The following is a 72,089-nucleotide window of genomic DNA, read 5'->3' on the forward strand; positions in this document are numbered from 1 at the left end:
CGAGTACGACCACTGCGGGTCAGTGCTTCGTGTACTGAAGGTTTGCGCAATTTTTCAGAGAGCGCAGCGCTGTCAACTTCTCGAGCGTACCCGAGACGTTCTCGAGAAACTGCCTTCGCGTCGCGCGTTTCTCGAGCGCGATCATAGCCCATCCCTACTTGGGGGGATACCTTTTCCCACAGGCCACAAGAGTATGTTTTATGAAATCTGCCGTGTAAATTTGAGTGCTGCATGAAATATGTGTTCCGGCTGTAAGTAGCCTAGCACGAGCGGTGGTGAGGGCTTGCATGTGCAACCTTTCGATGTGAGTGGAATATAATTGAATATTCGTTTCGTGAAATAAACAACCAAAGATCATTATGCTGTGACTCAGTGACTGTTTTTAATCTTTGGTGACATGGAGTTGGAAGTTTCGTGAAGACAATAACAAACATAATCGTCAATAGGTTACAAAAAATGTGTTTGCGTGTATTGGAATAATTTATGTTCTGACATATTTATTCCTCATCGGTGAGTGAATGTAAACAACGAAATTGTGTTTTATAAAATCTGTCTTGTAAGTTCGCGCACTGCATGAAATATGTGTTGTGCTAAATGCTTACAATTTCCAAGCATCAGTGACACAGCGTAAAAAGTATTTTGATTTCAACGAGATGTTAAATACACATCGTTCACGTGTATTGAAAGGTTTGTTCACTTTTACGGTTATGCTGATAATTTGAGTGATTCGACTGGCCCCTACAACTGTTTCTCAACATCATAAATATTAAACCCTGTCACTATTATGTTTATACTATTAGTCACAGGTTTTAGTTATTCGCGTTCTGAAATAGTGCACCCGCAAAACGCGTTTCGGTGGCAGAATCAAGAGCTACAATATTGTTGTGAAATCTCTATTAAAATCCTTCTTTCTTGAGATAGTGACATACATAATATTTCATGTTGAATATAAGCTCAGCTCCCGTTGTTGTTGTGGTCTTCAATCTGAAGACTGGTTTGATGCAGCTCTCCACACTAATCTATCTTGTACATGTTGCTTCCTGCATAACTGCTGCAACCTACAGCCACTTAACATCTGCACTCTATAGGCAAGCTTTGGTCTCCATTTACAACATTTATTTCCCAGTCTCAGTAGCTAGCTATGTCAACTCTCAGTTAAATTATTACCTTCCAGTTCAATGTAGATCTTGTGCTGTGCTGCAAATAATTGTGTTGCAGGTCATATTTTTTTCCATAATACGATTTACTACCTCTTCATTAAAGACCCAGCTTACCTATGTAATTCTTCTATGGCACCAAATTCAGAAGTTTTAGCAATCTCCTTGTCTATATTTTTTAATATTCCATGCTTCAGTTCCTTATAAGGTTATGCTTGAAACAAATATTTTCAGAAAAGACTTTCTAACCTTTTCTTGCTAGTCTGCGTTTTAAAGACTTACGCTACTTTTAGTATCTCATTTCCTGATCATATTCTTTCAGCACACTTGATTAATACGGTTGCATTCCTGTACTCTGTATTACATTAATAATCATCATCATCTCATATTTCACCTTTGCAATACTACCATTCCATTCTGCTCAACTAATCTTTTCAAGTCCTCTGCTGTCTCTGACAGAAATACAGTATCACTGGCATACCTTGAAGTTTGTATTTCTTCTCTCTTTGTTCCCTTTCCAAATTTCTCTGTGGTTTCACATTTTCATAAACTAGGCCTACAGACTGATTGTTGTAATTTTACTGTTTACCAAAATTTATCTTTTTCAGACCTGTTTTCTGTATGTTGGATAAAACATTCTGTATGATTTAAAAACTACTCATCAGATTTGATGTTGAGATACATCAGTAGTATTTAAATTTGCCTTTCTGATACATTTTATTCCTCATATATGTAGTTCTCATATATCTACTGTTCCATTATCAATTAATTTGAAACTGTCTGCAAAATGTATATGCTGAAAGACAAAATTTGAGAGCACAGATAAATGCAGTTACTGCTGGAAGTTAACAACTGATTTTAAAATGAATGATTAATGTTTTACCAGACTAAAAGTACATTTGTAAACAAAATCTTTAGCTTTCAGGTTTTGCTAATATTGAATATTGCCTACCGCAGATGCATAGCATATATCTGCACATTTGCTTAACAGAGAATGAGATTGGGCAACCTGTGCAGCCACTGATGAAGTGAAAGATAATAGAGACTGTACTGTGTAATGTTAACAAATGCTTAATCATCCATGTGTCAGCATACTGCAATCACCTTTTGTTGTCAACAAAATTATGTTATTGGAAGTTCCTTAGACTTCTGGAAGCAACTGTTTCTCCACACTTTATAATTCTGTATTTTGCAAGATTTTAATTCAACAAACCAAAATAAAATGCCACATATAATTATGTTTTGTGGTTGTTCTCTCTGCCATTTTTGATAATTGCATATGATTGTTCTGCTCTTCTCTTTGTTCTCACTTCAAGAGGTGGAGTAGTGGTTAGCTCACTGGACTCACGTTTAGGAGACAGTGGTTGAAACCTGCATCCAGCCATTCAGATTTCAGTTTTCATTGCTTCCCTAAATTGTTCCAGGCAAATGCTGGGCTTTCATATTTCTGTGTATTTGCCTCTGCAAATGAAGTGTTTTTCACTGAAAATTCAGTTTGATCACATCCTAGCACCTACTGTGCCAATGTCTTCACTGTGTGAAATATTAAATATTTCTCCCAAAATTGAAAGAAAAACATAACTTTCTGTGACCATTTGTGAATTTCACTGAGAAAATTTACTATAATTGCAAAACAAACTCTTTCTGTATTATAGGGAGAAGTCACAATTATAGTCCATAGGATTATAGCTCATAAGTCCGTGCCATTAAAGATGAGCAGTTTGTTCAAATTCTGGTTTGCTTCAGTTCTTTAGATTCCCTAAATAATTAAAGTACAAGTCCACGATAATTGAGTGAAGAAGGCTTTTGTTAATTTCTTCCTAAATCTTTGTAGCATGTAAGTGCTTCTCATCTCTGACATGCTCATGACAGAAAAAATTTGTCAGTGCTCCTGAAAAACATTGTTCTATCATAATGTAGCTTTACATGGATACTTTTTTGCGAATAATGCCTAGTTTCACTATTGTTTGGAATCCACTGTAGGTCCCCCTGAATCTGGCTAGATTAGTCAGTTTAAAGGTCAGAGGAAAGCAAGATCGTACACCTCCATTAGGATCAGCATTTTTTGTTCAAACCAGCTAGTGGGTTGAGGACAGCAGCCCTCCCCACTCCTCTTTTCTAATTTGTCACACACTTTGTGGTGAATGTTTTTAATGCTCCCTATTTTTAAACCCTAACATTTTGGGTGTAAGTGTTTTGATTGCAAAGGTAAATATCTCTCAGTTGTAACATGCCCCCTTTCCAGTTGTATTTACACCGTATTAGTATACATTGAACTAAGCGAAGTGGCATGTTGAGAGCTAACAAGTGAAAAGAATTCAAAAAAATAATAATGCTGCCAACAATGACAATTTTTACATATTCTGCACAAATTATTGATAAATTTTCTCTCTGTGCATTTTATCCCCAATAATTCCAGAATTCCAAAGGATGTTACCCAGTCAACACTGTCAAAATGACATAATGACTTCAAAATTGATAGGATATATATATTGGAATTAAGTACATTGGTGAGAGGTTAGTGGCAGAGTGAAACTTTGAATTGACATTGGAAAAGCTTATTCAGGTAGTGCAATGAAAAAATGATTTTGTGTCAAAGGTTGGTGTCATATGAAAAACTTTAATTGGTCACAGATGTTTGGTAAAATTTAAAAATAAATCTAAGGAACAACTTACCTGGTTTTGTAGCAGTGGTGGGAGCACTACCCAGCTAGGTACTGTGGCTCCTGTGTAGAGTTTTAGTTCATCAACCCCACGAAAACATCAACAGATTTATTTTTCCTTTTTTTTGGGGGGGGGGGTCAATTTTTGATACAATTGGTTAAGAAAAAAATGTTTAATGTTAACTATTTTGTAAACCATTTTTATGGTTGGAGAGAAGTAAAGCTGTACAAACAACCAAAGATTTTCATAGTGATAGATGCACCTTAGAATCTCTTCCTTTTAACTTTTCTGCTGCAAGTTCTGAAATTTTGCTACCAAAATCAATACCTTTAGCTATACTATTTTTGATCAACAAAATTGCCAAAGTAGGGAAATTTTGAACTGTTTAAGAGGAATCTGTTCCTTATTACGCTATCTGTCAGACAGGAGCCAACACAGCAGTAACATGTTGAAAAAGCTATTCCAGCAGCCATTGAGGGTACTGGGTGCAACCAACTACAGATTGTGATGCATGTTGGAACACATAATGCCAGTTTCTGGGCTACAAGGTCATACTTGGGTCATTCCAGTGATTGGCAGAGAAAGTTGAGAACAACAGCCATGCACATGGAGTCTCAACGAAGCTCATAATTTCCAGCATTGTCCTCAGAACTTTGGTTCTGAGTCAAGTGGGAGGACTGAACCAGAGACGTCGAAGGTTTTGTGAGAAGCTATGCTGTGACTTCCTGGACTTGCACCATAGGGTCCCTCTAAATGGGCCAGGTATCCACGGCACATCAGAGGCTGCTACTCAGGTAGCTGATTGTGCATGGGGTGCACATAAGGATTTTTTTTAGATTAGGTGGCTCCATCCAATCCAAATAATGATAGCTGTAAGTATCAGTGTAAGATCAAAAGAAATGCCTCCCACAGGTGAGAGCATTAGAATCCTAATGGTTACCTGCCGAAGCATTCTCAGCAAAGCACCAGATTTTGAAGTGATCCTGAAAAGCAGTGAAGCTCACATAATACTAGGTAAAAAAAAACCTGGTTGAAAGATGAAATGGATAGCAGTGCTATTTTTGGGGAAAATTTAAGTATATATTGACAGGGTAGGCAAATGGGACATGGAGGTGGTGTATTTGTCGCAGTACACAAGAAACTCGAATCCACCAAGATAGAAATTGAAGCTGCATGTGAGGCTGTTTGGGCAAGACTCAGTATCAGTGGTAAGCATAAAATGATTACTGGATCCTTCCATCGTACACCAAACTAATCTCCTAATGTAATTGATATCTTTAGAGAAAAACTCGCTTCACTTGTATGTAAGTTGCCCTAGCATACTGTAATCATCGGTGGAGGCTTAAATCATCCAACAATCAATTGGGAAAGTTAGTTTCATTACTGATGTGTGTGATAAGACATCCAGTGAACTTTATAAATTGCTTCTCGGAAAACTACCACACCAAGTTGTCCAAGAAAAAATAATTGGTTGCTTGACCATCTCAGAAAAATTTTATATATGCTGGGTGAATTCCCCGATGTTTAGTAGTCGCAAAAATATTTTTTTAAAAGATTTATTGTTTATTAGGCTATTTTGAAATGGCGGCCATATTTGTTCCAGGCCGCATGTGTTGTTTTCATATTTGCAAGCATCTACATTTTTTACAGCTATTCAGTAGTGGATTGTCCTAAGCCTTTCAGATAAAATGCATTTAGTTCAACACACTCTGGGCTACAAATTAACATCATCATCACTTAGCTGAATGTATTCTTTAATATATTTTTAGTAGTTCAAAGTTATCAGCCACAAATTAAAAAAACTCAATTTTTGAACAGTAGTTTTCCAAAGAAAGAGTAATTTCTCAGCTTTAATATTTTTGCTGCTATTACACTGTATAGTATAGTTACTTTTTGTAGAGTATCAATGGTGAGCAGCTTACACTAAAAAAATACACTTAAAAAAAAATTTTTTTTTTAATTTTTCCATTTTGTGGCCTGCAATATCTTTGCTAGGGGACCAGACCATTATGATATCAAACTTCAGTATAAATTTCAACTCTGAGATTCAATTGGAAGTTATGGAAAAAAAATTACAAACATGAGTCAAAAATACATTTTTAACTTCTGCAATATCTAGGCTTATGGAATAAAATGTATCAATTACAGTACATAATTTAATCATATCTATGATTACTTTTTTTATTGAAAATAAGCCTTACTAATGACATCATATTGTTCTCTTGTTATGTGTTTTTAGTACATCAGTCATTAAACATTTGAGAAATTTGTTTACTCAGTTAGGGTTTTAGATTATAAGTTTGCCCAGTCACAGTTGTAAATTCCATGGGAGACAGCTTCCTCTTGATTCTTCTCAATTTTTTAAAAAGATGTCTTTGGTCCTGGAGGGTGATAAAATGCAACATGTACATCTTGGTTTTGACAGTTGATGTTATCAACTTCGCCAATCCACCACTGTTCATCATAAACCCAAGCCACTTTCTCTTTATTTTGAAGAACCAGTTTGACAAGTTTTCCACACAGATGAAGTTCACTATCAGGTGAAGTTGATGTTATCTTACACTTCAGTAAGTTTTGTGAATGGGATACAGAACAATGAAAAGATAGAGTGCCTTTAATCTTCTGACAAGTGTTGTACCTTTCCTTCAAGACATTGTCACAAACTTCTTGTACTTCCTCACATTGTAAAAAAATGTAGGTAATTCCTTTGATATGTTTTTTACAGAATTCAAACATTTCTTGAGGTGTTATGATATGATTGTCATCAGAAGCTTGCAAATATGAAAAACCACATGCTACCTAAAACAAATATGGCCACCATTTCAAAATAATAAACAACAATTTTTTAAATATTTTTGTGCTACTAAACATTGGGGAATTCACGCAGCAAATGTAAAATTTTTCTGAGATGGTCAAGCAGCCAGTGCTGGACCACTCGGTACGGAAAGACCCAGGTAGTTTGGAACCCCACTCGTGATGGAAATATAGTGGATCTAATGGCAACAAATAGATCTCACCTCACTGAGAATGGCCATATTAAAACTGGTATGTGTTTGTGGTAACAATGATTACCAAAGGACAACTAGAACAAGCAGAAAGAAACATATGTTCAATGAACTAGATAACAAAGCATTAGTGTCACATCTCAGTGAGGAACTTGACAGTTCTGGATCAGGGCAACCAGGTAGATGCAGTATTTCTTGATTTCCAAAAAAGCATTTGTCTCAGCACCAGACCTACACTTATTGTCAAAAGTACAATCATATGGGGTATCAAGTGAACCAGGGCAGGAGCATGTAGAGGAACTATAGATCAAGTTTAAAAGAATAATTCATCATGCACTGGAAAGATATGTGCCCCTAGAACAGTCCATAATGGAAAGGACTCTCCATGGTACTTAGTCACTGTATGGCTATAGAAAGAGAGATGCTGAATGAAACATGTTTGGCTGTCAAGAGAGCAACGTGTGATACCTTCAATGGCTACCATGGCAGAATCTTTCACAAAACCCAAAGAAATTCTGGCATTATATGATGGCTTTTAGTGGCACCAAAGTTAGTTGCAAGTGCCTAGCGAATGAGACAGGAGCTGAGATTGAGGGCAGCAAAACAAAAGCTGAAGTGCTTAACTCTGTTTTCAAATGTTCCATTACAAAGGAAAACCCAGGAGAATTGTCCCAGTTTAATCCCTGAATCACTGAAAAGACAAATGAAATTACTACTATTAATGTCTGTTGTTTTGATAAACAGGTGAAATCATTAAAATTTAATAAATCTCAAGGAACCGATGGAATCCCTGTCATATTGTATACAGAATTCACGGCTGAGTTAGCCCCTCTTCCAACTATAATGTATTGTAGACCCCTTGAACAAAAAACTATGCTCAGTTCTTGGAAAGAAGCACAGGTCACACCTGTCTACAAGAAGGGTAGTAGAAGTGATCCACAAAACTACAGTCCAATATCCTTGACGTCAATCTGTTGCAGAATCTTATAACATATTCTGAGCTCAAATGTAATGAGGTGTCTTGAATAGAATGCCAACCAACATATATTCGGAAAACACCAATCATGTGAAACATAACTTGCACCTTTCTCACATGACATACTGAAAGTTCTGGATCAGGGCAACCAGGTAGATGCATTATTTCTTGATTTCCAAAAAAGCATTTGACTCAGCACCAGACCTACACTTATTGTCAAAAGTACAATCATATGGGGTATCAAGTGAAATTTGTGATTGGGTTGGGGACTTTTTGGTAGGAAGGGCACATTTTTGTTATTTGGATGCAGAGTCATTGTCAGATGTAGAAGTAACTTCAGATATGGCCCAGGAAAGTGTGTTGGGACCCTTGCCGTTCATTTTGCTTATTAATGACCTTGCAGAAAATAGTAACCCTGTACGTTTTGCATATGATGCACTTATCTATGATGATGTACTATCGGAAAGAAACTGCATAAATATCCTGTCAGATATTGCTAAGATTGAAAAATGGTGCAGAGATTGGCAACTTGATTTAAATGTTCAGAAATGTAAAATGGTACACTTCACAAAATGTAGTATCCTATGATAACAGTATCAGTGAGTCACTGTTGGAATTGGCCAACTCGTCCAAATACCTGGGTGTAACATTTTGTAGGGATATGAAGTGTAATTATCACATAGGCTCAGTTGAGGTTAAAGCAGGTGATAGACTTCAGTTTAGAGATACTGAATGAACTGAACTGGCAGACTCTTAAAGATAGATGTAAACTATCTCAAGAAAGTCTGATAACGAAGTTTCAAGAACGTTAATGGAACTTCACTCTCATCTGAAGTATCTGAATCGGACACCACCACTTTGTTTTTCCCTTTCTTGGCTAGTCTTTTTTCCCTCTTCTTTTGTTGAATAATTTTCTTGTCCTCTGTAGCCTTCGTCCTTTCTTGTTTCTCCATTTCTAGTTTCTTTTCATTTCCTCCTTTTTTAGGAAGTAATCTATCGTTTGAGGAGATGTGACAACAGCTGAAATTTTTCTGTCTTTCTCTTTACTGTTATTGAAGCAATATGACTAGGCTGAAACTAAGCTGTTTTAAAGGGTGATGGTACAAAGCCTGCACTAATTGATGGTTTCGGCTCATTTGTTGTCATTATGGCTTCTTGTGGAGTGCTGAGTTCTAGAAGTGTCACTGACTGTGTTGTATTTCCCACTTCTTGAAGTTGAGAAGGTTGTTCTGGTGATGAAACCTGAGGCAATCTCTCAGCAAGGCATCCTGTGGTGCAGATGATGGTACTGGTGAGGTTGCTTATGGAGACAGATCATGTATAGCTTGTTGATTTACTTTCTCCCAAAGGTTGTAAAGGGACAAATCTTCTGCACAACCTGCCCAGTCTCCCTTATTTTCCACAAAAGTTGGTAATCTCTCTGGTCCAATTTGATCTTCGAGCCAAGCTATTTGCTCTTTCAACTGGGACTCTGGGATTGCTGTTGTTGTAGCCACTTGTGGCTCAGTTACATCTAATTCTGGAACTACAACAGCTTCTGCATTCCAGGGAAATAATCCGCATTTATGGAACCCATACTGAAGGATCTCGGGCATTATACCATCTAGAACTGAATGGAGAATGTGTGCAAAGTTTTGTTTGTTTCAGTGTCCATGCTCCATGCGCCATTCTTGCACTTTTTGCTTTCAAGACTTTTTAGAGTACGGACCACAGCAACATCCATAGGTTGAAAAATGTGTGTTGCATTTGGATATAGGACCACTATTTCAATGCCCTTCTCTGCAAAAAACTGACTCAGGGGCAGTAACATGTGTGATGTATGACCATCCAGAAACAAAACAATTGGGAACTGAAATCCTTCATTTACTAACCATGGGTAGAAAAAAAAAAAAAAAAAAAAAAAAAAAAAAATTGTTGGCAATATCTCATAGAAGTTTTCTCGGTTCATCCACCCACTTTCCGAATGCCCAATGGCCCATTCCTTTGGTACTTCTGTGGCTACAGCTGCTGGTATTCTGGTGTATCTGAAAGAAAATGTTCAGAATATAAACTAGGGTTGCTAGAGAATACAGATACAAAAATTAATAAACAGGTAAAACTATTTGCCTAAATACAATCATTGGTGGAATAAGTTCCCCAACAGCATTTCCCATAATGAGTGTTGTGATGTTCTCCTTTTCATCATTTCCAGCCCCTTGATACACTGTCTCCGATCCTTGTTCAGCCAGAACCTTTCCACCCTTTGGATTAAGGAAGAAGGAAGTTTTGTCTCCATTAAAAATTCTACTTGGGTCCCCAAATGCTGAAATTAACCCCCTCTCCTCAAAATAACTATGAACCTCCTTAAACCAAAATATAATATTATCTTGAGTGACATTTCTTCAGTTTGTAGTTAAATTTTAACAAATTCTTGAGCTTAAATTGTGATGTCTTTGCATAAAGCCATCGTACCACTTCTTACTGGGATAAGACTCTTTAAGCTTTAATTTGTCAGCCAACTGTCTAGCAGATTACAGTAATGTCTGTTTCGAAACTGGGAACCCTCTTTTCCCCCCTCATTTTTACCCATTCAGCTAGCAGATTTTCCTGATCTGCTGAAAATGCTGTAGAAACTCCCATTTTCATTTGTAATGGAATCTGCCCCTTATGTTTTCCCATCAAAGTTACCCTTGGAATCCCAAATTGTTTTGAGGCAGAATAGCAGCTCATTCCATGGTTCACTGCATCAGTGACCTCTATCAAAGACTCTTGTGAGTATTGTTGATACTTCTTTGGACGCATGTTTCTGGAAAAAACAGTTAAAAATAACAATTATTTAGAATACTGATACTGGAAAATAAAAGATTTAAAATTATCAGATAGCACTCCCAAATTGGACACTTGAATACCTAAAGCTGACACCCTATGTCAGTTATGGATTCTAAGTGACATAGCTTAATAAAACTAATATCATTATGAACAGCATTAAAGTTACTTTCAGGTACAGTCTAAAGCTCAAGTTATAATAGGAAATATAAATTTGACACCCCTGTCATATTTAATATTATGCTAATTTAAAAGAACCAATAGGAAATATAAATTTGACACCCCTGTCATATTTAATATTATGCTAATTTAAAAGAACCAATAGTTGACATACATGTGAATGCTTAAAGTACTAATTTTATCCCACACTCAACAAAACAAAGGCATAAATAAAGTCTTCTCAGTAACACAAAAGAACTAAAATTAATCTAACATACAGAGAAAGAAGTTGAGACACACTGAATGAAACTTACCTGCTTGTGATTTCCTTAAGGTTTGCTTCTTGCTTCTGTCTGCAGTGCAGGTCATAACAAATGTGGCTTTTTCCCTCCCAAAACCACAATGCTTTCTCTGTGACTTTGTAGATACCACGGTTAAACAATGTATGTTAAAAGCACAGCCTTCCATATTGCTTCATTTCCTTATTTTAAAATTGTATGTCGACTTTAGGTGACCTGTGAACCATAGGTGCTCTTACCTTATGTATTGCTCACAGAGGGATCGTGAGGATAAGATTAGAATAATTATTGCATGCACAGAGGCATTCAATTAATCATTCTCCCCACACTCCATATGTGAATGGAACAGGAAGGAACCCTAATAACTGGTACAGTGGGATGTACCCCTTCCTATGTACTTGATGTTGCTTTGCAGAGTATAGATGTAGATTTAGATAAACTGAAGTTTTATGGGATTTATGGTGTAGCCAAACGATAAGTATCAAATCTAACAAAAAGAAAGTGGAAAGCTGTATTTAGCAATTCAGCCAATGTAGTCCAGGGCATATTATTCTTACTGGGGAGAAATCCTGTATGAGGTTCCCAAGTTTAAGTCTTAGGTCTGCTATTGTTCCTTGTATATGTAAATGATCTTTTGTGTAACATACAACAAGCAGAATTAGTACTTTTTGCAGATGACACTAGTATAGTAATCAATCCAAGCATAGATGCAGAAAGAGAAGAAATGATAAACAATGTTCTTAACAGTATCGTTGACAGGTTTTCTGTAAATGGTCTCATCCTCAATTTTAAAAGGACACAACATACTCAGCTCTGCACATCTAAGGGTAGTACACCAGTAGTAAGTCTAACACGTGGTGAGGAAATAATAAATAGGGTGGAAACTTCAAAATTCTTAAATGTCCCTGTTGATGAAATTTTAAACTGGAAGAAACACATTTTGGATCTCCTAAAACAACTTTGTTCAGCCACATTTGCACTTAGAATCATTGCAGATCAAATCAGTAAGTTGACATATTTTTCATATTTTCATTCAGTAATGTAACATGGAATAATGTTCTGGGGTAACTCATCTTTAAAAAAGAAAGTCTTCATTGCTCAAAAACATGGTGTGAGAATAATATGTGGTGCTCACTCGTGACTCGTGATCATCTGTTTAAAGACAGTACCAGAAGGAAAAATTACATTCATTACTCCACATTAAGATTGTCTTTAGCACAGAAAGGTATGCACAGTGCTGCAACTAAAATGTTTGATACTTTACCCAGTGATACAAAATGTCTGACAGACAGCAAAGTTAATTTTGAAAAGAAACTGAAAAGTTTATCCTTGACAACTCTTTCTATTCCACAGAAGAATTTATATTATTGTAGCATGTAAAAGGTGGGTGGTAAAATTTAGCAACTTACACCTGTATTAAAAAAATTATACAGGTTCAGCATGTAGCCATATTTACAATTTAATTTTTGGGATGAATGAGAAATGACTGTATAAAATATCTTATGTTACATTAATGGCTTTCTTCCCAGTTTGTTGAAAATAAACTTGAAATGACACTTTTACTTTTTGTTTTTATCCGTGTGTGACGTAGAAAGTTTCAGAATAGGCAAAAGAAAATTCTTTCAGGTCACTTTGATCCAGTGCATGTACCAATCTATTTCTATTGTGTAATTAAAAAGTTTTTAAAACAGTTCTGGAAAGAGCACTGGGTCCAAGAATGTACTTTTCCAGTTACATGATTTAACAAACATAAAGCCATGTCTTTGTTGTAAACACAGGCAACTGACCTTAAAGGAAACTATAATTAACCTACAGTATCCTTTGTGATAAAGGATTTCTTTTCTTTATTTTACAGTCTGACATCTCTACTTCTCATAAAATAATAACTGCACAATCAGATCATAAAAACAATTTAATGACTGATGAGCTATGTTAATAATACCCTCTTTACAAAAAATGTAAACAGAGTGGCCTGAAACAGTCTGAAAAGGTTGTATGTGTTTTATGGGGTAGGTTGTGCTGAGAAATAATTGTTAAGAAAAACAATTTGATGCATTGTGCTTTTTCTGAGTTAATTAACATTGAAGTTAGCCAATCAAGCTGTTGTGTGTGCAAATTCAAGCAATCCACCAGATAAAGTTAGTGTCGCTTGTTCTCATAAAATGACAAAAGCGCTTAAACTGCACAGCCTTTGGCTCAGGTTCGATCCTTACTACTGTACCATGCCCAATTTTTGTATCATTCTCTTCTTTGGTTTTAGGAAAACAAATTAAGAATGTCTTTAAGGTATTAGAGATAAAGTTAGTGAACTGCTTATAGATGTTGACTCTGAAATTATTGGTATATCTGAACACTTCTTAAATGAGATAATTCAGAGGCTTCCTTTACCAGGATACAGGTTGGCTGGCAGCTTTTCGAGGAGCTCTTTGTGGTGTGGGGGAGTAGCCATGTATGTGAAAAACAGCATCCCATTTGAGTCAGTTGATGTTTCAAAGTACTGCACTGAAAAGGTATTTGAATGTTGTGCAGGTGTGGTTAAATTTAACGGAGCTAAACTTCTAACTGTTGTTATTTATAGATCCCCGGACTCCGATTTCACAACATTTTTGCTAAAGCTAGAGGAGGTTCTTGGTTCACTCTATAGGAAATGCAAAAAGTAAGTTATATGTGGTGACTTCAATATTAATTGTATAAGAGATTGTGCAAGGAAGAGGATGCTGGTAGACCTCTTTAATTCATATAATCTTATGCAAACCGTATTCTTTCCAACGAGAGTGCAAGGGAACAGTAGAACAACCATAGACAACATTTTTGTTCATTCCTCATTACTAGAAGGGCATTCTGTTAGCAAAAAGGTGAATGGCCTTTCAGATCATGATGCACAAATTTTAACTTTAAAAGATTTTTGTGCTGCAACATGTGTTAAATATAGTCATCAGCTGTTCAGGAAAGCTGATCCAGTTGCTGTAGAGACCTTTGTAAACCTTATAAAGGAACAAGAGTGGCAAGATGTTTATAGCGCTAATACAGTAGACGATAAATATAATGCTTATCTCAAGACTTTTCTCATGTTCTTTGAAAGTTGCTTTCCGTTAGAACGTTTAAAACAGGGTACTAGCACAAACAGGCAGCCTGGATGGCTGACTAGAGGGATAAGAATATCTTGTAGAACAAAGTGGCAATTATATTAAAACGTTAGAAACAGTCAAAATCTAAATGCAGCAGCCCATTACAAACAGTATTGTAAGGTGCTTAAAAATGTTATTAGGAAGGCAAAAAGTATGTGGTATGCAGATAGAATAGCTAAGTCTCAGGATAAAATTAAAACCATATGGTCAGTCGTAAAGGAAGTTGCTGGTCTGCAGAGATAGGTCGAGGATATAGAATCAGTGCGTAGTGGGAATGTCCGTGTTACTGATAAGTCGCGTATATGTACAGTATTTAATAATCACTTTCTGAATATAGCAGGTGAACTAAATAGAAACCTAGTCCCAACAGGGAATCATATAGCGCTCTTAGAAAAAAGTGTTCCGAGACTGTTACCTGAAATGCTCCTCCATGATACTGACAAGAGGGAGATTGAGTTAATAATTAAATCACTAAAGACCAAGAACTCTCATGGATATGACGGGGTATCTAGCAGAATACTGAAGTATTGTTCTATGTATGTTAGCCCAGTTCTCAGCCATATCTGTAACTTTTCCTTTAGGAGTGGTCGGTTTCCTGACCGATTAAAGTACTCGGTAGTGAAGCCACTTTATAAAAAGGGAGACATTGATAATGTTGACAATTTTAGACCTAATTCTATGCCATTGGTGTTTGCTAAAGTTATCGAGAAGGTTGTATATACAAGGTTACTGGAGCATTTAAATTCACATAATTTGCTGTCAAATGTTCAGTTTGGTTTTAGAAATGGTTTAACAACTGAAAATGCTATATTCTCTTTTCTCTGTTAGGTTTTGGACAGATTAAATAAAAGGTTGCGAACGCTAGGTGTTTTCTTTGATTTAACGAAGGCTTTTGACTGTGTTGACCACAAAATATTACTGCAGAAGTTGGACCATTATGGAGTAAGGGGAGTAGCTTACAATTGGTTCGCCTCTTACTTTAAGAACAGAATGCAGAAGGTAATTCTCCGCAATATTGAGAGTGGTAGTGATGTTCAGTCCCAATGGGGCACTGTTAAGTGGGGCCACTGCTGTTTGTTATTTATATAAATGATATGCCTTCTAGTATTACAGGTGATTCAAAAATATTTCTGTTTGCTGATGACACCAGCTTGATAGTGAAGGATCTTGTGTGTAATATTGAAACAGTAACAAGTAATGTAGTTCATGAAATAAGTTCGTGGCTTGTGGAAAATAATTTGATGCTAAATCACAGTAAGACTCAGTTTTTACAGTTTCTAACTCACAATTCAACAAGAACCAATATTTTGATCAGACAGAATAGGCATATTATAAGCGAGACGGAACAGTTCGAGTTCCTAGGCGTTCGGATAGATAGTAAGCTGTTGTGGAAAGCCCATGTCCAGCATCTTGTTCAGAAGCTAAATGCTGCTTTATTTACCATTAGAACAGTATCTGAAATAAGTGACACTTCAACACGAAAAGTAGTCTACTTCACATATTTTCATACGCTTATGTCGTATAGTATTATTTTTTGGGGTAATTCTTCTGATTCAAAAAGGGTATTTTTGGCTCAAAAACGGGCTGTTCGAGCTATATGTGGTGTAAGTTCGAGAACCTCTTGTCGACCCCTCAACAAAAATCTGGGAATTCTGACATTGCCCTCACAGTATATATTTTCTTTAATGTCGTTTGTTGTTAGCAATATTAGCCTATTCCCAAGAGTTAGCAGCTTTCACTCAGTTAATACTAGGCAGAAATCAAATCTGCATGTAGAATGCACTTCCTTGACTCTTGTGTAAAAAGGAGTGCAGTATTCTGCTGCATCCATTTTCAATAAGCTACCACAAGAGGTAAAAAATCTTAGCAGTAGCCCAAACACTTTTAAGTCTAAACTGAAGATTTTCCTCATGGCTCACTCCTTCTATTCTGTCGAGGAGCTCCTGGAAGAGCTAAAAAATTAAGCAAATTCCAGTGTTACATTGTTGATTTTCTTCATTTAAACTTACAACTTGTCACCTGAATATGTTTTTTTATATTTCATTTTATCTGTTTCTAATATCGTGTTATAATTTCATGTATTGACTCGTTCCATGACCATGGAGACTTCTCCTTAATTTGGTCCCACGGAACAATAAATATATAAATAAATAAATAAAAAATGACATTGTTTGTGACAGGCAGCTTGAATTTACGTGGTGCAAAGTCCTAACTGGCTGCTGTATTAATTAATTCTAAAATGGCACAATATATTACTTTTTTCCCTTAACAATCTTTTCTCAGCCAGCGTACCCTGCGACACCCGTATAAGCTTTTTGGCCTGTTCCTGACTACGGTGTGTATGAAACTAAGGTAATTGACATCATTGTCTCAAGTACTGAACTAGAATAATTTTTATTTAAAGGCTACTGTAGAGGTAAAATGCACATATGAATGCAAAAGAGTCAGGTTCAATCCATAAGCCCTCTGTCCATTCGCAAAATTGTCAAGAAAGAAAAAAAATATTTTTAAAACTTATGCCAGAGAACCTGGCAAATTTCATCACCTCACAGGACAGGCTGCGCCTTCCTAGCTGTGACACCGAGACTAACTGTGAAAGCTGATGGGAACATAGAAAGTAAAAACTGCTTCTGGTTTGAGGAAGCCAATAAAAGACTAGCAGGCAGATAAATTGTTCCATAGCAGTAAATCACACACACACGCGCGCGCGCGCGCGCGCACACACACACACACACACACACACACACACACACAGAGTCAAAAACAGACTATATATTTTTTTAAAAACAATGTACCAGTTTTCTGTTAAAACCAACTGAAAGAAAGATAACACGGTGCTGTGCTAATGTGTGGTTTTGTTTCCTTTTTCTCAGTTGGTTTTAACTGTGATAACAGGACATTTAAACCATTGGACAGAGCGAGGTGGTGCAGTGGTTAGTACACTGGACTCACATTCGGGAGGATGATGATTCAAATCCGCGTCCAGCCATCCTGATTTAAGTTTTCCATGATGTCCCTAAATCGCTTCAGGCAAATGCCAGGATGGTTCCTTTTAAAGGGCAGGGTTGACATCCTTCCCCCTCCTTGCCTAATCCGATGACACCAATGACCTTGCTGTTTGGTCCCCTCCCCCAAATCAACCAACCAACAAAACCATTAGACAAGTTGTTTATACTATAGGTATTTATTGTTTCTCTGTATATATAATTTTAAACAAAAATTGTGTACATAGTAATGTGCTGTTTTGTTTCCTTCCTCACAGTCGCTTTCAACAAAAATCCAATATATTAGGAAAGTTGTATGTACGGCTATCAGCTTGTGAATAGAATACTGCTGTGCGATCTGAATCACCCAAAACTTTTTAATGCTTCCCATTTGCAGATTAAAACTATATGAAATAATGTCGTTAAAGCCACTATTCTTACAGATCCAACAGCTGGACTCTCTTGTACCTTGTGTACCAATGATCCCAACTGATTTATCCATTAATTTTAAGTGACTTCAGTTGTGAGTTAAGGTTTCATTTGCAATATAAGTAAACAAGACTCAAGGTCAGGTATTCAAATACGTAGGAATTGTTTTATGTTCAGCGTTTTTTGCCCTTTCGTGAACTGTTAGTTTTATTATAGCTTTCTGTACAGAATTTTTTTAATGAAGTGATATAGAAAATAAAAAACCAGAAATGAAAACAAAGGAGTCTTTTTCATTCATATTCAATGTGATTTATTATAATTTTGAGTTCCAACATTTTAAAATGGGTGAAGTGGCAAAAGTGAGTCAAACATTGTGTCCTGACACAATTCTCAGGGATACCTCAGATTAGAACACATTTCCAGTTCCCATACGTATGTAGCATTTGCAAAGCTTCACCGATTTCACTAGTATCAAACAAGGGTGACTACAGATAGTATATTGAAATGATAATGGCCCTACACTGGATACCAAAATACAATGAATCCAGTTGATGGATTCGTACTCATAAGGTTGCCCCACCCTGAGTACCAAATATGCAATGAATTCGAATAACTGATTGATATAAATTAATCTGCATATGAGATTGCCCTACATTGGATACCAAAATGTAGAGCTCTTATTGTTTGATTGAAAATGAGGTCGCCCCACCCTGCGTGCCGAAATGTAATGAATTCAGATTGAAAAATGATAAACACCTAAGAACATTTATAGTTATTAACACCACAAGTATACTGTCATGGCCAATTTGACAGGACATAGACACAACTCAGTAATTGGCCAAAGTGTATGTGTGCGGGAAGGGGAGGGGGGGGGGGGAGAGTGAGGTGTAGTAATCACTTCATTTCACCACTTGCAGGTATAGGCAGGTGAAGCGATGTCAGTGTGACCTGTTGATTTTCTCTCATGTTGTGTGGCTGCACGCCATCTGTATATTGTGTGATTCAAGGCTCTGCAGAGATGCCCTAGATATCTTAAGACTGTGCTTCCTTCTCAAGGTAGAGCACAGTCATTACAGTGTTGTTGTCTTTGCACACAGTGTCTGTTGTGTGCAGTGATTATCTTGCAAAGGTGAAGTCAATGTGATATTTGAAAGCTGAAGTCAGACAAGGAAAACACAGTTGGATACTTAAGATTCAAGTATCACCATCACAAAAAGTCCAGTTTGGCTTAAAATGGAAAGTGAGTATGTTAGAAGGTGATTCTAGAAATCGGAATGAATGTAGGGAGCTGACTATAGGTTGACATGCTTTCTAAAGGCAAAGTGAGAATGCTTTTATGTGAAAAAGCTTCAAAATCACTTCTTCTGTGGCACCTCTGAGTGCTTCTCTCAATGATTGATTGACCATTATCTTCACTCACTGACTGACTGATTTTTCTTTGTCTGTCTGTCCTCTTACTCACACTCTGCTGTTCTCTTTCTACTATCTGATCGTCTCTCTCTCTCTCCTGTCTGATCTCTCGGCTGCCCCTTGCCCTGCAATTTTGTCCGTTTTCTTCTTCTTCTTCTTCTTCTTCTTCTATGCTCTCCTTGGTGATGAATCATATCATTTATGTCATTGGTGAGTTCAGTTTGCCATCTTGCCCAGTGAATGATTGACACTGCATAACCACTCCCAATCTTTGTACAGAGTGAAAAAATTTTTCAGTCTCATGGTGACTGGCATGTATCCTGGGAATTCCCACATCACTCTCAGGTGTTCGTAATTGCGGCACTTCACAGCATGGGCAGGTGGCTCCCCAGCAGATTGCTTCAAGTGTTTGCCTGCATCCATGAGTTTTCAAGAGGACTGTTAATCAAAGGAAATGTCAGTGCCTTGGTGAAGTGTTTCCATTAAAAAACACGTCAAACACTTCAGTTAAACCATACCTGTCTAGCTTTCAGGTTGTGGCTTAATTGGACCCCTCTTGTCCTGAACATCTGGTGATGAAGTATTACAGGATATTGAATATACACAAAGCTGGGCATCATGACTGTTCCACAGAAGAGCGTCACAGAAATGCTGAAAAACCTGAAATGGCATATACTTGATGATACGTACCAAATACTCTGTGAAAGCCTACTTACAAAGTTTCAAGAATCATTATTGACAAATGAACCATGCCTATTTGTCATCAGTGCTAACATTCAGATTTATTATGTATGCAGGGCTTGACCACAAATCAAAGTGACAGAAGTGAGCACTCCAGATGGCTATGAGTTCAGAAAAAAATGGCATTTTTGGCGTGAATTGGGCAAGACATAAGCCACTTATGTTAGCATAGTTACCAGGCAGTGCTTGGCTCAGCAGGAACACTACAGACCAGTAATCTGAGGGTTTGGGATTGATCCCTATTTGGAAACATTTTATTTTTTATTTTTATGTTATTTGCGCTGCAGATGGACCAAAATAATGTTTAATATATCGTATGTATTGATATTTTTGTAAAAGGGATGGAGAGGAAAGACAAAGGAAAATATGGGTTTGCAAATGAATTTCTAAGAAGGGATTGTGAGGTATACACGAAAACAACTTCTTATATAAAATTAGATGTTTTTATTATTTTACAGTTGATGATACACATGTGCTGGGGCAATATTCATTGTAAAACAAAAAGCAGTTATTCTCGTGGCATCTTTCATGCATTATAAAAGCCACAGTTTTACAATTACGTGGTTGGCACAAACCACGCATAACGCGCATCATTTCACATAATATTGGCAAGTATAGCTGGTTACGTATGATGGAATGTATTTTGATACAGTCTTCTCTGGATGTGACTCCCTTTTCTCTCTTGATGAGTTAAAGAGTTATTTGTTAAGCTTTTTGATCAAATTCTTTACTGGATGATAAAAAAATATACATCATAGAATTGCAGTACTGTAGTGCATTTGGGATGCTATACGACAGCAATCCTTCATTTTGAAAAATCATATAATTGTGGGATTGGTTGTCCTCCCTATGAGTCGGTTAACAGAAAAAACATGTCTTCCTGCATACAGGACTGTAGGGCTTCATCACATCAGTCAAAAACTTTTTGTATAAAGCTGTCATAGATTTCCCAGATTTTGATGAATGATGACATTCCGGTATTTTGCCACTACTTATCCACCATTTTTTGAGGCCTTGGCATATGTAGAATGTAGCTAATAATTTTCTGGAAAGGGTTGCAGTATATTGTGCTATACGTGAGTGGGCCACTTTGTTCATATCCTGTCATTTCACAAGGAATACATTTGCCTATTGATGGTTCGTGTTCAGTTACAAGTTGATTGGTACTGGGAATTTGGAAAGAGAACATACAAGTGTATTATACAGGATATAAAAAAGAGTATTTCGATTGACATCAACAAATGAGAATTCTTGACATACCTATTTGATTGGACTCTTTAATTACAATTCCGTTTTGCAAAATTATTTTCTGCGCCCTCATGGACGCTGTAAGTACAATTCTTTGTTAGATATTTATGTGCAATCCCAAATTTTCCTGTTCCTTTCCATTTCATGCCTTTTATCAGAAAGTTAATACATTCAGTATGTTGACCAATATTTCGATTCACCTGCTGTGTGAGTAATGGTAAAATGGAAAATGAAACAAAGTTTCCAAATAGGGAATCGGGCCTCTCACCCTCGGATTCCGTTCCATGCTCTTTCCACTGAACCAACCATCGTCTGGAAACTGTGACATAAATGGCTATGCATCACCCGATCCACATCAGAATCCCCCCCCTTAAGGGACAGTTGACCATCTGGAGCTCCCACTTTTGTCACTTTAATTACTGGTGGCCGAGTTCTGCATATACCCTAAATTTGAACGGTGATGAAGATTTGGTGTAGGTAGTCTTCTTCTTCAGCTTCTGCCTTTGTCCCACAGTTTTCACAGGGTCGGCAGGGTTACTATGAGATTTGGCATGGTTAATTTGAACGGGTGGCCAGATGCCCTTCCGGGGCCAGCGCGCCTACCTGAGTCCAAGAAGCAGCGCATTAGTGCTCTCGGCTAACCTGGCGGGTTTAGTGTGGTCTCCTTGTGAGTGAGTAATTCGTCGAAATACTACTGTCACCCATGTATCACTTCTATAGGGGTAAGTGAAGACAAGATTACACATATTACTGCACACAGGGGCTTTTAAATTATCATTCTCCACAAGGGAATGGAATGCGAAGAAACTTCCTAGTACAGGGGAAATATCGTCCATCATGCACTTCACAATGGACACACACACACACACACACACACACACACACACACACACACACACACACACACACACACATCCCCACACACACACACACTGAAACAAAAAACAATAACCTATATATCTGAACAAAACAATATAACAAATGGATGGCCAGCCTAGACTTCTCAAACCAGGAATCTATCCGAATAGATCGCCAAATTTTGTCTCAGAAACAAAGGCATATATATTCATCCCTGATCCAAAATGCAACAACTTCGGTTAACTTTATGAATTCCTCACAAACATGGCACCTACGTACTCAGCCATCAGACTGCACAAATGAGCCATCAGACTGTACAACTGGAAGACCTTTATCTTTCTTGCCACATCATCATTCATTATGCATGCAATGACATGCAAGGGAATTTCCACATCAAAACAAGTACACAGTAAACATTAAATCTCCAGTCATTAACAACATGCCCAACTAACAATTCTAGAGCCAAAAACAAATCTGTAGTCAGTAACTAATGAAATTACGATAACTCACTAACAAAACTCCAAACACAATTCCAATACGAGGCATACATGTAATATACAACACCTGACAAAGAACACTACATCACTCCAGTCACACACCAACAATACTCAGAAGCAAATTCAAAACATCAACATTCAACAGTAGAGACTGCCACAATAACTACAGAGCACATCTTCAGATACATTCCACTTGAAATCTGCTGTCAACAATGATGTCACATACCACAACATAGTTATATCACACGTCAAAGCAAGTGACCGGTACTGCACATTTGAGTTGACCCAAGCAAATGACTGTTCTTTAACCTGTAGCAGGTACTTCTTTAATTTCTCTTCACACTAATTATGATTTAATAGTGCGTAAGTCAAAACCATGGACTACTGCAGTTTCACTTTTCCTCTACATGTTTCTTACACTTTGCCTTTGATAGGACAGAGAATTCATTTAATCACATTTTCCCCCATCTTGCCTGCCTATTTGGTACCAAACCATTGCAAGCAGTTAGTTTCTCAAAACACTTCTGATTTTCAGAGGTTAAATTTATATATGGCTTCATTACAAGGTCCCAGTACAGTTGACAATTACTACAATTTCTTTTCTTTATTGGACAATATAGTTTTGTTTTCTGTAGCATTTGAATACAATAACACAATAAACCAATATTTGATGAGGCAGGCAGTTTTGTTCAAATCGTTATTTCCACCCTCAAACTGTGGGTAACACACATACAGCATTTTGACTCTCTTTGCCACATGATCTTGTACAGGGTGACACACAGGAGACGGATGGTTTTTAATGAAATAATACTCAGCCAACTTTAAAATTAATGCATGTTTATTTACTCAAAATCAAAGCTCATTTTTGCCATTTTAGTTAACAAAGTTATTTGTGAAAAATGATGCCGTCAAGGGGATGTCCATCATTTTGAATGCAGGACTCAAGTCTCTTCTCAAAATCCTCCATCACACGGACTAAAATCTCTGCAGGGATGGCAGCAATTTCTTGAATGATTGCATTCTTCAACTCATCCAAATTTTGTGATTCGTGGTTGTAAATGCAGTTCTTAAGGTACCCCCACAGAAAAAAGTCACATACTGACAAGTCGGGAGACCTGGGAGGCCAAGGAACATTGCCAAAATGTGAGATAATCCGACCAGGAAACACGCATCTAAGAACTGTCATTGAAGTGTTTGCGGTGTGCGATGTTGCCCCATCCTGCTGGAACCAAACATGTTTTAAAGGGATTCGTCGTGTTCTTAGTTCTGGTTTCAAGAATGTTTCAAGCATACGAACGTAACAAACCAAATTAACAGTAACTGTGGCCCCCCAAGAGCACACCAGACTGCTACTTTTTCTGTGTGTAGAGGACGCTGGTGGATAAGGTGTGGATGCTCTGGAGCCCAGTAACATAGGTTTTGCTTATTCACGGTCCTGTTTAAATGAAAATGAGCTTCATCGCTCATCAATAAAATTTCATTTTCATTCGATCCCAAAATCACTTTCATTCTGTAAGCGAAGTCTTCTCGTACAGCAAAATCAGTTTCCTTAAGTTGTTGGACAATGAGCATTTTGTAGGGATGGAATTTTAATTCTTTATGCAAAATTCGTCTAACCGATTCATGATTGATTCGTAACTCACTAGCATGACGTCTAGCTGACCGTCCTGGGCTTCTGACTGCCGCTTGCCTTATCCTTTCAACATTTTCTGGTGTTGTTACTCTGTGTCTTGGGCCAGGATGCTTCTTATCCAGTATGTTTCCAGTTGATCTGAAGTTTTCCACCCATCTGAGGATTGTGTTACGGCTCGGAACAGCTCCTTGTCGACCGACACTAAACTGCGCACGAAACAATCGCTGCGTAGCAATAATAGTCTCACCACTTTTCACAAAACTGACATAGACAAACACTCAACGTTGCAAGTACCACTGCTCCATAGTGACTGATTAAATGAAATGGTGTCTTGTGTGGATCAGAACTATCCCCAACATGACCACCTCCCACCACCACGCCCTCAGTACTACGCAGTTCAAAACTGTCCGTCTCCCGTGTGTCACTCTGTGCATAGAAGAGCATTTTCCATTAAATTTTTATCTATTTCTCCCTACAGTGCTGGGTTGTAAGAATATTTGCTTATTTCAATTTTTCCCCTCTCTATAGTGAAACAAGGAAAGTCTTTGTGAGTGTGCCACATCTTTACCAGTCTCCCTCCGTCTTCTTCTCCCTTTCCCTTCCTCCACCACCCCCCACCTCCACCCCTACCCCACCCCACCCCTCTCCCTATATCCTCTTTCTCCCTTCCTCGTGTTAGTATGTTAGTTGCTTTTTAATAGGTCACTACTAAAGTAGTCAGAACCTCTTCATTAAAACATAAACAGTTGGCTTGTTTACCCACAAAATGCCGCCTCATATGGTATCTGTCAAATTGAAATAAGTAAGAATATGGATATTTCAGTTTTAGTCACAGAACTTCATATAAAGTTAATATCCGTGTTTGCCAATACAATAGTTTATCCTAAAGGCCATTACACCTTGTTAAAGTTTCTGACAACCTTTCTACTGCCAAATCACTAATTTTGTAACAAGTAAAGGAAGTTGCACTCTTCTTATGTGGCTTTGAAATACCCATTCTTGCTTGTTAAATCAAAAGTACTTTCATCTAATTTATGAGCTGGAACTAAATCTTACACAATTTTTGTATAATTATAAATAGTAATTCACACTTCAGAAATGTAATTGTGTACAATATTTAAGAGAGTGGTTGTTTGAAAATAAAATAACTGTTACTTGTATCATATTTAACAGTCACAGTTTTAATGCTTGCAGGAAACAATATGTCTGGCCCAAGTCTTGCCCTCGCCTCGTTGACAGCCACTTACACTGATTCAGAGGCAGAAGATGAAGCAGGCGAGGAAGAAAATTCCCCAGGTGCTAGTAGTGTGAACTCTGTTGTATCCAACACAGCCACTCCTCCAGCCACAGCAGCTATTACAACAACAACAACAACCCAAGTTTCTATTGTGAGCAGCAAAGTTGCCCGCCTTGTGTCGTACCACGATGAAACTGTGGTATCAGACGACGACGAGGAAGGCGGTCAGCGCGTGTCAGTGGGCAGTGAGGAGCCTGAAGATGGAGGCGAGACTCCTGCTGCAAACCCAGCAGATGTGAATGATGTTATATTGTTTTCTGAACCAAAGGGTCGTTGTTCAAATGAATTGCAAGAAAAAATTAGTAGACTGCATGAAAAGATGATGTCTTCTGGTTTGGACATGAATCATGTGATACAACAGCGGAAGGTTTGTAACATTTAATTATGACCTTTAGTTATTATCTCAGTTTTGTGTAAGTTTTATGATTAGAAAAGTAGAATAATTTGAAGTCTCGGGTTCGATTCCCGGCGGGTCAGGGATTTTCTCTGCCTCGTGATGACTGGGTGTTGTGTGATGTCCTTAGGTTAGTTAGGTTTAAGTAGTTCTAAGTTCTAGGGGACTGATGACCATAGATGTTAAGTCCCATAGTGCTCAGAGCCATTTGAACCAATAATTTGAAGAACTTTATTGAACAGGAATAAAACAGTTTAAAAAACAAAAAGAATTATATACAGAATTACTGTGAATTTTGTGTTTACAATTGGACTTTCCTCAATCATTTTACAGACATAATAGAATTTTCTTAAGTTCATTATTTTTCTGTTAAGTGAAAAATGGAGCAGCTCCTCTCTCTCTCTCTCTGGTCATTTCCGTATGTAGATAATACATAATTACTCATTTGTTTTGTGCTTCATAAGCTGTTTGCTTGCTCCCTTTAAGTTGATAGGTTAGTACATTTATCAAATGGTTTAACACATTGAGATCCAATATTTGCTGGTGAAAGTTATAATTAAAATTTTTCTACTAATATGAGGTGTTTTCATACTCCATGTTGGCAGTAATTTAACTGTACCTGTATGAGGTGCCTGTAACACAGTTTAATTTGATGATTTTTTTTCCACAGTTGCTATGAGCTCTTTGAACAGCTGCATGCTACTTCAACTATTATTTTTTAGGTTATTTTCATACTGTTTAGTAGGAGCAGTATATATGATCATGAAGGCTGCTAAATCCTAAGGTGGTGCGGTTTTTGTGTGTAGATGCATAATTTTAGCTTATTTTATTGTAAGGATGTTAGAGTTGAAATTTCATTTAAGTTATCCACTGCTTCTAGCCCTATATGCAACCTGTTAGATACATGTAGAATATCTATGGCTCATGTGTGTGTCATCTTTATAAATATGCTGTGTACCTTTCTCATATGTGTGTATCATGTTGTTACAACAAAAAATCAACTGCCCAAATCACTGTAAAGCTATGGAGTTATTCCATAAAGAACTATCAGTTTTGAATCTCCCAGTCAGCTTCTTATTTTCTATTACAAATAACCTGAAATTTGTGCTTTATATATCAATGAACCCAAAATCTTAATTATTTCATTCATCTGTCTTAAAACAATACTGCATTAACTTCTGAGTTGAATCTGCACTTGATGTACTAAGTGTGACAGAAAGATGCTTATGCATAATAGTATGCACTACCCTCTGTCCTCCAAACTTACAGTGTTTATTGCTGTTTCCATTCCTCCATTGTAGGACCATTTGCAGAACTGCAGTGCCATCCAGTCAGTAGGTTTGATCTCTGACCAGTTCCTTCCTTTTGAGTAGCTCCATATGTGGAGACTCTAATAGTAACATCAGACTGTTTGCAAATTATGCTTTTAGCTATAATAAAATATTGTATGAAAACCCTATGTAAATATTTACCCAATCTTGGTAAGATTCCATGTTGGTGTAAAGTTTGATAGCTTGCTGTAAATTTTCATAAATGCGTAATAGTGCTCGTCACGAAAGGAAAGGAAAAACAGTATCCTGTGACAGCAACATCAGTAAGTCACAATATGAATAATTCAAGTCTTTTTACATACCTGGTTATAATAATTTGGTGGGATATAAAATGGCTTAGTCTTTAGGTAAACCAGGTTGAAGATTTTGGTTTATTCATAGAATACTAGGAAAAGACAATAATTCTGCAAAGGAGATTACTCATAAAATATTTGTACAAAGAAAGGGTGCAGGAATGACCGTAAGTTTTTTGACCCGTAGATGAATGTCAGGGAAATGCTGAAAAACCTCTACTAGTAGAAACTTGAAGGTGAAAGTTTCAGGAACCAGTTTTAAGCAGAGTCTAGGGTGTACTACAACCCCTATGTATAGTTACCGTGTGGACCACAAACACAAGGACTGTATAATTACAGCACACGTGGAAGCATAGCATTTTGGCAGTCATTCTGCCAGTGTTGCATAGGTAAACAGAACTTTTTATATAAATGGGACATAATCTCTGCTATGCACTTCTTGATGGTATACAGGTTATTGATGTAGACGTATGATGAAGCCTGTATACATACAGACAGTGTTTTATGTTTATACAGGCTGCCTGGAGAAAAATACAAATTTTCTTCGCACTATTGAGATTCATTGTTTAAGTTTTATTTAATTTACTACATTGATTTTGTCCTCCCCTTTAAAGCAGGCTTGAAGTTCATCCTCAACTGACACACAATCCAGAGCTGCGCGAAAAATGCAGCGTGGGATACAAAAACAGTTAATCTTCTTCACCATTACTGGTCCTCCATAGCTCTAGATTTTGAGTAACTTGGTGATTCTTTTTCAATGTTCTTCCATTTAAGTTTTCCATTACCTCTTTTTCTTATATGTAAATATGAACCAGTGCACACTGCAGGCATTTGGGCACAGTTTGTAGCAGAATTTAACAGAGTAAATGAAATCTTCCACACTGAATTACAATTTACAGTGAACACGAAGTTCTTATACATGTATGAACAGAGCTTTAGTAGATAACAAACAGAAACTGCTGTGAATCTGATACAACATCCCTTTCACACTGAATCGTACTTGGTAGTAACACCAGTAATATGATATGGTGAAGGTACTGTATTGCTGATGCACAGGCAGTAATATGAGGCCTTGTTTTAATGTAATAAATTACAAGAAAATAACCATAATTTTGGCTTCTTTTGGACACAAAGAGTAACTGGTTTGTGGCGGCATCAAACTGATGCATAATTACAATAGTTGCTACAGAGGTTTTTTATCGTTTGTCATCTGTTATATGGAGTGCTAGTGATATGCTAATGCATGCACATTACATTTTACAGGTGTGAAGAAAGGTATAAAGTTGTTAATGAGCTAAAGAAAATGGAGAAGCAGAAAGTTTTGACATTCAGTTGTTCGAATGATGCGGAAGAGCAAAGACAGCTTGAAATGCCTGTGCTTGTAATTTGGGGAATGCCACATGGAAAGATGCAGCAAGAAAGTGGTGTTACACTTTCAGAGAGATCTTCTGTAATGTGAGTCATTCTGCAGATACAGGACAAGCACTCACTTTGATTACATCTATATAAATACTTTAATCCACAGTGGTCTTCATCAGTATACATCGATATCAACAAATATATTGAAGTGTCAACAGTCAGATATTGTGCAGCATTTGCATCCCTGTGTTGCAATTGAAGTGGCCTGCTGTGGTTACTATGCACCCAAAATTGATGTATCCAGTAACAGATAGTCCACAAAGACAAAAACAGTCCCATTCTGTCACTGACAACAGTCTAAAGAAATGACTGAACATAAAAAAAGGAATATCTCCACAAAAACTGCTATGTGCAAATAATTGGAATACAGATATAACCTATCATTGCCGTGGTCACAGTTCATTAAAAGGGAGACTGCATTAAATAATAGTGGCTCAGGAGAAATCTTAATACTCCATGAAATGATAAAAGCTTGTATGAACTGTGTTGGAAAGTTATTGCGTATCTCCAGCATTTCCTGTACGTTGTTACCTGTCGTCCTTGTTGTTCTCTATGATAGGTCTCTCAGTAATGAAAATGATCTTAATATTTCCTTGGCTCTTTAAACTCCCTTTTCCAGATTTACTCAGCTGTTGAATCATGCAAGTGCTAAATGTTGACAGGCAGTTTCAGACACTCTAGAAGAATATCTTCAGTTCTTTCCTTTTTACCATGCCGAGTAAATACATTTGAAATTGGAAGTAATACTGGGCAAAATTTTGCATCAACCTGTAGTCTGATTAAAATAACTTTGTGATTGGTGTTTTAGTGAGTATAGTGGTAGTGGTGGAGGACAACAGATGAGTATCTGTTGAGAGGCCAGACAAATGTGTGGTTCCTGAAGAGGGGCAGCGGCTTTTTTAGTAGTTGCAGGGGCAACAGTCTGGATGATTGACTGATCTGACCTTGTAATGTTAATCAAAATGGCCTTGCTCTGCTGGTGCTGCAAATAGCTGAAACCAAGGGGAAATGACAGCTGTAATTTTTCCCGAGGGCATGCAGCTTTACTGTATGGTTAAATGATGATGGCGTCCTCTTATGTAACATTTTCTGGAAGTCAAATAGTCCCTCTTTCGGATCTCCAGGTGGGCACTACGCGGGAGGCCGTCGTTATCAGGAGAAAGAAAACTGGCGTTCAATGAATCTGAGTGTGGAATGTCAGGTCGCTTAATCAGACAAATAGCTTAGAAAATTTAAGAAGGGAAGTGGATAGGTTAGACGTAGTGGGAATTAGTGAAGTTTGGTGGCAGCAGGAAGGAGACTTCTGCTCAGGTGAATACAGTGTCATAAAAATCAGATAAGGTTAATGCAGGAATAGATTTGATGATGAATTCAAAAATGGGAGTGTGGTTAAGCTACTACAAACAGCATACTAAATGCATAATTGTAGCCAAAATAGACAGGGAGCCTATGCCTACCACACTAGTACAAGTTTATATGCCAGCTAGCTCCGCAGATGAAGAAGATATTGAAGAAATGTATGATGCAATAAAAGAAATTATTCAGATAGTTAAGGGAGATGATGATTTAATAGTCATGGGGGACTGAAATTTGGTAGTAGGAAAAGGAAAAGTAATAAGTGAATATGGACTGGGGGTAAGGAATGAAACAGGAAGCCACGTGGTAGAATTTTGCACAGAGCATAATTTAATCATAGCTAACATTTGGTTTAAGAATCATGAGATCAGGTTTTATACATGATAGAGACCTGGAGACACTGGAAGGTTTCAGATAGATTATATAATGGTAAGACAAACATTTAGGAACCAGGTTTTAAATTGTAAGACATTTCTAGGGGCAGATGTGGACCTGACCACACTTCATTGGTTATGAACTGTAGATTGAAACTGAATAAACTTCAAAAAGGTAGGAATTTAAGGAGATGGGTCCTGGATAAACTGAAAAAACCAGAGGTTGTAGAGTGTTTCAGCGAGAACAGGAGAAAGAAATACAGCAGAAGAAGAATGGGTAGCTTTGAGAGATGAAATAGTGAAGGCAGCTTAGGATTAAATAGGTAAAAAGATGAGAGCTAGTAGAAATCCTTGCATAATGGAAGAAATATTGAATTTAATTGCTGGAAGGAGAAAATACAAAACTGCAGTAAATGAAGCAGGTGAAAAGGAGTACAAACGTCTCAAAAATGAGATTGACAGGAAGTGCAAAATGGCTAAGCAGGTATGGCTAGGGGACAAATGTAAGGATGTAGAGGCATAATCACTAGGGGTAAGGTGGATACTGCCTACAGGAAAATTAAAGAGACCATTGGAGAAAAGAGAATCATGTGTATGAATATCAGGAGCTTAGCTGGAGTAGTACTAAGCAAAGAAGGAAAAGCAGAAAGGTGAAAGGAGTATATAGAGGGTCTGTGCAAGGGCGATATACTTGAAGGCAATATTATGGAAATGGAAGAGGACGTAGATGAAGATGAAATGGGAGATATGGTACTGCGTGAAGAGTTTGACAGAGCACTGAAAGGCCTAAGTCAAAACAAGGCTCCAGCACTAGACAACTTTCCATTAGAACTACTGATAGCCTTGGGAGAGCCATCCCTGAAAAAACTCTTCCATCTGGTGAGGAGGATGTATGAGACAGATGAAATATCCTCAGACTTCAAGAAGAATTTAGTAATTCCAGTCCCAAAGAGAGCAGTGTTGGACAGGTGTGAAGATTACCAAACTATCAGTTTAATAAGTCACAGCTGCAAAATACTAACACGAATTCTTTACAGACGAATGGAAAAACAGGTAAACGCTGACCTTGGGGAAGATCAGTTTGAATTCAGAAGAAATCTTGGAACACACGAGGCAATACTGACCCAGTGACTTATCTTAGAAGATAGATTAAGGAAAGGCAAACTTAGGTTTCAGCATTTTTAGACTTAGAGAAAACATTTGACAGTGTTGACTGGAATACTCTCTTTCAAATTCTGAAGGTGGCAGGGGTAAAATACAGGGAGCGAAAGGCTGTTTTCAATTTGTACAGAAACCAGTTGGCAGTTATACGAGTCGAGGGGCACGAAAGGGAAGCAGTGGTTGAGAAGGGAGTGAGACAGGGTTGTAGCCTATCCCCGATGTTATTCAATCTGTATATTGAGCAAGCAGTAAATGATAAAAGAAAAATTTGAAGTACAAATTAAAAACTGTGGAGAAGAAATATAAACTGTGAGGTTTGCCAACAACATTGTAATTCTGGAAGAGCAGCTGAACAGAGTGGACAGTGCCCTGAAAGGAGGGTATAAGACCGACATCAACAAAATGAAAACGAGGATAATGGTATGTGAAAATGAGGATAATGGTATGTAGTCGAATTAAATCAGGTGATGTTGAGGAAATTAGACACTTAGAGTAGTAGATGAGTTTTGCTATTTGGGGAGTAAAATAACTGATGATGGTCGAAGTAGAGAGGATAAACTGGCTATGGCAAGGAAAGCATTTCTGAAGAAGAGAAATTTGTTAACCTCAAGTATAGATTTAAGTGTCAGGATGTCGTTTCTGAAAGTATTTGAAAGGAGTGTAGCCATGTATGGAAGTGAAACATGGCCAATAAATAGTTTAGACAAGAATAGAATAGATACTTTTGAAATGTGGTGCTACAGAAGAATGCTAAAGATTAGATGGGTAGATCACATAACTAATGAGGACGTACTGAATGGGATTGGGAAGAAGAGGAATTTGTAGCACAACTTGACTAGAAGAAGGGACCGGTTGGTAGGACACATTCTGAGGCATCAAGGGATCACCAATTCAGTATTGGAGGGAAGCGTGGAGGGTAAAAGTTGTTGAGGTAGACCAAGAGATGAATACACTAAGCAGGTTCAGCGCAGTAGTTACTCGGAGATGGAGCAGCTTGCACGGGATGGACGAGCATGGACAGCTGCATCTCTGGACTGAAAACCACAACAGCAACAACATAGGTAGAAGATAGTCACCAGACAGTTGTAGTTCTTTCTTGGGCACCATGTGCTCACACTTTTTGCAGGTAAAACAGAGTTTCATCAAGTGTGTCTGGCTGTATGCCAGCAGCACTCTCTCTCTCTCTCTCTCTCTCTCTCTCTCTCTCTCTCCCCCCCCCCCCCCCCCCCCTCTCCCTCCTCTCAAAGTTATTTTGTTCAAGCTATAATACATGGGCCAGTTTTTATGAAACTTTTTTTCTTTTACTTTCCACATCATTGCGCATTTCATGTTTGCACCATGACTGAACTTTTCTTACATATTTCTGTTTTTTATTTGAATGTCATCTTTCTGTTCCTCAGGACTTTCGGAACCCAAGTATTTATGAGAAGCTGATTCAGTTCTGCAGTATCAATGAACTCGGCACAAACTATCCCGCACATGCGTACGATCCATTGCGCTGGGGAAAAGAATCATTTTACGAGGAACTGGCACGTGTTCAGAAGGCAGAAATGGAGCGTCGAGAAAAGGAGAGGCGTGAGAAGACTCGTGTTGAATTTGTTTCTGGGACAGCCAAACGTCCTGCTGGAGGTGCAGGGTCAGGGGAGGAGGATAAAATGCGTCGGAAATCAAAATGGGACCAAGTGGGTACATTATTGGCATCCAATACGACAGCTGCTGGTGCACAAGCTGGCATTCTAAAGCCGGGTCTTGTTCAGCAGCCTGCACTAACTACTTCAGCAACTGGTACCAAAGGGACTGTAATTTCAGCATTTGGATCTCTGCCTAAGAAACCACGAATATAACTGTTAATTTGTACATAACTATAAATTTATTAAACTTTTCATTAGATTGATGCCATATATTTTTGTGGTATGTATGTGGGACACTCTATATGGTATGTTTGTACATAGCCTTCTGATTTTCTCCCTGTATTCCCAGTCTGAAAATAAGACTTTTGGATAAAGGCCTGAAAAGCAATTCGTGAAAACTTTGCTATCAAAATTTTTGCCTTTTTCTGAAAGATGTCTGCTTTCATTTGGAATATAGCTTTCCTGTCATGTATGATTTGAATTTCCTTTCTAATTTACAGGGAAATGAGTGCAAATAAGAGGGATGATTTTTGATGCTGTTAATCAGTGAAATGTCATGCTTATTCCAAACATAACTATTGTATGTTCAACAATTCATTGTGTTTAATCCTCCCTACTTCCTAATCTCACATTCTTTTCTGAATGAAAAGGAAAAGTTGCTATAATACTCATTTCTTCTAGTAAACATTCCATATTTATTCCACTACGAAACCTTGAAAGAAATGTTATCAAAGGGAGGCAAGTAACTTTTTTGAAGTATTGAAAACATATGCTGACTACCAGAAGTGTAAATTTAAACAGTTCATTGTACAACAACAAAAAATTTACTGTAGGGAGAAATGTAGTGTAAAATTAAGTCATTGCTCTGGGAAGATAGTTATATCACCTTCAACTGAGGCTGGAGTACATCCATTTATGTAAAAAATAATCCAGAATTGACAGTTTTGATGTATTATACTACTACTTCTTCATTATTGTTCAAACGAGGCCTCATTTTGTGCATTTATTATATGATGAGTAACAAGTATTGCATTGACTTTCTGCTGCTTTGGGGCAACTCACCTGCACTTTATTTATTCCATTAAAGGCATTTTTTGAGACTATAGGAAGAAACTGCTTTTGAAGCAGTGAAACTGTACTGTATTGCAACTAATATGTATCATACAGTGGCATACCTGCTTATTTTTATATCAGAAGTGTGTTGGCCACCATTAACTGATGTTCACATGAATGGAAATTTTTCATAGTCCCAATAAAAATTGCTCCAACACAGACAGCTGAGATGTTCTTTTTATTTTCTTTTTTACCCATTTCTTAAAACCCCTGTTTTTAGAATTACTACATTATAACTTAAATCCATTTATGTTATGTTAAATTAAAGTCACTTGGATTAGCATCATTTGTTGTGTGCTCATCGCATGAGTTCATCCCTGAATGATGACTGCTTCATACTTTTTCCACAATACTGCAATGACAAGCAAACTGTGCAATAACAGCAGAGATTGTAATGAATATTTGTAATCGTATTCATTACAGATGAGTGAACACAGCCTCATTTATAAAATAAGCAAATACTGTGCATCCTAATAGTGATCTTTTTGTGTAAAAGAGCTCTTATTGTAAACTGTTGGAAAATGGTATAAACATTCCCCCAATTTGCATTTTAGTAACCTTCTTGTGTATGAATGATTGTTGTTTTGTTTAAAGTATTATAGTATTATTTAATTAGATTTCTAAGATCAGCTACATTTCTATGAATTACAGTGTACAACAGCTACAATAGAGTTATTAAGAAATACGAATAATTCAAAGTGTTGTACTGTTATGTCAGCTTGTGTTGCAGTATCAATCAGTCATAAACCTAAAAATCACACATTATTTATATATTTTCCTCTGGATTCATAAAAGCTCCATTTCTGACAGTATAGGTTTCAGCTATTTTATAATTGAGAGAGAACATAAGAAATGACTATGTATTTTAGCTAAGTCAAAACTACCATTTACATCTATAGTATATTAACAAAATAATGTCCAACATATACAAGCTAAAAAACAAAAGAGAAAAATAGGAATAATGAATAATATAATCTGTTGTGTAAATAAGTGTGGGAAAAGTATGCTGTATACTTAAAAGTTTTTGATGGTTAGGCAATGGGATGTCAGCTACAGATTACTGTGATGAGGCAGCTATAAGCTTTACTCTTTTTTCGAAGAAAGGGGGGTGTGACAAAAATAAATTCATCACACATGTAACAATTTGTTAATATTACTTGCACACAATTTCAGAGAATGCAGTAAAATCTGTGTAGATGTTATCTAGTATCCTACTGTTAATTTCTCAACAGTGAATGACACATGATTGATGAATGTACAGGATGTCTCACCTTACTCTGCCACCTCAAATATCCCTGGAATAACAATAGATATTCAAAAACAGTTTTCACCAGCATGAACATATGGCAGGGGCTTAGGAAACCAAATACTATGTGAAATTTTAAAAAATAAACAAATACTATTTTCAAAAAAAACTTGTGTATTTTTAAATGGACACCCCCTATTATTTTATGTGCAATTAAAATCACAAAAATCATTTCATTCATTGCATCACAATACGTCAATTATATCCTGAGAAATTGCAGAGTGAAGTTAATGCTTAAAATAAATGAAGCGCATGTCCTGAGACTCAAGCATGCACCTCAAGCTGCCGGTCATCGTGATATGATTGATGAACTACGTCAGTTGAGTGTTAATGTACTGTGTGGTATTGTATGACACATCATTGGCCCATATTTCATTGATGGCACTCCTAAAGGGGGATAGTTTAGCCCCTTCTTCAGCTGTACCGTACTGGAACTGGTCCACCTCTTATAATGTGTCATAATGGGGCATGTCCTGCGCGTAATGTTTATTGTTGCGAAATGACAACTAGTGTTACAGTTAGTGGTAACACACTTGGATTCTCATTTCTAAACCTCGTGAGTTCTGAAATATGTAGCGTGTAAAGGATAGCAACGGCATCACAGTGTCTGACGTAATGCATCACATGTAGTACTGTGCTCAGAGCAGGTGTTGTCTGCACTGGGTGCCTGTATTCTGCCATAAACACACCAGTATCACCATGGCATGCTCTACCTTTGGTGTACAAGTGTCTCCTAATCTGGTCTGCTGAACTGCTCTCATACTGTAACATAATTCACATGTGTTGCCGCAGTAAAACCTCTTTTCTTGTGCCTTGTTACATTTGCCATCATCTAGTCGATATGCCAGTCTTCAGTAATGAAGAAAAACTGGATATTATTTTAAATTATGATGAATGTCACAGAAATGCAACCGCAGCTGTGACACTGTGTGCTGAATGCTACCTAGATCGGCAGTGTCCATCACATTGAACCATTGGCAACATCTGCAAGACACTCACGGAAACAGGAAGCTGGGCTCCCACAAAATGTCGACATCTTACGCTAGCGACTGGCAATGGGAACAAAATTGCTGTTCTGGCTGCTGTAGCGCACAATCCTCAGGTGGGTGTACGAGAAATTGCACGAGGCGTAGGAATAAGCCACAGTAGTCTGTGCAGAATCTTGCATCGGCATCGGTTTCATCCATTCCATATGTCACTGCACCAAGAACTATACGGGAATGACTTTGAATCCCGCATTTCATTCTGTCATTTTGCACTTGAACAGTTGCAAGGTAATCCAGTATTCCTAAGCAATATGTGGGCGAGGCTTCATTTACAAATCATGGTAATGTGAATCTGCAGAACATGCACTACCGGTCTGTGCAAAATCCTCACTGGATTTCAATGTTTGGTGCGGCATCATTTCTAACTATATTATAGGTTCCTATTTTTACTGTGTAACATTGAATGGACAGCAATATGCATCATTTCTTCAACACATACTAGTGCTTCTATGGTGGATCTAGGATTGGAAACTCATCTATCAATGTCTTTCCAACATTATGGGTGTCCCACACACAATGCAAAAGTTGCCAGAGACGTTGTAGATGTGACGTGAGGATGGGGTGGGGAGGTACTGTGCGATGGCCAGCACGGTCCCCTGACTTGACACAGTTAGACTTGTTTCTCTGGGGCGCAGTGAGCGTCAGTGTGTATCAAAATCCCCCAATTACAGTAGAAGATATTGCCACACATTCCGCAATAATACAATGTTGCATATCTGTAGAAACTCTACACTCTGTGCAACACTCTCTCGTTACCCATCTGCAAACGTATTGATGCAAACAGAGGGCACTTTGAACGTATGTTGATGTGACACAGTTTCATTGGTCAAGATGTGAGCGCATTTTCTATGCTGGATGTTGTGCACAACAGTACAGTTTCTGTGGGCGACAGGCACTAGTAAACGTGTGTAGCAAAGTGAATTCAAGTGTGTTATCTCTAATTGTAGCTCTAGTTGTCATTTCTCTAGAATAAGCATGCATTTACAATTTGAAAAACGTAACTTTGCATTGGACGTGTTACTTGTTTATTTTTGTGGGTTGTGCATACCTTCCCATTGTGTGAGCCCCTGACACAGGGAGCATGAGGTGTTCGCTTTAGTCTCAGGATGTGCACTTCATTTATTTCAAGCGTTAACTTCGCTTCGCAATTTCTCGGGATGTAATTGACGTGTTGCAATGCAGCCAATGCCATGATTTTTGTGATTTCTCATGCTATTGATTGCATACGAAATTATAGGGGTTGCCCATTTAAAAATACACAAGTCTGTGTTGAAAATAGTATTTGTTTACAGTATAAAATTTTGCATAGAATGTGGTTTCTTAAGCCCCTGCCGTACATTCATGTTGGTGAAAATCTTTTTGGAATATTTGTTATTCTTCCAGAGTTATTTGAGGTGGCAGAATTAGGTGAGACACACTGTATACCTGCACATAATTTTGCACGAGCTCACATTAATAAATCTGGAATTAAAAGCTAAACATTTCTGAAATGATTCATTACAAGAAAATTACTTTTGTTCTATTTTTCGCACTGAAGTGTCCACTTTTGTACAACTTGATAGATATTTGTATAATATTAAAGATAAATAATTGCTTTGAAGAGTGAGAGGCTGTTTTTACAGTACAATTGTACCCATTGGTGAGCAGTTAAAAATTAAGATTATTGAATAATTTTGTATGATAAAGGAAGTCAGCCAGTCTCTCTCTCTCTCTCTCTCTCTCTCTCTCTCTCTCTCTCTCTCTCTGTCTCTCGCCCTCCCCTCCCATCCCCACTGTGGTTGTGTAGATACATATAAATAGATTAACTTGCTGAACCTGTTTAAAGTATAAAACTGTTATCTGAGTTTTTATAGTCACCGGTGATATCTCCAGCATTGGGAGATGAAACGTTGGTCACAGAAGTAGGCCTTGGACCTTGGCCTAATGTCCATACTGGATGTGAAAGCATACATTGTATGATTTGCACTTAGCATTCATTGGCCTTTTATTGTCTTTAAAGATGTGTGTGTTAATGCATGTGCAATGCAATACACTCGGGCAAACATTTCTTGAGATAAGTCATGGTACAGTTATGGTGTATTCGGTTAATGGCCACCAGCTGTAAAAAACAAATGATTATGCTGCACAGTCAGTTTTCTCATCCAGTGAAAGATATGTGAAACATTGTGAACAATAATAGTTCGAGAGTGTGAATATCAGTGTCCTTATGGGGCAGTGTTTTGACATGGTGCCACAGAAAGAAAATTGGACAGTATCAAGTCTCAGCAGTGCAGAAAACACTACACCTGATCTTCAAATGCTCAACAAATATAGCAACAAGATGCTGGCAAACTAGCAAACTTAAATACACAGTGACCTTTCATGTAGCTTCCACAATGCTGGCATGTTTAGTCATGTCTTCACAACAGAGTGGACAGTTGGCAGTCTTTTATGTCTGTAAGGAAGTTTGGTCATGGTGGGTGGAAGTGGTTGAGCATGGGTGGCAAAAATCTTATTCTCACACATTCATGATCTGTGTGGCAAATTAAATAGAAGTTCTCTATGCGTGAAAGGCGACCAATGCACAAAACATTATTCAAAACCATTTATAAATGAAACGCTAACTTAGACGGATATCCCAAATACAGGCATCAACCACAAGGACAAGGCAGATTCACAGAAAAAATTAAAATACAAGGTGGTGATGAAAGTGAGATTAACAGTTAATGGGTAGTTTCATACAGTCAGCTCCTACCTAAAACTCTTCAAATTTCTACCTAAAGCTATTCAAAGCCCATATTGATGTTGAACATTGCTGTACTGTTAAATCCATCAAATATCTATGCAAGTATATCAACAGAGGCAGTGGTATGGCTGTCTTTACAGACCAGAGAAGACAAGCATGTCATGATAGTACAGTATCAAAAGGGTCATTATATGTATCAATGGCAATAGAGTGAGTTGGCGAATTTTAGGTTTTCCAGTGCCTGATTGAGATCCAGTGGTTTTTCATTAGAGAAACAGCAAAAAAAAGTTGTGACAGAACACCGGCATGAACAACATTGACAACTTTTTTTTAACTACACCTCCAATTGCTGGATGGGTCGGCAGTCATTTTACTGCAGAATCTGATTTTTGCCAAAACTGTACTGTATAATGGTACAAGACTATGCATCAAACAATTGCAGAATAATAAAATCGAAGCCAGTATAGAGACTGGCAAAGAAAATGGGCAAACAGTATTTATAGCGCAATACCTTTAATATCATCTGGACTGCCCTTCAGTTTAAGGCGATGCAATTTCCAGTAAAGGTGGCTTGCAGCATGACCATCAACAAAGCACAGGGCCACAGATATTATGGTGTTAACTTTTAAAATCATGTTTTTTACGTGGTCAATTGTATGTTGCATGCTCACAAGTTGGATCACCTTAAAATTTGTTCATTTATAGTCCGAACAATAAAACTGCAAATATAGTATATAAGCAAGTGTTATGAAAAAATTAAAATATAAATATGGATATACAATACAAATTTAATTTCTTATTAAATTGAGAATTTTTGATTCTGACCCGTTTTATTTAAATAACAGTATTTCATCGCTTCATGGATTAACTAATTTAGTATACACTATAAACATCATATTTCTAATGGAATATATGTATGTATATATTTAATAGGGAGAATGGTCATCATACCATCAACTGATGTGATGTGATGTATCCTGACCTGAGCAATGCTGAGTATTGCAGCTAGTCTTTCAATAAAGATAATCAGCCACACACAATAGCTAAAAGTGTTGCCCCAACACATACATTATGTTCCTTGATGTTCAACCATTGTATGACATTTTGCATCACCAAAACTGGTGTATCACCATTATGCTCAAACACAGCTATGCCTACTTAGACAATGAAAAATTAGGAAATCATGGTTTGTCTCTGCTGTGATGCAAAAGCTAGTAGACAAAATTATCAAGTAACCAGAAGTGTTGATGGGATGGGATGATGAACCATAATTTCTTATTTTCCTTTTGTGCTTTGAAAGCACATTGTTTTAAAGACTGTGCCAGACGATATGGCTGTATCTACGAGGGTAAGTCAATTATTATCCACAAAGTAGTTATAAAATTTTATTGTAACCAAATAGGAAACTTACAAGAACATCATTTTTCGACGTAGTCTCCTTGCGTTTCAACGCACTTAGTCCATCATTGTACAAGCTTCTTGATGCCCTCATAAAAAAAGGTTCTCGGTTGAGCTGCGAGCTAGAAATGCACCGCTTCTTTCACTGCTTCATCCGAGGCAAATCGACAGTCCCTTAATGCCTGTTTGAGTGGACCAAACAAATGATAGTCAGAACGGGAAAGATCGGGACTATATGGAGGATGATCCTGTCCTTCAAATTTGAGTTTCTGGAGCATTTCAGCAGTGTGGGCAGCAGTATGCGGACGGGCATTGTCATGTAACAACACAACACCTTTTGACAGCAATTTTCAGCATTTGCTTTGCATTGCAGGCTTTAGCCTGGCAGTAAGCATCTCACTGTAACGTACACTGTTTATTGTTGAGCTCCTTTCCCCATATGTTCTAGTACTGGACCTTGTGCGTCCCAACAAACCATAAGCATCAGTTTTCCTGTGGACGGTTGGGTCTTGAACTTTTTCTCGCACAGCGAATTTGGATGTTTCCATTCCATACTCTGCCTTTTACTGTCGGGCTCGTAATGATGGCGCCATGTTTCGTCACCAGTAATGATAGTGTCTAAGTAATTGTCCCCTTCGTTACCATAGCGATCCAAATATTTATTGCAGGTGTCCAAGTGCATTTGTTTATGCAACTGGGTTCCTTTTGGGACCCATCTTGTACAAACTTTATGAAACCTGAGTCTGTTGTGGATGATTTCGTAGGCAGAACCGTGACTAATTTGCAGATGATGTGCCACTTCATCAATAGTTAATCATCTGTCTAAGAGAACCATTTCATGTGAACTCTCAATGGTTTCTTCATTTGTGGTGGTAAATGGTCTTCCGGCTCCTTCATTGTTTGTAACACTTGTGTGACCATTTCGGAATTTTTCACTCCTTTCGTAGACACTCCATTATGGCAAACCACTGTTGCTGTACTGTACCGAAAGTCTTCGATGAATATCGGCCCCTGATAGACGTTCTGACTACAAAAAATTGATCACTGAACATTGCTCTTCTGTGGTGCAAATAGACAGCGGCGCAGCCATGATTAACGGCATAGCAGCGAATACGAAACTAACCTAGCAGCTTGAAAATTGCACAGATATAACAACAAATAAACAAATCATGCATCATCAATGTAAAATGACAGTAATACCAAAATAAACAAAAATATAACTAATCAAAATATCCACGGGTATGCTGCCGGTCTATAGTGTCCAACGGGCACAATATTTCGGCGATCAAACATGTCGCCATCATCAGGTGAACTGACGGACTGAGCTCCTGTGAACGTGCCGGCACGGAGATCCGTACGCTATGGCTGCTCAGAGGGAACTGAGCAGCCATAGCGTACGGATCTCCGTGCCGGCACGTTCACAGGAGCTCAGTCCGTCAGTTCACCTGATGATGGCGACATGTTTGATCGCCGAAATATTGTGCCCGTTGGACACTATAGACCGGCAGCATACCCGTGGATATTTTGATTATCAAATACGCCGGGAGAAACTCAAGAATCAAAAATATAACTAAATTGCGGATAATAATTGACTTACCCTTGTATTTTCCTTGCAGAACACTATGAAGACTTGCATGCGTTACATTATATGTTCACAAGTCACCAAACTATTCCAGTACTTTTCTAGTACTTTCTCCCAAATCTGGGTTTTCTGAGAGGGTCCTATTTCATACAGTCAGCAGATCTATTCAGAAAATCTATTACAAAAGGAAGGTTAGAAAGACTGTGAACCAACAGTGCAATGCTAATTCACACGTGCTAGTGGAATTAACACAGAAGTGTATAGTGCACTGCCACTGTTATCACATTAGTTGTTGTAATGAACAGATGTAGACACATCATTTGTGTATTGAACCAGGGACCTAGAAACAACAGAAAGGCTTCGTCCCCACTGTAGCCCTCAGTGGTTCACAACAGCCCACAGCAGTCCACCCATCCCACTGCCACCCCACACTTAATCCAGTGTTATTGTGCGGTTCGGCCCCCAGTGGACACCCCTCTCCCGGGAACGTCTCTTCCCAGACGAATGTACTGCTTGCATGTTTGCTTGGTAGAGTAATTATGGTGTACGTATATGTGGAGACAGTGTTTGCACAGCAAAAATAGTGTAACTGAGGCAGAATAAGGGGAATGAGCCCGCATTCGCTGAGACAGATGGAAAACCACCTTAAAAACCATGTGCAGGCTGACCGGCACACCTTCCCACTCGGGAAGCAGTGCATTTAGACTGTGCAGCTAGCTGGGTGGCCTGACACGTCATTCTCATAATGTAGACAATCACGTGCCCCAGTCAACACATGACTTCCCTCACTCCTAGCCTTAGGAAGAGGTTTATAAACAGCCTGTGCAGTAGAGCTAATAAAATCAACCAATGGCAAACACTTCAGTGTCGTACAAAGCTTAAACCTTTCCCTAGCATGAATAAAGCTGTTTACAGGAAGCATACTAAGATTGACTTATATCTACAGGCTGATACCCGTCATCATCGGCTCAGTGTGAAGGGATACTTCGCACCTTCATTCACAGGGCCTACATAATTTAGGATCCTGAGAGTTTGTCGAGTGAGTTACCCCATCTCGAGGTCACTTTCCATCAGAATGGATATAGTAAAAGACAGATCAGATATGCATTGCACTATCGACCGACCATGAACTGGCTGAGTGATGATAATATCGATTTGGCACCTAGATCTACAGCCTTAGACAGGGAGCATCTCCAACAAGATTGAACGTATTTTGTGAAAATATGATGTGAAATATGTTTTCTGACTTCCATCTAACATAAGTGTCCTTTAAGGTTCGGTTAAGGATGATCATGATTTGTATAAGGTGGGTATCTATCATATTTCTTGAAGTTGTGGCATGTCAGACTATCAGGAGTGGTGTACTTAGCAATAGCTTCATACTGGCTCTTACGACATCTGAGTAAACTGGTTATTGTGTACGACTGTTTGGGTATTGGTCACCTTATGAAATATAACAACTTGGAATTCTGGCACGCACTTCCAGCTATTTGGATAGTGTTATTCAGAAAGCAGTTGAAATGAAATTAGCAAGTTACCTTGTAAATAGAGATGGGGTTTTTGCTCAAATTCTGCAGGACCGTGCTCCACCCTTCTTCAAAAAACAGAAAAAAACTCCGCCCAAACAGCCTATGAAAGCCCAACTGCACTGACAGGCCGCCGTGTCATCCTCAGCCCACAAGCATCACTGGATGTGGATGGGCATGTAGTCAGCACACCGCTCTCCGTGCCATATGTCAGGTTACGAGACCAGAGCCACTACTCGATCCAGGAGCTTCTCAGTTTGCCTCACAAGGGCTGAATCCATCCCACTTGCCAACAGTGCTTGTCAGACCAGACGGCACTCATCCAAGTGCTAGCCCAGCCCAACAGTGCTTAGCTTCAGTGATCTGACAGGAACTGATGTTACAACTGCAGGGAGGCCATGGCTTCAAAAAACAGAGGGACAGAGTTAATGCTACCTTGCTACCTCAGCCACTGTTTTGTAATGTGTGTGTGTGTGTGTGTTTCTGGAATTGCTCTGAAAACCTTGGTTTTAAGTTCACTTGCACAGCTGCAGTTTACTCTTGAAAGTGACAGAGCAGTCAGCTGTCAATATATCGGCAGCTGTTGGTGACATCACCCAGCTGCATTCCCCTAGGTTATTTGAATATAAGGAGAAATTCAGGACTTACATTACATTTCTATTGAGAGTAAAATATCATTCACAAAGAGCTTCATGGAGCACTCGAAATTATCTGTTAGGTCATTTATGTATAGGATGTGGCAGAAAAATAGGCTGATTTGGATGTAGCAAAACAGGCAGAGGATTATATTGCAAAGTATTTTCAATCACAACAAGAAAACCCTTGTGTATTGCCATTTCACACACTGTTCCTGGTTTGAAAATAATGTCTTGTAGGTGGCCACCATTGTTACGTTGACACTCAGACAATGTGCGATGTCAATCATTCACAGCAGTTTCAGCATCTGTATAAGAATTTTTTTGTATAAAAATGTTTCTGAGTTCTGCACGAATTGTGTCTTTCAGTTCCACAATTGTGTGAGATGTCCAGCATATATCCTGTGTTTCAGGAACTCTTAGATGAGATAATCAGGGAAAAATTAGTTGTTAGGTTTTGGAGGTCACAAAATGACCCCATTCCGTGAAATGATGTGGTTACCACACTCTGAGCAATGCTGCCATTGAAATTTGAGCACAGTGCTTTGCCGAAACAAATACTCATTAGCATACTGTTGGGATGTGACTGTGGGTGCTCATCCATATTCATCTTCTAAAAAGAAAGATTATGCCCATGAAAGAGAGAGTGGACTACACAGTGACTTTCTGGCTGTGTAAGGGTCATTGATGGAGCTTGTGAGGATTGTCCTCACACCAGTAATGGCAGTTTTATTTGTTGACATAATCGCCGAGATAAAAATGTGCATCATCACTCATCTACAGCAAATATAAAAAGTCGTAACTGTCCCCAATCTAGGCAACAGTTCAACAGACAGAGTCATTTGCTTTTCATAATCACTTTCATTTAACTGTTGCACAACCTGTATCTTGTATGGTTGCAACTTTAAATCACACTCCAAAACTCTGTTCACGCTATGACAAGACATTCCCACTGCTGGTGCAATTTGTTTCATAGAAAGCCTTGGACTGTTTGTTGCAACATTTCGTACCTCCTCATTTGTGTGAGCAATAACTTCTGGGCCCTCCTGGCAATTTCAGCCCAAGTGCACATCCTATTGCTTCAGAGTTTTTCACCCATAACCACAATTCATGTGGTGATGATATAAGATCATTCTGTCTAAGCTTGAAATGGCGACAGTATTCCCATCTAGCAGCAGCAACACAATCACAGTTTTTTGTAAAAGGCCTTCAAAGCCACAGCATGTTCAGGCCCACTCCAGTTCTCTATTTCAGTAAATGGTGAACCTACCAGAAACATATTACAAACATTCAGTGTTGCCAATAACATCATTCCACTTTAAGAGACTAATTAAAACAGCCTATTTTTCTGTCACACCCTGTATACTGTGAACAGCAAAGGTCATATAACATCCCTTGGGGTACACCCTGAGTTACTTTTAAATCTGAAGAGTTCTCTCTATTAAGAATAGCACACTGACTGGTATTTGCTAGGATCTCTATTGTCCAATTGTAGAGGTGGTTTGAAGCTCCAGACACTCAAAATTTGCTAATTAGACACCAGTGCCAGACACTCCAAACTTATTCATTAGACAACAGTGCAGACTATCTAATCCCTTCCAGAAGTAAAGAAACACGGCATCTACCTGGGGTCTGTGGACAAACCCAAGCTGGGTTTCACCTGTCTGTTGTGGGCCTGTTTGATAACCTTTTTTAGAAACAGGAATGATCTCTGTACATTTTTCCAATCACTATGAATGCTTCATTCCTCCAACTACCTACAGATACTGCTGCCAGAACAGTAACAAGTTTTTCCACATACTCTATGTAGAATCATACAGAATCCAATCAGGTATTTCCAAATTTGCCAAAGATTTCAAGCATTGCCCTAATACTGACTTCATTCTTTTTTTTTATGCTTAGGGTATGTGTAAATCTGCATGAAGCTCTCTTTGCTTTTTAAACAGCTTTCTAAAACACCTGTAGAACCACATGCACATCTAAGGCATGTGGTAGTTTATCCATTTATACTCAACATTTTCAGTCTCTCGGAGGAATGTGTCATACTGACTACTCAGGTAATCTGAAATAACTTCCTTGTCACATTTACTATGTAGACATCTTCATATCTTTCTTTACATCCTTACTGACACCTATAGTCTTAATCTCTGATCTACTGTTCAAAATAACTTTTAGATAAAGCATGTAAGAACATCACACAATTCCCAGTCCTTAGTACCCACCTTAATCACTTTAGTCTCCCACTAATCAATCAACTGACAGTATAACTATTAATGCACAACTTTTTTTGTTTTATATCAATGAAGGCTCCCCCTGTGATGATGAGATGTATGGAATACAATTGGGAAATAAATAAGTGAATGAACTAAGAGTGTTTGAAGATTACAGTGGTAGCATGAAAGAGGAAATAAAAATAGGATACATGGGAAAAGAAGTTTGTTTGTTGAATAACAGCCAAAAAGTATGGCTGTTAATAAAAAATGAAAACTTAATGCAGTCATTACAAAACTCATGGCATGGTATCACTTATAATAAAGTATCAGTTAATTCTGAAAGAGGGATAAAATACAGGGAGTGAAAGGCTATTTACAATTCACACAGTAACCTGTCTGCTGTTGTAAGGAAACAATGGTTGACATGGGAGGGAGACAGGATTGTAGCCTACCCCAGTGTTATTCAATCTGTTCATTGAGCAATTAGTAAAGAAAACCATAGAAAGATATGGAGTAGGATTTAAAGTTCAGGGAGGAGGAATAAAAACTTTGAAGTTTGCCAATGACATTGTAATTCGATCAGAGACAGTAAAGGACTTGGGAGATCAGTTGAACGGATTGGGTAGTGTCTTGAAAGAAGGGTATAAAATTAACATTAACAAAAGCAAGACAAGGATCATGGAATGGAATCGAATTAAATAAGGTAATGCTGATGGAATTAGATTAGGAAATGAGACAGTTGTAGTAGATGAGTTTTGTTATCTGGGCAGCAAAATAACTGATGATGGCTGAAGTATAGAGTAGATAAAATGTAAACTGGCAATGGCTATAACAGCATTTTTTAAGAGGAAAAATTTGTCAACATCGATTGTAGATTCAAGTGTTAGGAAGTCTCTTCTGCAAGTATTTTGAAGGAGTGTAGCCATGTATGAAATGAAATGTGGACAATAAACAATTTAGACAAGAAGAGAACACAAGCTTTTGAAATGTGGTGCTACATAAAAGATGCTGAAGATTAGACAGGTAGATTATGTAAGTAATGAGGAGGTACTGAATAGAACTGGGGAGAAAAGAAATCTTGCCACGCAGCGTGACTAGAAGAAGGGATCAGATGGTAGGAAACATTCCGAGACATCCAGGGATATCAATTTAATGCTGGAGGGAAGTGTGTGTGTGTGGGGGGGGGGGGGGGGGGGGGAATTGTAGAGAGAGACCAAGATATGAAGAATACAGCAAGCAGATTCAAAAGGATGTTGGTGGTAGTAGCTATTTACAGATGAAGAGGCTTCCACAGGATACAGCAGCATGGAGAGTTTTATCAAACCAGTCATCAGACTGAAGACAACATAATTGATGGATGCTACAGCAACAAGGAGAAGAAAACATTTAAACAGAAATAAACACCCAATGATGTACTTCATCTCACTGTTTAGTGTACAGGCCTAATCAGAGCAAGAAAATGAAGTATGTCAATGCTGCTAACATCGTCGTAATGTGAGAGAAAGCTGTACAAAAGCTCTGGAAAAAAAATGGTATCTGTAATTGTTTTGTAGTAAAACATGCAGTATGCCATCAGTATGGAAGAAAGAATAGTTATTATAGTAATTCGATGGAAGGACTGCCAATGGCCCAAAATCTCCTGTCATCTGTAGAAGATTTCTGCAGAATCATTCAGAATGAAAGTACTTAAAATGGAATTTACGTCACTATGAGGTTGCATATTATTTATTTCCACTTGAGGCAACTATTAAGATGATGTAGATCTTGAGTTACCTTTAACCCAAAGAGGAGGCTTTAGTTGGACATTTCAAGTCCCAAAGATGGTGTAAATATGTTTAGGATAAGAGTGCATGATTTCAGATGTCAGCTGTGAAGTACCCCAAGAGGATGCCAACATATGCCAAATTCAAGAAGAAAGTACGGAATAGAAATGTGGCAGAAACTTTATTCAGGATTCTGACATCACCCTTGGATATAGTCTGAAGTTCTTGTAGATTCCATGACCTCCTACTTAAGTTATCAACAAATTAATTGAATTTGCAGTTAAGTAATGGAAGGATTTTGAGTTTGATTGTGAATCCAACATTTATGGTGTATCAAATCAACCCATGCAAAATTTAGAATGTTTCTGTTCTCAAGATTTGAGGCAATACCTGAAACCTATCTACCGGAGTTGATATACCAAGTTACAATTATCTGCAAAGGGTACCAGTACCACTTGCAATTGTGTTGCATCTGCATGAGGTACATAAAGCTTTTGTATTGTAGAGTCTTACATAAACAATCGTTAAATAGAGATAGTATACGTTATTTGTCAGTCACGCCCTTGTACTAGATTTTACACTTTTAAAAGTATGAAGCTGGTGAGTCACTTAAAGCTGCTGCCTTTCTGCTGTTGTCAATTTAACAACTATTTTTAATGTAGAAGAACAACAGCACGAGATGCCATCATGCAATTTGTTATGTTTCTGTTTTAGCTTTAGATTTACTCCTTCTAATCTCTAGTTTCTGTATCTTCGCAGCACTTCCTTCTCACAACTCACAATACTTAAACACTGCTGTCAGGAAACAAATGCAGACATTGCAGAGATAGCGTCTGTATCCATGGTAACTGGACAACGGCATCTCGTGGCCACAAGAAGAACTCGTATAGTGACGTTTGCGCCTTAGCTAAGAGTCTTTGGCTACGGATATCGAAAATAAAAATGGCCGCCGTCGGCAATGGACGGAGTATGATGGATCCTCAATCAGGAACGCAAAATTCACTCGTTGATCGTATTAAGTGCCTGTATCCTATGGTTAATGAAGAGGAGACGCCGTTACCGAGGTCATGGAGTCCAAAAGATAAATATAACTATATTGGATTGTCTCAAAATAACTTGAGAGTGCATTATAAAGGTAAGTCCAGCTGCAAGAAGAGTTTTGGTTAGGTTATGCTAACTACTTTTGGTTGCGTTGGTTTGTTCGGTTTCAGGAATACATTTCAATGTGTCAGCATCATAATATTCATTGACCTGTTTTCCAAGCCATCTTGCGTACAATGCCAGAGGCTTCTGTTAGTTAATGTCATCGACCATAGCAGTGACCAAGGTCTCTAAACAAAGAAATCAGCTGATCGCTTTTCGTAATGACGCAGTTCGTTTCTCAAAACTAATATGTGCGTGTGGAAAACCGAAGTGAAAGAAGCTAATAGTTAGCACAGAATCGCTATGCAAGGTTTAATGTCGTCTGTCAAAATGGAAATATGTTCATGTACTTTCGAAATTTTAGTACGTGTGTGTGTGTTCAGTAAACGAGAGAAAAATCGAGAGCGTCGTCAAAAATACTGATTTTTCAGATTTAATAATACTACAAAATTTTTTTCCCAGGTACAGATAGCTTACCATTACATTCAGCTGTTAAGAATAGATAGTGTAGGCTTACTGCAACAAGGCTATCATGTCGTTGCCATTGTTATTTTTTTATCAATGTGTTCTAATATGTAAACTCGGATTTTACTATTTCCATTGTAAGCTTAATTAATTTCTCGTATGGAATAAGCGGATTTTGAAAAGCACGTAGCAAGACTTCCAGATTAATATGCATTAACCTTTATAGCAATGCAAGCGACTATTTGTAGCATGAGTTGGGAAGTATGTACTTAGTATTTTTCGTTGAAATTCACTATGTCATCTAAGAAAAAGGGTTACTTGTCTTTGTAATTTAAATTTAATTTCAGCGTCATTCCATGAGGGCACACTGCAGGCGCTCACGAGTGAGTGAAAGCGAAGTCGAACGTACACTAACGTTTCAGTCAACATTTTGCTAATAAGGATGATTTTGTCACGAACTATCATTGCTTAAAACACGAATGGCTTCCACAACAAAACATAACGTTTACTTGAGGATCCGTAGACCTACGGCTTGAGTAACACGTAAACGTATTACAGTGTTCTTTTATTTGTGTATTCCATTTTGATTAGATTCGGTAACGCCCGTGTTACGAAATTGTTTCCCATAATATATGACAACTCATACCGCAGTGCCAATTGTAGGATCGTCAGTTTGTTGCAATTTTGTTTCACAAATATTCTCCAGATTTAAATTAGATTATTCAGTTTTTGTTCCATAGACCCAAAAAAATGATTCTCGTGGGTGTGGAACATGTGAGAAAGTATCACATAAAACATTTGAATATATTACTTACTACCCTGATCATTTGTCAGGAGATAGTCGAAATAGGTTAATACAATGCAGTTAACTGGAACAGCTAATATTTACAGAATTAACGTGCAGTCAGAATGAAACACTGTTATGCACTGTTAATAGATTTATCATACACAAAATACCCAATCTCGACTGTTGTGACCAAGTGTTGTCAAAACTGAAATCTAAAATATTTTTACTTAAGCTGGCTTAACAGTCTCTGTTAAAGATATTCATCTATGGGATAGGAGTTGCCCATCAAAAAGTCTTTCAGACTCTGTGTAAACTGTGCTTTATCTGAAACCAAGTTTTTAATGCTTACTGGAAATTTGTTTTGCCATTAGGAACTAGTCACCTTCATACTAGTTGTTAATTTCATATGGTTTTATTTTAACTTATTGAAGTGTCAAGTGCTTACTGTTTGTGTGGGAAGATGAACAAGTGAAAAACATTTCATGTATTTAGAGAACATAATGACTTAATATTTTTGGAAAAACATAGTTTATATACGATCACAATGTTCTCCCTTAACCAGAAATTCTGGTAGTGTAACACTACTGTTTATGAAAGGACATATGGAATCTGGTTGCAGCATTTTGATTTTTGAAAACAAAGTTGAAGGCAGATATGGAGCTGAAGCAAATTAAATGTTTGAAGAGCTGCACAAGGGAGGATGGTAAGAGTTTCCTTAGAATAAAGTGATCATTTTAAATTGCTTTTAAAGTCGAACGAAACAGAAGTAGGAAATAACTGAGGGACATAAGGTATAGGAGAAATTGGGGTAGTAAAATCTGTTTTCAGGAGAAGTTAGTGAATAGGCAGTATTTATAGATGTCTTAGTGAATATTATAATATCAGCTTTGTAGCTCGGACCTTCTATGTCGACAGTACACATCAAAAAGCAGAAGGTAGCTTTAGGGCAGTCTGTTGTGGCATCTTGCAGATAGTGCACGTGGTGGTACAGTGATACTATGGATAAGAAATTATATATGGGCATGTGAAAGTGTCCTTCACCGTGAAGTCTTTGTGTGGTCAGAGACTCGCGTCTGTAGTGTAGCCAGAGACCCACCTTAAGTTGCAAGATGGCAATTCGATTTTGAGTGGCAACCCCTGTGGATGACAATGGGAGATTTATTGTGACAAGAGATTGTTCTGTAGCATGTCCCAGTGTCTACGTGTGCATAATATTTAACACAATATTCTTTATATATATAAAAAAAAAGAGTGAAAGGTGAGTTTGATGCAGAAGTGTTATTTGTATAATGAAAGTTAGGTGTATAATGACTGATGGATTATCATCAGTTTTACACTTCACCAGGAACTTGCATTAAACAATTAGATCAGAAGATGGGAATATGAATCTACAAAATGACAATTGGCTGATCGACGTTTACTGATTTTCAATGTAAGAAAAGTCATTGATAATTTGTGAGTAACAGTTGTGTACTTCATAATATGAATCACATGTGAATCTGCACAATCAAAATGCAGATGTACTGATATAGCCGTGATGAAAAGTCTGAGTCTAAAGATATCGGTTGAATATAGCATTAAATCTTTCCATGCTTCATGGCACCTCGTGAAAAGTGATAAAACAGTATATGCATATGTTGACAGCTGGACTTCATTTTTCCTGCTGTGCATTTTTCATCACTTGGTCAATAAAAGTTGAGGAATTTGGAGGCAGGCAACAGGTATTTTATTGAAACCATAAATTCATTTGTGTAGCCAGAGTATTGTGTGCTGAGCCATCTTACGTTTCTTGCCGAAAAATGAAGGGCTTGAATGCAGGCATTTCCAGATTAGGTTTCTTCTGTGTGTTTTAAGGCAGTATTGTTAAGGGCAAATTGTTTGTGACAGATAGTCAGTTCATATTGAAATGTTTTCGTACAGTGCTTCAAGGTGTACTACAGTCATTAAGTACTTCCCACCAATATCTTCTGTTTTTGTGATGTGTTGGCAAGAAACAAAATTTTATGTTTTATAATAGAAGTACATAGTGGTTCTCACCATAGCCTGGAATAACTGAGAGATGTTACATCCCTGAAGGCATTGTCTGCATATGTCATTTACATTGACTTATGAAGTAAAAAGTTTTCTTAAAACAACTTAGAGCAGTACAGAAAGATGTAGATCTATTTTGAGTGAAGTAACAGATTTCGTATTGTTGAACAAAATGGTAGTCTGTTCATGTTTTGAACTGTGATTTAAATCTTCCCCTTTTACTGTGATATAAAACTAAATATGTGTATACTACATTGCAATGTTGCTAGCTATTTCCCTAGAAAAGTCACGAAATATTTTGTCTGGTTTCTTTGGTGCTCACAAGACCTGTGTGGAATGGAATAGCCGGTCGGTGTGGCCATGTGGTTCTAGGCGCTTCAGTCTGTAACCACGTGACCGTTACGGTCACAGGTTCGAATCCTGCCTCGGGCATGGATGTGTGTGATGTCCTTAGGTTAGTTAGGTTTAAGTAGTTCTAAGGGGTCGACAGAAGCGTCCGATCCTACGCGTCGGCTTTGACCCGTGACGTAAGGGTGTTGTCGTGTGTGACGTCATGACGGCGCGGAGTTTGGTTTGAGTGTGGCTGTCTCCAGTTCTGTTTTATCTTATTTTATTTACTTTTCTGATCTGTTCGTTCTATCCCGTGAGGTTTTTTTTTTAAGACAAAAAACACTAATCAGCTACTGAAGCATCTTTATCTTCTATGGGTTGCGGGGGTTACGACCCCTGGGGAGGTGGGTTGGGTATTCATGCATGGCTGTCTTCACTTACACGTTGTAGCTACGCAAGGCGTCTAAATTTGTTTATATTTAGTTTGCCCCCCACCCAGAACACCCCATTTCCCGCACTTGTCCCGTTAGTGTCATTAGGCTTCTTGTGGAAAGTGTGTGTGTTTGTTTTTGTTTCCGCCATATTTGTGACGTCATGGGTCAAAGCAGACGGGCGGGATCGGACACTTCCGTATTTCCAGTTCTAAGTTCTATGTGACTGATGACCACAGATGTTAAGTCCCATAGTGCTCAGAGCCATTTGAACCATTTTTTTTTGGAATGGAATAAACATTCAGTAATTGAGAAGTAATAAGTATGTTCAGAAAGGTTGAGGCTGTTCCCTCACTGGTACATATATTACAAAATGGAAACTACATTGAATGCCCTCTATAGTATCCTAAAATTGAATATATAGTTCCAAAAAAATTCAAATTGTGGTGTGGAAATGTACAGTTCTGTATGGCAGATTGAGTGGAATGTTTGAATGTGGATTGACTGATTTGTAAGTAACTATCAATATGATCTGTGTTTATTTGATAATAGCATCACTCTGGACAATGTGCAGTTGTCACTGGTATATTGTAAACAGAGCTACCTGTATTGCAGATAATGTACAAGGTTTGACAGTGTACTGAAAACTTTTATAAAGTCAAGCATGGTACTAGATTTTGTAAAAGATTTTAAGATAACTTCCAGTGTAATCAGGCCTAACACTGTCAGAGACAGATCTATTGTGTAAGCTCACTTTGTTTTCAATGCGATACCATGAACATACACCAGTATGGATATAATCAGACAAAACTTTCAAAGGTAATGCAAATCAGCCGACCGCTGTGGCCGAGCGGTCCTAGGCACTTCAGTCCGGAACCGCGCGACTGCTAAGGTCGCAGGTTCGAATCCTGCCTCGGGCATGGATGTGTGTGATGTCCTTAGGTTAGTTAGGTTTAAGTAGTTCTAAGTTCTAGGGGACTGATGACCTCAGCAGTTAAGTCCCTTAGTGCTCAGAGCCATTTAATGCAAATATTGACTGCTGTTATTCAGCATAACTGCACAGCAACATGGCTTGCCATATGTACAAAGGACCAACCTAAAAAGTTAAGAAAGATTCTCATTGCTAAATAAAGGGCACTACATTTCCATATCTGTTTTTAGTTTTACGGTGCCTTGAGCGTAAATCTATATTTGTAAGTCATAATTTTTGTAGTGGGAAAAACACGAATAGTTTTTTCTTTAAAGCAACTTGAAATATAAACACAGTAGTACTTCTGTTTGGACTAGCCTAACGTTCTCAGTAAGAAGGTATATCAAACAGTAAAATTTGCACAAAAAAAATGTGTGATATGAAAAGGGTCGTTTGTCACCAAATGAGCAGTTTGAATATTAAGAAATTAGGGACTACTAATTTTTGTGGCACATTATGCACCACAAAACATACCAATAATATCTTATGAAAGAAATTCAGCAGTTAATATTAAAGTATCAGGTTGCAAAATTTAATTTACACCTCTTCAGAATTCTTGTGTTATTACTGGAGAATGAACGTTCTTGGAAAAAGAAAGGGAAATCGGAATTGCCCCCTCAGCAGTTAGGTAGAGATGAAGCACAAGCAAGTGTTGGACAAGGATAGAGAATGAAATTAGCTGTGTCTTTATCAGAGGTACCATCTGTAGATTTATCTTAATCCATGTTGCAAAACCACGGAAAATCTAAACCTGGATAGACAGATTGGACTGCGAATGGGATGTTCTTGAGTTACTCTTGCCTCAAGTAAATCATACTGCTACTAAAAACAAATGTAATTGGTTACATCTTTCTTCTGAAGATCATAGTCAAAATGCACAGTATAGAGTACTTTTTATTATTTTGGTACTAAGATTTGTCATGTTGCTACTGTCTTATGGGAGGGATGATTGCTTAACGCAACAGTGAGATCTGTCAGTATTCAGGCAGGATCTGCAACCACACAGTTCTCTATTACATCTCTAGCACAATACTTCTGAGTTGAGTCACTTCAGTTGTACGTCCAAACACCATGAAAGTCATAATAACTTTCAGAAAAAAAGAAAGGGAGAAGAAAGTAAAGTACCATAATGGGATTAAAACTGAAATTTTTTGTCAGACATCCAATCACTATTGTGTCTAAAGTTACTAAAGAAGACAGAGAAATAGGATTGGCATGTTATCAGGTACAAAACTGATCACAGTATGTCCATGCAGTAAATTACAAGCATCAATCTTAAGAATGGAAACTTGCAGAAATTTGAAACTGACATCTTATGAGTCAAGTGGAGGCTGCGTATGTGTCTGACAAATGGAATTGGTAAATTTTTCATATTGTGGGGCCACAGTCATAATATATTTCTGTAAAGTCAGTATGGCCATTGGACTTGTTTATTTACAGTGTTACATTTAAACTTATACAATCTTGATTTTTGCTTCAAAGTGCCATCTTAGGCATTTTATAACACTTAAACCACTTGATAATGGCACTTTAAAGCTGAAATCACGATTGTGTAAGTGTAACACTGTAAATAAACAAGTATAATGACGGTACTAACTTTAAAGAAGTGGAATTGGGATTGGTGTGCAACCAAAAGTGATGCAAAAAACTGCAATAGCAGCAAAGAAGTAGCCAGTTTTCCCGACACATTTGGAATTATCGAGGCAGTCCAGAAACACCACTAATCTATAAAATTTATTTGGTGACTTAAATATCCCATTTCTTTGAGATATAAGAGAGTAAACTTGTAAAATGAGGGCCTGAAACTTGTAAAATGAAGGTTTTCAGAAAACAAAAAAGGTTTGTATGAGGTTACTGAAAGCTGGGGAGCATGAATAAGGCTAGCAACCTCAATGCCTATCATTCCTGTCATTTCATTGGTTGTAGAACCGGGTCTAATTTAAATTCAGCTTTTATCGAAAATTGCTGGAATATAGGAAGTTGCAAATACCTGTTGCCATTGTTTTCAGAATGGATTGCTAAACATGTACGCATGAATTACAAGGTGATGTTAGTAGGTGAATAACTATTTTTCTTAGGGTGATTGTATAATTGCTAAGGATGCAGAGAGAATTAATTGCAATTGGTGCAGCAAAGGGAAGATGGTTCTGTTCAAGGGCACAATGAGAGTTTCTAACCCCAGCAGTGAACCACATGTTTCTTAGGGGAAAAATGTGTGTATCTTTCAATATATTAACCAGTGAGATTTCTTTCTTAGTGTTTAGTAATTTAAATCATAGAAATGTAATTTTGGCAGGTCTGCAAAGTGCCTATGTACTATTGCCGCAACAGTATCTTCACTGGACTTCAAATGTAACAGCAGTTTTCAGTTTAGATCCCACTGTCACATTGAAGCTGCTCTATATGAGTTTTTCACCATCTCCATACCTGTGAATGTGTGTACTTCTAGTTTCAAGGTGAACAGGGATTGAAGAATAAGCCTTATGAAACTAAAATATTACTTTATTTTAGAATAAATATTAACCAAACAAAAAGTAAATAGTTTGTTCCAAAATGCACTACTTTGCACATTGTGTAATAAAAAATCTGCTGTTCGGTAGCATTTGGTATTGTGTTTGTCCTCATCACGCATTGTGACATACTTGGATCCTCCTCATCTTACTCCGCAAGATGGTCAAACATATCAATCGAGGACGGCCATCACGAGATCGTCAAATGTATGAGGACACTTTCTGCAAAAATACAGCAAAAGCTTCAGTTGGTTCCAAGTGTGTTCAGTGAGGTTGTCAGGCGATACCACAGGCCTTTCCTTCAGTCCTTGTGCCTTCTGGAGGGAGGCAGTGACGAGGTGCACCAACCTCTTCTGGGAAGGTGTGGGCTGGGCACGGTATTCTCAAGCATTTTCATCTTGGGAGGCAAGCCCACTGCCGAAATGTTGACTGTAAGGCAGATAATTGATTAGAGGGTCCTGTTCCTGTACTACACAGCTCTCAAATTACCCTCGTTGGGATACAAGATGGCTGACATCCATCTGTAGGTTACTTACCAGCTCAAAATCTCTCCCTGGAGTGTTAGCAGTAGTTCACTATTTATTTCTGTCTTTCGCCTTCCTCTTGAGAGAGGTATAGGTAGTGCAGCTGGTATCCTTCATGATCTGTTGATGTATTCTAGTTGTGGTTTGCCTCTTGTATTGTTCCCTTCTATTGTCCCTTCAGTGACACTTTTAATGATTGTGTCAGCATTGCATTGTAAAAGGTAAGCCTTGTCTCATGAAGGTAATCGAACATAGAGGACACACATGGGTGGACCATCTACTGAGATGTGATAAATCTTTAAAAGTATCATTATGGGCCAGAAGTAGGCATAAAAAAATCATTACTCGAATGATTGATTATTGGGATATACTCACTCAGTATGATTAATAAATTCAGTTAAATAATCGAAAAGGCCAATTAATTGACTGTACGCGTAATCACCCATCTCTAGGATGGACTGTTCAGAGTGGACGTGTAGGGGTTAAATTAAACGTGTGGAGGCGGTTGCGTACTGTATTGAGTCAATTCACCCTCCCTGTTGGCTCCAAAAAAAAGGCGGGTAATGCGCAGTTGTGAATCAGACTGAAAGTCCTTGTAGAGGCATACAACCACTATGAATATAATTATTGGAAAGAATTTTAAAAAGCCATATAGTTGCTTAAAAAACTGTCGGTTTTCTCTTAATTTATTCATGATGTGTTTCAGTTTTAACCCATCATCTGATGACCTGTTATAAACACACATGTAACAGGTGGTATGTTACAGATTTTACATGTATGTAACAAATTTTACAGACACAAATTTTTAATAAATGTCAGTTTTAAACGAACAATATTAATGTATAAAACTCTTTTTGATACAGAAATACATATTATTTTAGATAAAAGTTGTCATTACTAACACACAGACTTACTAATATGTAGAATAACTGGTAGCATACCCGTTTTTCTGCTTATTAATAATGACAGTATTTGACTCCTGCATCAAAGTTTCATCCATTTGTATCTAAAATGGTACGTATTTCTGTATTAAAAAAAAAAGCGCTTTGGACATGAATATTGTTCGTTTAAAACTGACCTTTATTGAAAATTTGCGTCTCTGTAAAATTTGTTGCATATGTGTAAAATCTGTAACAATCCGTCTTTTGTGTTTCCATATAATTCGTAACGTAAAATATTGCATTTGTCAGTTTATACTATGTAATCAAATGAAGAGTTAAACATGTAACGCATGGTAGGTAATTAACAAATTCAGAAAAAAAGCCAGCAACTGTTTCTAGCAGCCGCACAGCCCGTTCGATTCTTTCCAGTTATGTTGCATACTTCTCGGGACATAGTAATTGGTAGCTTCAGATGACTGTTGGAGGCACGTTGGCAATACGCGTTTTCTCGTTAACGATTGAAGAGACAGAGCTCAGAGAAAACAGGTTTCCTTCACCTCTGTTACACTTGTGGCTTTACTTAGTCATTTTCTATGGTCAAGAGTATTAAGAGGTTCCTGGCCAGAACAGCACAAACAAGGCAGGCCACATTTTAACCACTTAAGCTGTCGGGAGTTTAAGATCTTGTTCTTATTTTCAAGTTCGTACCCATACTATTATGACAGTGTCCTCTGGAAGGGTAGATGAAGTTGGGAACCAGTTACTTGATCATGAAGTCTCATCGCAGAGTGTTATGCTTGTTTCCGTCATTGTTGATGACAGAGAAACGGGTAACTACATAGTAACTTGTTTTATGCCACATCTTTCTTCAAGCCATGGTTTTGTCGTCGACTTTTAGCAGCCAGCACATCTCTAGTAGTGTCAGGTGATGCAGTGAAATGTTGTTCAGAGTGGGGTCATTTATATGAATCTTGGTACAACCATCCTCCAAGAAAAGTAGGATCACTTCCCATACACAATAAGTCGTATTGTTGATATTGCCACGATGACCAGGTGGGAGACCAGGCTATGAGTAGATCAAAGGAGAGCGGAAAATTGCTGCAGTTTCAGTGGAAGTGACAGTTCCTGTAAAGATGGAATTTTTTTGGACTCGAATGAACGTTCTACTCGCGCAGACTAAGTTGACACTACGCGCAGTGGCTGGTGGAAGTGACCGTAAATGCATTTCCCATATACAGTCACTCTCATCAGACACTGCACCGAGTGTAAAGTTAGGTGATGCGGGTAATTGTAGATTAGTAGGGATATCTGTTTAGGTGCTAACAGTCAACTCTGATCCAGCGGTAGTAGGATATTCGCACTGTAGTGGTGTATAAAGCTCGACCAATAGAAATGTGTGAATCATATAAAGGCATTGAATATATGATGTAAGCGAAGTGAATATGCCCTGTGACAGTCTTTGGTTCTCAGCATTTTCTGTTGAGAGAAGAGTAATGTGACTTGCAGAAAACCTGAAATATTTCTTCAAGGTTAATCCTTTGGCCTTATCGAGACTGTTTCAGAGCAGAACACACTCCACAAAACAGTTGTGACTAAGCCATTTCTTTGCTATACCCATTCTTCCTAGAGTGCTAGTCCCACAAGGTACGCAAGTGAGCTACTGTGAAATTTGGAAAGTATGACGATGATACTTAAGGAATCGAAGCTATGAGGCTGAGAGATCTACATATGTTCCTTCATTTCGTTTAAAAAAAGCAAACTCCCATCAGCAGATTCGCAAATCCACAACTCCTGAGGATAGACTGTACTTTCCACATAGTCGTTGGTTGTTCAGGATTACATCTCCTCGGCTCCATTTTTTGATGGAGGTGTTTTTAACTTGATAAATAATAAACAGTAACTTTGAGTAATGTTTGTTAGTTTATTGTTCAGCACAAAACAGACATCTAGCACCTTGCATACAAGTGTGCTTAACATATGTAATAAAACTGGAGGGGAAAAAGAATCACTGCCCTCACTAAATAGACACTCTCCGAAACAGTCCACACAACTTCCCTCCTTCAGCTGAGCAAGCTTCTTTCATTCTGATGGATTGTAATGTAATTCTTATGGCATGAAGCAAGTCGTACGTCAGAACTGATCGTGGCTTATGAATCGCATTAAGTTTCATGTCATTTTCAGTTAAGTTGGTGGCTAATTATATGGATAATTCAGTGCATCTAAATGGCATTACGAGTCCCTTACAAATTGCCAGTTCTGATAGCATGTAAATCATGTTTGTAATATACCGATTGGGAGTAGAAGGGCTTTTGGTAAGAAAACAAAAATCACTTGAAAAATGCCAAAATAAAAATAAAAAATGCCATTGTAATGCATATCAAGCGATTCCGTTTGGTCGGAAGTTGCCGAAATTGAAATTGGGTTTTGTCTTCGCAAGGTAGTAGAAGAGCTGTCGACGCATTTTTATTCGTGTTTTAATTAATTAGTAGTAATTAAAACATCGTCTATTAAGTGAAACTAGATATCAGAAACTTGGTATTTTGACCTCGTGCTTAGACAGAAATACACCAATAGCTGAAAAAGATTTTTCTAAAAAATAGTGTCAAAATTAACATGGGTTGTGCTCTCAAATCAGGTTTCGCACGATTAGTTCGTGGAGCCGCCATCATTTTTAACATGTATTCAGCTGGGTGTAAGTGCTGCTTCTGACTTCCAATTCATGTTTCTAAAGTTGAAGATAATTACTTAAACAGAAAACATATAAAACGATCTATGCGGAAAAGAGGGATAATTTCAGACAGTATTATGTAGCGGCCGAAAGTGTCTGTTGCACCAGAACCCATTTTTATTATGTACAATTTTAGATTGTAGTTTTCATCTGAAGCAATCGATTTGGAATAGATCGAAGTATAGCGGTCATTCAATCTCGGGTTTCCGAAAAAAGCGGCGAGAGCAATAGTACTATAATAAGACATATTTGGGTAGCTGATATTGTTAAAGAGTACTGGCCTTGAAAGGCCACGTTTGAATCCTGTAGAGAATTTTAATCTGCCTTGTAGTTCCAAAATAACGCACATTCGGCTGCAAAATCAAAGATGCTCATACTGCAAAAAGGTTATACGTACAGTTCTATTTTTTATTTGCCAGTGATAACACAGTCCAGCCGTTCTATCCTATCTAAACACAACAACAAGCAGTGCTGTAGCCATCATTGGACGTACACACATCGCTTGGTCGGATTGTAAAAGCTTCCGGAGCATTTGTAGATACCAGACATGACCCCGTTATTTAATTACAGCTCTTTGGCGGAGGAGTGGGTGAAAAGCCTTTAGTGAAAGTGTAAGGACGTGGGATACCGCGCGTGTCAAGGCGCGAAGGAATGCTTTGTCCACTTAATTTCTCTTCCGAGCGTCCTATGCTTCTTCGTAGTTTAAGTCCATCCTTAGTGAAACTACTTATGTCGTCTCTACTTTGATCGTGAAATTTAATTAGAGAAAGCCAAAAGGCAGAAATTACTTAAAGAATAGTTTCGAATTGGACAACGTTAAGGAAGATTCAGCTGACCCTGACCAGTGAATTTGAAACAGAAAATGTAAAATACGTGTACATACCAGTAACAAACTTACTGTTAGAAACGTTGGTACTGACCAGTAAGTGTCAATACAGCGTGCACAAAGTACAACGGGGGACAACCCAGAAACTATATCATAAGAAGATCGTGAGTGATAGAAATTGTCGAGAGCGTTACTAAATTGAAATGTGAATGGGCTGGCCACATAGCAAGGCGATCAAAAAACATGGATCAGTGATGCTGGAACACGGTGGTACCTGATGGCACAGAACTTAAAAGGAGTAGGGGAATACGGAAGAGGCATTCATTTCAGCGGGGGATGAACTGTGGGTGAAGAAGAAAGAAGTCGCCGATAAGCCGTGGACACGGCGTATGCGCGCGCGTCAAGGCGAAGGACGCGAAGTGATGTGCGTTGAGGCTGAGTACTGCGCAGTCGGGGTGCTGCACTGGCATTGACGCGGTTCGCGCTGAAGGACGGTTCTGTGAGGGCGCCAGGTGCCAACTTCGGCGCGGGCCGCGTTTCGCTTCTCTCCGCCAGGTTGTCCTCCGCGAGCCGCAGACAGGCTGTCGTGCCCGGGAAACACGCCAGGGCTATGCGGCAGCGGCGCAGGTGCATGGCGGCTGACGGCAGATGCCCTGGTTCGACTTCTTTCTTCGTCACCCACAGTTCATCCCCCGATTAATGAATGCCTCTTTCATATTCTCCTACTCCTTTTAAGTTCTGTGCCATCAGGTACTACCGTGTTCCAGCATCACTGATCCATGTTTTTAGATCTTGCCTCGCTATGTGGCCAGCCCATTCACATTTCAATTTAGTAACGCTCTCCACAATTTCTATCACTCACGATCTTCTTATGATATCGTTTCTGGGTTGTCTCCCCGTTGCACTTTGTGCACGCCGTATTAACACTTACTTGTCAGTACCAACGTTTCTAACTGTAAGTCTGTTACTAGTAAGTACACGTATCATCAAAGCAAAGCTCGTAGTGTCTCTTTTGACAAAAGTCGTATGGTAAATTCATCACTCTGCTGGGAACTGAAAGAACAGGAAAAGTATCGACCAAACATTTGAAAACTTCAACATTATTTTTTCCTGAAGATACATAAATATAAACCCAATAATATTAATAATAAATTGCGCTTTTGTTACACTGCTGGCCATTAAAATTGCTACACCACGAAGATGACTTGCTACAGACGAGAAATTTAACCGTCAGGAAGAAGATGCTGTGATATGCAAATGATTAGCTTTTCAGAGCATTCATACAAGGTTGGCGCCGGTGGCGACACCTACAACATGCTGACATGAGGAAAGTTTCCAGCCGATTTCTCATACACAAACAGCAGTTGACCGGCGTTGCCTGGTGAAACGTTGTTGTGATGCCTCGTGTAAGGAGGAGAAATGCGTACCATCACGTTTCCGACTTTGATAAAGGTCGGATTGTAGCCTATCGCGATTGCGGTTTATCGTTTCGCGATATTGCTGTTCGCGTTGGTCTAGATCCAATGACTGTTAGCAGAATATGGAATCGGTGGTTTCAAGAGGGTAATACGGAACGCCGTGCTGGATCCCAACGGCCTCGTATCGCTAGCAGTCGAGATGACAGGCATCTTATCTGCATGGCTGTAACGGATCGTGCAGCCACATCTCGATCCCTGAGCCAACAGATGGGGACGTTTGCAAGACAACAACCATCTGCACGAACAGTTCGACGACGTTTGCAGCAGCATGGACTATCAGCTCGGAGACCATGGCTGCGGTTATCCTTGATGCTACATCACAGACAGGAGCGCCTGCGATGGTATACTCGACGACGAACCTGGGTGCACGAATGGCAAAACTTCATTTTTTTTTTTTTTTTTTTCGGATGAATTCAGGTTCTGTTTACAGCATCATGATGGTCGCATCCGTGTTTGGCGACATCGCAGTGAACGCACATTGGAAGCGTGTGTTCGTCATCGTCATACTGGCGTATCACCCGGCGAGATGGTATGGGGTGCATTGGTTACACGTCTCGGTCACCTCTTGTTCGCATTGACGACACTTTGAACAGTGGACGTTACATTTGAAATGTGTGACAACCCGTGGCTCTACCCTTCATTCGCTCCCTGCGAAATCCTACATTTCAGCAGGATAATGCACGACCGCATGTTGCAGGTCCTGTACGGGCCTTTCTGGATACAGAAAATGTTCGACTGCTGCATTTGCCTGCACATTCTCCATATCTCTCACCAATTGAAAACGTCTGGTCAATGGTGGCCGAGCAACTGCCTCGTCACAATACGCCAGTCACTACTCTTGATGGTGTGTAGTATCGTGTTGAAGCTGCATGGGCAGCTGTACCTGTACACGCCATCCTAGCTCTGTTTGACTCAATGCCCAGGCGTATCAAGGCCGTCATTACGTCCAGAGGTGGTTGTTCTGGGTACTGATTTCTCAGGATCTATGAACCCAAACTGCGAGAAAATGTAATCACACGTCAGTTGTAGTATAATATATTTGTCCAATGAATACCCATCTATCTGAATTTCTTCTTTGTGTAGCAATTTCAATGGCCAGTAGTGTACTTAGTCCTTTGTATATTATTTTCTAAGTTACAAATAGTGTTTAAAATTATTTACCTCGTTCAGTAGATCTCACCTCTCCACTACTGAAACGATGTTAATGACTCACTTAACCACCTTGTAGACAGTTTCTTTGGCCAGGTGTTGTAAAATCTAAATACCTTTTTAGGTTCAAGATATTTGGTCTCTTGCGGGAGAACACTTGTAGAAAGAACGTACAAGTCCTCGCACAAGTTTTGCAACCTATCGCGAAAACAAAAACAATAAAATAAAGATTACGAAGACACAAAATCAAAAATCATTTACTATAACAGTGAGCGCGGTTGCAATAGGCGTTTCTGAGATTAGCAAACTATGCCACAGGTCACTGTTTTTGCACTTGAGCTTTCTGCTGCATATTCTGGCTATTTGAACTCTCCACTCGGCAGTCAAATGATTGATCATTGATATGACTGAGACACCGACCCACTAGCGGCGTGTTTGACAGATGATTTTTACGCTGGTACGTGACGTGCGCTCTTCGCGAGTAGTCATTTTGAATAGAAATTCGCTCGTATAACAGGGGCTTAGAGACATTTCACAGCTACAAAGAAGGCACGAACCACGACTGAGCACTGGAGTGCTGCTCTAGATACTTCCACGTGCAGCCACCTGGTTGGCAAGCTGCCGCGATCTCAAGCGGTTGGAGGGTGAAAGGGCTCGTTAGAAAAACATGTTCAAACAACTACATAACACACGGCGCACGTACACTGATAAACCAAAACGTGACCACCGATGACCGTGCCATAGAATGTCACCTGGTAGCGTTCCGGATACGTGACGATGTAAGGGAGGTGCACAGGGTGATTTTGTTATCACATTGATTGCCGGACCTGAATGAAAAGGTTATTTAATAGGCAGAGGCATTTTTCAGATATGTGTAATTGTTGGACTAATGACCTGTGAAGTTAATTTCTTAAACATCATTGCTGCTAGGTCGTGTGTAAAGGAATTATGCACAACCTTCCATAACAAATCTCTTTTCTTAGAATGAAATTTATTTTATTTGGAAGAAGAGGGCAAAAATAATATAAATGATGAGTATTTAATGTCTGAACAAGTTGGTTTACAAATTCACAGCAGATGTAACAACATATGTGAATAAAGGGGGGGGGGGGGACATTCCAAGTGCATGAACTTTTCCTTCGGACCCGCCTTGCAGTTTGTGACGACTTGCTTTGATTTTTTTTTTACGGCTTCAACTCGACGAAACTTTTGAGAGTATCTTCTATAACATGGTGTGCTCATGATTCTCTTGCTGCTGGTTTCTTGCAAGACATGGTCCTGTAAATTGATGTTCCTGATGATCCGGTACATCTTTCGGGTTTTCAATGTTTATCAATGCAAGTGCAACTTCCTCTCGAAATTCAGTTACTCCAAATTTCTGAACTCAAGAGTCTCAATTCTGTCGCGGGGCAAACCTTTACTACTCCATTTTTGTACAGTAAATTCTTTGACCATTAGTTTCGGAGAGTAAGTTTTTCTATCTAAACCAGACCACAAAACGAATCCAAAAAAGTAGCGTTTCTTAATTATTTGTGTCCACCCTTTGTTGTAGTCCGCTGCGTCCTGTACATTTTTAATTGGCGAGGCTGTCAGTAATTCGTTGCTCGACATATTCGTCTTGGTGACTATCATTTCCAAAACTAGGCCATAAAAAAACGGTAAATATCCAGTTCATCGCATCTTCAAGTCTTCACATGATCAGCAATTCCCTCGTTACAGGCTGTGATAAAATCATTTATATTTCCATGAATATCATACCAACTAACTTCGGAGAAGTCTCTGGGCGACACATCTGATTCGACGACGGTTGGGCTTTTTGTTTCCCTCGGTCCGCATTCATTAACATCGTCGGAATCACGATTAGAACTCTTAGAGTATTCTGGGTGATCGCCGTTACCTAGTTCGCCACCTGCTGGAGGACTGATTTCCTCCGTACTCTCTACGCGGGGAGGCTTCTGAGGCCGCATGCCTCGTTTCCTTCAGGAATTGTTAAATTACTGAGTTTCCAAGATACGTGTGGGTTCTGCCTTGTCGGACACCTTTATCCAGGGTGTCCCTCAGGGCTCTGTCCTGAGTATCATCCTTTTTGCTAACGCCATTAACCCTACTATGGCCTGTCTCCCCTGGGCATCTCCGTCTCTCTTTTCGTTGACGATTTTTCCATCTGTTGCAGTTCTCCACGGACTTGTCTCCTGGAGCGGCGTCTTCAGCGTTGTCTCGATCGTTTTTACTCGTTGAGCATCGACAATAGCTTTCGATTTTCCACTGACAAAACCGTTTGTTTGAATTTCTGGCTGCGCAATTGGTTTATTCCATCGTCTTTGCATTATGTGCCAGTTGCTCTTCCATTCATTGAAACTACAAAATTTCTGGAGCTCATGCTCGATAGGGAACTTTCCTGGACCTCCCACGTGTCTTATCTGGCCGCCCACTGTAACCGGTCTGTGTCTTACGTGTCCTTAGCGGTACTTCGTCTGTATGCAGAAGCTGCCGAGCTACCACTGTCATGCCGCCATGATTTTTCTCCCCAGCAAATAAGCATGCCGTTTGCCTGCTATGCGTGGCCACCCATTCTATGCCCCCTTCTTCGATGACTCCTTTGACCGCCAGTATGGGGTGTGTCCATCTTTTCTGTTACCTCGTGGAGTTCGCTTTCGGCTCTTGGGCCAGCAGCTTAACTTCACGCTACCTGCCACTTTCCCAATGGATGCGAACCCTTCACCACCTTGGCTCCGTGCGCCAGCCCACGTTCACCTGGACTTCATTCGCTTCCAAAGGGCACTACTCCAGACTCACTCTCTATCGCCGAAGTTTCTTGACCTTTGCATTGAACTTCGCGACAGTGCCTTTGTGTACGCTGATGGCTCTTGGACTAACCGTAATGTCGGGTGTGCCTTCATCGTTGGCACCGATGCTTTTCAGTATTGGCTTCTGGAACACTGCTCAGTATTTACAGTGGATCTATTCGCCCCGTATCAGGCCTTGCACTACACCCGGCGACCCAGGCTTTTAAACTGAGTCATTTGCTCGGACACTCTGTGCCCTTCAGAGCCTCTGTGTGTTGCACACCGTCCATCTCTTACTGCAACGGGTCCAGGTAAGCTTTCACTTGCTCGCTCTTGCTAGAGCCACTGTGATGTTTATGTAGGTTCCTGGTCACCACGGTCTGGCGGGCAACGAGGCCGCTAACGCTGCTGCCAATTCTGCAGTCCTTGAACTTCTGCCCGCTAGTTCTTCCATTCCTTCAGATCTCTGTGTTGCTCTCTTGCAAGCAGGGGGTGTCACTTTTGCATCACCACTGGTCTTCCCTTCATGGGAACAAGCTCCGGGGAATTAAACCTCTACCAGCGGCTTGGCCGACCATCTCTCGGCCCTCTCGCCGTGAGGAAATCATTTTGGCTAGGTTGCATATTGGACACTGCCTTTATGGCCATCGCCATTTGTTAAGTGGTGATCCCCCACCATTTTGTGCCCATTGTCCTCAACCGTTGACGGTTCGCGATTTCCTTGCGGAAGCCCTTTTTTAACCACTTACGTTCTATATTTTTTCTGCCGTCTGAGTTGTCGGCTGTTTTAGCGAACGTCGCGCGGCCTGTTGACAGCGTTTTACTTTTTATCCGTGGTGGTAATATGGCAGAAGACATTTAATCTTTGCTTTTAACCCTTTTTTGCCTGCGGTTCTAACATGGGCGCATTTTTTATTTTATTATTTTTTATTTTGCGCCCTAGAACAAAACAAATGCCGGCCGGAGTGGCCGAGCGGTTCTAGGCGCTACAGTCTGGAACCGCGCGACCGCTACGGACGCATGTTCGAATCCTGCCTCGGGCATGGATGTGTGTGATGTCCTTAGGTTAGTTAGGTTTAAGTAGTTCTAAGTTCTCGGGGACTGATGACCTCAGAAGTTAAGTCCCATAGTGCTCAGAGCCATTTGAACCAAAACAAATATCTAGTTCGTTAAAGAAACTGGCCCCACTCTCATTGCATTCCTCGTCCAACCAACCCACTATTGTCACCGTGAGAGACATTGTCACAAACTCACAATAAAACAAGCTCAAATATTCCCAGAAACAAGACCTCAAACACAAACAAGCTCTAGGAACGTCGGAGCGCGAGTTACCGCGAGTGTAACAGAAGTCGTAAACGCAAGGAATCAGTTGACTGCAGGGAAAACTACAGGAATAGACTGTCACACTATCCTTCAACGAATTTTGGAACAAGAAGCGCACGGTCTGTCTAGGACGTCGGGGAAACTATAATCATTTGAATTCAGTACTGCCGTGTACGAGTAATGCACACGGCCTAGACTGTGTGAATCAATTTGATGCACAGGGCCCGCCAGGGACGTCAGCTTGTGTATGAATTTGATCCACATGGCAGCAAATTTGTTAAATGAGGACGGACTGCAGGAAACGATCTCTTATAGGATAAGGAGCTCCACACCTACGTGAGCAGTATTGTCCATAACGGCGGCGCGCTCACACATTGCTACTAGGAGCATCTGCTTCACTGTTGTTGCCGCCACATTCTGGCCATGGACAACATTACTGCCTTCTTGAGCGTGGAGCTAAAACATTAGTACATACAGGACATTCCTACTTGCCTGGTGTGTTCTTACTTGTACTTTGTCACTGACACACACTGTCAAGTGGGTCCACTTACCTTGAAACGTTCCTTATCCTCTCAGGGATTGTTTCCTCCAATTTGTCACAATTTAGCAAACTCAACCGGTATAAGCAAAGCCGGATAAAGAGGAGCACTCGATAGCAGTCTCGGCTTTGCCCAGCGACATAGAAAACATGCGACAAACGTTGTAAACAACATGGCCATTATAGCGTGATGTCAGTGGCGATTTTTTCAACCGTCGAAGCTACAGGTCTATCATCAAAAGCAGGTTTTTTGACATTCGTTGACTTCGCCTACTCAGCAAAAGTGTGGATGAATGTACGCACCAGAAGTTGTTGCAGCAGCCATTAACATTGTCAGTGGCGAAAGCCGACGACTCGTAACGAATAGTCCTCTTGACACAAAGAGGCTTCTCATGGTTTCACCGATCTTCAACCGCTTCCCATAGATGTTTGCGATAGTAGCAGGCGAACAGCGGATCAGTTTCGCCGTTTCCGAGATGTTCGTTCCCAGGTGCCGGGCCATAAGAGTCTATGCTTTAACAAAGCAGAGTATGTCAGTGGATTTTCCCGTTTGCGGCCCATATCGTTGTTAGAATAATTCCCCATTTGTGTCTCGTCGCCTTATACTGTGAGGTCAGAAATTGTTTGAAAAGCTTGTAAGGGCGTTGCACAGTAGGTTGTGCTGAGAAATAATGTTAAGAAAAAAATCGATACGTTGCTCCGTTTACGAGTTATTAGCATTGAAGTTAGCCAGTCAGGCCATTGCTCGCGCAAATTCAAGCGCAGCCCTTGACAAACAATGCTTTAATTCAACATATTTTAGCACACTGAGGATTATACGTCCATGCCACTGCCGCAGCTTCCACTAGACTTCATCAGGATAGCGAGAGAATTGACAGGTGCCAGGTAGAGAGCGCCCAGTATCGCCAAATGCTTCTCAGTACTCGCAGAGGAAGTTTTCAAATCCATAAACTGGGACAACGGATAAAGAATGAGTTACTAAAACATTCTAGAATCGCCTTCGTTTCGGCAATGACACAGTGTTGTTTGCCGTTTAGTGCAGATGAAAATTCAGCAACGAGCTTAGTAGAGCAGGTTTAAAAGTGTAGTTGTAAATCAGTTATTACGAGAGCGAAATGATGTATCTAAAAGAGAATAGTACAAATTAATAATGTAGTTTAATGCTAAAGAATCACGACGTTTTCGGACAACGAAAGTATTATCTATAAAAATCAATACGGATAACGCAAAAAGAGATCTTGCGAAACTCAACTCACTCTGTTCCTCCATAATGTCAATTTTTCTGTAGAGAATGGCGTTCAGGTTAATAACGACGTGTTCCTGGACTTCAGGAAGGCATTTGACACCATTTTGCACTGCTGTTTAGTGGACAAAATACGAGATAACCTAGTATCGGACGAGATTTCCGACTGGATTTAAGATTTCCTTGAGACAAAATTCAAACATGTCGCACATAACTGAACACAGTCACAGATGCAAAGTTAATCTCCGGTGTACACCAAGGAAATGTGATAGAGCCGTTACTGCTTACAGTGTATATAAATGATGTAGTAGAAGATGTCGGAAGCTCTTACGTTCGCAGATAATGTGGTTGTCTGTAAGTAGAAACGCGAGATCGATGAATAGGGCTAATTCTGGTAGTTGACCCTGAACGTAAATAATGTATTGCGCATACATAGGAAAATGAATCCGCTGCCGTACAATTGCACTATCCGTGACAATTACGGGGAACAGTTTAGACCGTCAAATGTGTAGGAGAAACAGTCCAGAGCAATCTTCAGTGGAATGACCACATAAAACAAATAGTAGGAAAAGCAGAAGCCACACTGACATTCAAAGGACAAACTTAATAACTTACCCACGAAAGAAGTGACTTGCAATGCTCTTGTTCGACCGATCCTTGAATATTTTGCACCAGTCTGGGACACTTACCTGGTGTGTGTGTGTGTGTGTGTGTGTGTGTGTGTGTGTGTGTGTGTGTGTGAGAGAGAGAGAGAGAGAGAGAGAGAGAGAGAGAGAGAGAGAGAGAGAGAGAGAGAGAGGGGGGGGGGGGGAGGAGGAGGAGGAGGAGATCCAACGCTGAGCGCCCGTTTCGTCACGGAATCGTTTGATCTGTGCGAGTGCCTTACAAAGATACCCAACAAACTGAAGTGGCAGATGCTACAAGAGAGGCGTTGCACATCACGGAGAGGTTTACTGATGAAGTTTCGAGACAGCCCTTTCCGTAAGAGCTCGGCAACATATTACTACTCCCCCTCCCGCACACGCACGCGCGCGCGCTCTTTTTGTTGTTCTCGTTGTTGTTTTTGAGTCCAAGGACTGTTTTGTTGCAACTCTCCATGCTACTCTATCCTGTGCGAGCCTCATCGTCTCCAAATAACTACTGCAACCTTCATCCTTCTGAATTTGCTTATTGTATTCATCTCTTGGTCTCCCTCTACGATTTTTACTCCCGACAGTTCCCTCCAATATTAAATTGGTGAGCCCCTGATGTCTCAGAATGTTTCCCGTCAACCGATCCCTTCTATTCAGTTTGCGCCCAAATTTCTTGTCTCCCCTGTTCTACTCTGTACCTCCTCATTAGTTACGTGATTACCTATGTTTCACTTCCATCCTTGGCTTCTCTCCATACA

The 72,089-nt window shown here is 39.0% G+C and overlaps 2 protein-coding genes across 3 annotated transcripts in view; both read left to right on the forward strand.

Moving 5' to 3' along the window:
• Positions 1-379: 379 nt before the first annotated feature.
• Positions 380-33,521, forward strand: LOC126484221 (SAP30-binding protein). 2 transcript variants are annotated; one of them, XM_050107635.1, is made up of 3 exons: positions 380-510; positions 25,188-25,657; positions 33,019-33,521. In XM_050107635.1, the coding sequence occupies exons 2-3, from the start codon at positions 25,196-25,198 to the stop codon at positions 33,460-33,462; spliced, it is 906 nt and encodes a 301-aa protein (XP_049963592.1). In that variant the 5' UTR covers positions 380-510; positions 25,188-25,195; the 3' UTR covers positions 33,463-33,521. The 2 variants fall into 2 exon arrangements, with proteins under 2 accessions (XP_049963592.1, XP_049963591.1); XM_050107634.1 differs by lacking the exon at positions 380-510 and adding an exon at positions 536-687.
• A 15,967-nt stretch (positions 33,522-49,488) lies between these two features.
• The window catches only part of LOC126485084 (ran-binding protein 9), a 236,658-nt gene continuing 214,057 nt past the window's right edge, over positions 49,489-72,089 (forward strand). The window contains exon 1 of the mRNA XM_050108691.1: positions 49,489-49,691. Within this exon, the coding sequence (XP_049964648.1) occupies positions 49,499-49,691 (193 nt within the window). The 5' untranslated portion in view covers positions 49,489-49,498. The remainder of the gene's footprint in view (positions 49,692-72,089) is intronic.

This window comes from Schistocerca serialis, chromosome 6 (assembly GCF_023864345.2).
Source record: "Schistocerca serialis cubense isolate TAMUIC-IGC-003099 chromosome 6, iqSchSeri2.2, whole genome shotgun sequence".
Classification (NCBI taxonomy): domain Eukaryota; kingdom Metazoa; phylum Arthropoda; class Insecta; order Orthoptera; family Acrididae; genus Schistocerca; species Schistocerca serialis.

Bases quoted from the DNA above. Each gene is read 5' to 3' on its own strand.
- LOC126484221 (XM_050107634.1), top strand. From the start codon at position 654: ATGTTAAATACACATCGTTCACGTGTATTGAAAG. The intron at 688-25,187 runs GTTTGTTCACTT...TAATGCTTGCAG, and splicing joins TCGTTCACGTGTATTGAAAG to GAAACAATATGTCTGGCCCA. The intron at 25,658-33,018 runs GTTTGTAACATT...TCTGTTCCTCAG, and splicing joins ATGTGATACAACAGCGGAAG to GACTTTCGGAACCCAAGTAT.